At 38.4% G+C, this 72,089-nt stretch overlaps 3 protein-coding genes and 1 long non-coding RNA gene across 4 annotated transcripts; 2 read left to right on the top strand and 2 right to left on the bottom strand.

The window, feature by feature from the left end:
• Window positions 1–28,855: 28,855 nt before the first annotated feature.
• Window positions 28,856–38,274, bottom strand: LOC141617374 (microtubule-associated protein TORTIFOLIA1-like). The gene is made up of 7 exons (XM_074434561.1): window positions 38,203–38,274; window positions 34,062–35,245; window positions 33,350–33,541; window positions 32,485–32,587; window positions 31,814–32,391; window positions 30,694–31,551; window positions 28,856–29,405 (listed from the first exon to the last, which is right to left on the bottom strand). Exons 2-7 carry the CDS (start codon window positions 34,800–34,802, stop codon window positions 29,208–29,210), a joined length of 2,670 nt encoding a protein of 889 aa, XP_074290662.1. The 5' UTR covers window positions 34,803–35,245; window positions 38,203–38,274; the 3' UTR covers window positions 28,856–29,207.
• Window positions 38,275–43,873: 5,599 nt separating this feature from the next.
• Window positions 43,874–47,170, top strand: LOC141617373 (uncharacterized). Its single transcript, XR_012531102.1, has 2 exons — window positions 43,874–44,051; window positions 46,309–47,170. It is a non-coding gene; the product is annotated as an uncharacterized LOC141617373 (long non-coding RNA).
• Window positions 47,171–48,177: 1,007 nt separating this feature from the next.
• On the top strand, window positions 48,178–48,873 carry LOC141620473 (NAC domain-containing protein 18-like). Its single transcript, XM_074437334.1, has one exon. It carries the CDS (start codon window positions 48,178–48,180, stop codon window positions 48,871–48,873), a length of 696 nt encoding a protein of 231 aa, XP_074293435.1.
• Window positions 48,874–49,945: 1,072 nt separating this feature from the next.
• On the bottom strand, window positions 49,946–52,362 carry LOC141621938 (cytochrome P450 72A397-like). The gene is made up of 5 exons (XM_074438055.1): window positions 51,975–52,362; window positions 51,434–51,651; window positions 51,002–51,246; window positions 50,534–50,918; window positions 49,946–50,455 (listed from the first exon to the last, which is right to left on the bottom strand). Exons 1-5 carry the CDS (start codon window positions 52,255–52,257, stop codon window positions 50,027–50,029), a joined length of 1,560 nt encoding a protein of 519 aa, XP_074294156.1. The 5' UTR covers window positions 52,258–52,362; the 3' UTR covers window positions 49,946–50,026.
• Window positions 52,363–72,089: the final 19,727 nt, after the last annotated feature.

Raw genomic sequence — 72,089 nt, 5'->3', positions numbered from 1 at the left:
TGTCATTAATTCGTAATCTTTTGTTTCCACCATTAATTTCGAGTTTGTATATAAACCCGTTTCCGACATCGTATCAATATTAATCATGTTAAATCGCTGTAAATTCTCACCTTTGTTTCGTTTCGTGACGGTTCCAGATGCATGTAATCTGTTAAACCACTTCTACTTGAGTCTAATATCAATAATCGACCTTAAATTTACCAATGAACATTAACAATCCGCGGTTCTGACTTCACAGACAGAGTCCAGCTCAAGAACAGACGCATGAGGAGCTGCGCCTCTTCCAAGGGACGCAGCAGATGCTGCGCTTGTTCTGGGTTTGCTTCTGTCCCTGAACTCTTTCTCGCTTTGACGTAGTTTCTAATTACGTATTAAATCGACTATTATCCGTATTATCGCCTCTAATCTGACGTAGTTTTCACCTTTTAATTCCAATTCTTTTATTTTCTTCTCCAAAATCCCGTTTTGAGCGTGCTTTCGACGTAAATCAATTATCCATTGTAATCATTGTAATTTTAATTATTTTATTTTATTTATTTATCGTTTATATATGGTTTATTTACTTGATTTTTCACATGTAATCAATCTAAATTCTGACTTCGACCACATTGAGTGCTAAATTACATGTTCACCGAGTTTGTTGCATTGTATGCATATAATCGATGACATATCAACTATGAACGATTTCCCTAATCATTAGTAGAGGCCGCTATCGAGGCGGGCGGGATGTGTTCAATTAAAGAGCTTCCTAATACATACCCTCACCCCTTACTCCAGATCTCTATGAACATCCGTGTTCATTGGCATCCACGAGAGTCATTCTAGACTTAGAATGCTAAGGGTAACGAGTTCTTAGTGTTCATGTCACTACTTTGTGTCTTGACATGACAGGAGTATTCGAACGGTTCCAATTTCCCATAAAAAATGGTGGCGACTCCACAAATGCAGGCTCATTCAAGCCCCCTTCCGCGCGCGCCGCGGGTGACTCATGTCCACAATCTGTCGTACCAAGCCCGGGGAGCTTGTTTCAAACCATATAATACTTTATCTAATTTATAAACGTGGTTTTGAAACTTGATATCCAGAAATCCAGGGTGTTGCTCTAGAAAGACTTCTTTATTCAAATAACCGTTAAGGAATGCAGTCTTAACGTCCATTTGAAATAGTTTCATTCCTTTTTGAGCTGCAAAGGCTATTAATAATCTTATAGCCTCTGGACGAGCAACGGGAGCGAAGGTCTCGTCATAATCAATTCCTTCTTGTTGATTGTACCCTTGTACAACCAATATAGCTTTGTTTCGTACAATAACTCCCGTATCATCCAGCTTATTTCTTACTACCCATCTTGTGCCGATAACCGATCTATCTATAGGTCTAGGAACCAAGTGCCACACTTTATTTCTTTCGAATTGTTGCAATTCTTCTTACATGGCAACGATCCAATCTGATTTGGCAAGAGCTTCTTTGATATTAGTTGGTTCAATAGTGGAGAGAAAGGAGTAGAAAGAACAAAAGTTGTTCAATCCTCTACGAGTTTGAACACCTCTCCTTAAGTTTCCAAGAATGTTCTCCATGGGACGAGAGTCTTTATATCTCAATTTCTTAGAGACTGAAGACGCATCGGTGTCATTTGAACTAGGCTCACCTTCTTCAAATGATTGGGATTCAAGAAGTGTTCCCCATGAGTTTAACCCTGGAGTTATAGTAGAACCAGGTATAACACTTGATTCTATTCCTTGGTTTAGATTTGAAGTTATAGCTTCATCAGGTATAACTTCAGTTTCCAAGTTCTTGTTTTGAGAGGAAGTTATAGTATCATCAACTAACCTCAGCTCTCTTTCCCTTTTCATTTGAAGGATTTCCACGTTCATCATTTGTGCCTTCAATTTCTTTGTCTTCCTCATCTAGCTCTGGGGGATCACCTCTAGATAGACGGAAATCAGGTTCGTTCATATCTTCTTCCTCATCCTGTTCAACTTTATCAAACGTATTATTCTCATCAAAAATAACATGAACACTTTCCTCAATTCATAAAGATCTTTTATTAAAAACCTTGTATGCTTTAATATGATTAGAGCATCCAACGAAAACTGCTTCGTCACTTTTGGGATCAAATTTGCTTAAATGATTCTTGCCATTATTATGGACAAAACATTTACTCCCGAAGCAATGAATATGAGATATGTTTGGTTTTCGTCCTCTAAGAATCTCATACGGAGTCTTCTTAATGATAGGTCTAATCAAAACTCAATTATGAACATAACATGCAGTACTAATAGCTTCAGCCAAACAATTACGAGGTAGACCACTACACAATAGTATATTGCGTGCCATATCCTCTAGTGTTCTATTCATACGTTCAACAACACCGTTTTTTTTTTTTTTGGGGTTCGTGGTGCATAAAAGTTATGTCCTACACCATTTTCCCTAAAAAATTCTATAAAAGCATGTTTATCAAATTCAGTGCCGTGATCAGTATGTATAAAAACTAATTTTGATTTATACTTATTTTGAGCAATCTTCATTAGAACCACAAATTCATCGAAAGTTTCATCTTTTGAACTTAAAAAGAGAGGCCAGACGTACCTGGAATAATCATCTACAAGAACAAAAACATACCTGGATCCATCTCTACTTCTTACCTTCATTGGGCCACACAGATCCATATGTACTAGTTCCAGTGGTTCTTTGGTACTTACCACTCTCTTAGGTTTGAATGACGATCTCACATGTTTGTAACGAGCGCACGAATCACACAACGTTTCTTGGTCAAATTTGATTGACGGAAGTCCTTCAACCAAATCCCATTTCTTGAGTTTATTCAGTATGGTAGAGCTAATGTGAGCAAACCTTTTATGCCACAAACACAGATCATCTAAAGTGGCTTGCATGCATGTAAACGAGTTAGTGGGAATTGCATTTAAATCAATCATATAGACATTCCTTTTACGATGTCCTTGAAGAATAACACTACTTGTTCCTTCAATTATTATTCGACAAGTATCCGAATGAAAAACGACTTTTTCCTTTGTCGCATAATTGAGAGATACTGAGTAGATTATGCTTGAGTCCTCTAACAAGATAAACATCACTAATTGCATGAGAAGTAGAAATACCGACCTTACCAACACCAACAACCTTACCTTTCTTATTATCTCCAAAAGTAACCTTACCTCCATCAAATGGTTCAAGTGAAAGAAACAGATTTATATCACCAGTCATATGCCTTGAACAACCGCTATCAAGGTACCATAGATTACTTTATTTCACGGTAACCTCCTCTTCTTCATCTTCTGAGTCAGATTCACCTAGAAGACATTACTCTGAACTTGAACTGGTGATGTCATCGTCATTGTCAGAAATCAAGTCAAGACTGACGGTGCTTAGGCATAGATTGGCAACTTCTTCATGTTCAGACCCTTCGTCATCTTCTGTGTCGAGGTCTCCCCAACACGATGCTAACATGACTTGTTTAAATTCATTTTTGGTCTTTTCACGTTTAGTCTTGTCCTTGATTTTCTCCCATGTGGGACAGTCCTTGATCATATGACCAAACTCTCCACACTTGAAGCATCCTCTATTAATGAAGGACGTTTTAGAATCAGTTGCTTTCTTATTGAAGGATTTATTATTATAGGACGGCTTTGTTTGCTTATTTCCAAATATTTTCTTTCTTAAACGTCTAGCAAATAAGACCGTCTCATCCTCAATGTCAGATTCGACAGTTTCTCTTTCTGATGCTTTAAGAGCCATGCTCTTATTTTTACTTGATTCAGCATCATCGTTATCTAGAACAATTTCGTGAGCCATGAGGGCTCCAATGAGTTCCTGATAAGACAAGCAAGTAAGATCTCTTGATTCCTCCATTGCTGTCACCTTAGGACGCCACTTTTTGGTCAGACTCCTAAGGACTTTTCTAGCAATGTCCTCAGATTCAAACTTTCTACCAAGATTTTTCAATTCATTTATACTGCTATAAAATCGTGCAGACATGTTATCAAGAGATTCGTTTGGCTCCATTGTAAAGAGCTCATATTTTTGAATCAACAAGTCAATACGATATTTCTTAACGATTGTTGTTCCCTCATGAGCTAATTCAAGATCATCCCATATTGTAGATACCTCATTTCTGCACCTCCCGCAAACGACCCGGTGATGATTGGGCCGCATGTTTGGCACGCGGAACGATTTGTGACAGTTCGTAAGTTTTGTTGGGGTTAGTGTCCTTAACAGTTAGTGCAAGGACTTATAAACCTCTAAAAGGATCAAAGGGTATACTTTGTATCATTATCAGTTGATCCACGTTTATCAATAACGGTTGGCTTGCTAGATAAGTTTGACGTTATTGTCATACAGATGGCGGTGATCAACTGGTCCCTAAAAGTCACACCTATAGGATACGTCTTGAGTGATGTGACGGTATGAAAATACAGTCATGTAGATGCCAAATTTGACTAACCAGTTAGTCTGAGTTATTTGACTAATAATTAGTCTAAATGTGATGTTGAGATATTATATTTAATACGGATTAAATATCATGAGCTAAAGGCGAATTAACCAGTTAATTCGTAAAATTAAATATAAGCGTTTTATATTTAAATTAAATGTATATTGAATATAATTATACAATATTGTTTTGTCGGACATGTATTAATAAATCAACTAACCCGTATTATTAGTTGATGCCTTAATTTCCGATAACCGATAACAGTTTATAATTAAACCGCGTCGTATACACTTAGCAAGTTTTGGACCGGACCACGAGTTTAAGTGAAGAGGAAATGGAAGCCCATTTCTCTCTTACTCACTCGGTTTGGCCGAATGATACAAAGAGGGAGTCCCTCCTCTTTGTAACCTAATATTCATTTGACAAAAAGAATTAGGGTTTTTGGGAATTGTGCCTCCTGAATTCCGGATCTCACATCCAACATAACTCACAAAAACTATCCTCTCAATATTGCAAAGGCAATTAGAGGAATTGATCTAGCACAAGGGCATTACTCGGACTATCTTGGGTGCATCGTTTAGGAGGAGATTTGTTTTAATCTCTCATTGCCTTTTGCACTAGGACCGAAGGTTATTTCTACATCTTTATCGTCTTCATCATGTTTTTGTTTTATGACTATAAACTACATATAAATTTTACGTTATAATCCTATAATTAAAGGGCATTATACGGATATTACCCTTCAAGTTTATCGTCAAGTGACCGCTCAAACACTTATGTCTACCTCTTAATTTTCATCTACGTGCCGATACGGTCGTTTTGGCAGTAATTAGAGTACATTTGGAGTCCGGGTCATAAAACCGTCTTCATTTTCTAAAACCGAGTCAGAATGTTCTGGAATGTTCTGGAATGTTCCGGATATTTCTATTCCATATTTTACAATCATTTAATCTTTGGCAAAGAATTTCCCGTAATATTCACACAAAATATTAAGGAAAACAAGATTAATCCGTTATTCCATAACCAAAACACGGAAATCTTTCTTCCGCAGAAGGAAACCGCTTGGGAAAGGACGCAGCAGGTGCTGCGCCTCTTCCAAGAGACGCGGTGCCTGATGCGCCTCTTCCCAAGTCCTTTTCTGCATATTTTTTCGTATCTTTTCATATCTTTTCGAGATTCTCTTCCGAAGGTTCTCCGAAAACTCTAATTTCCTCCGCGTGATTAGTATAAATAGAGACCTTCGGTCTCACATATTTCTCACGCGAGTGTCCGCCCTTCTCTTCTCCCTTTGTATTCTAGACCACGTTCTTACTTTTTGGCGTCTACGTGCTTGAACTTTCGACCACGTAAGCTCGGATCTTTCTGAGTACTAGCCTCGTTTTGCATGACCGGCCAATTTGACCAACTCCACCATAATCAACTTTAATCAACTTTGTTCGTTTTTCTCTTACGAGGGCACTTTCATCTACATTCGAGTCGAGCATCACTAAACGTTAACTTAGTTCATCTCGTTTCGTCAAACATATAAGTCTGAGGGTGTATAATCCTATTTTAATTATTGTTCTTTATTTTTGTAATCATGATGTAAGGTTTATGTCGAAAGTATTGCTAAAACCGATTTATAAAACCATGCTTTAAATCCTTTTTTACGAATTACCAGAAGATGACCGTCGAGAAAGGATGCAGCAACTGTTGTGCCTCTTCGAAGGGACGCAGCACGTGCCGCGCCTCTTCGTGAGGCTGCCGCAGTTCCTGCTTCCTTTCTTCTTCCTTCGTCTTTTGTCAATTCGTTCCTTTTTATTTCGTTTCTTCTTTGATTCTTTGACACAATAATTTAAGCATAATAATCTGACATATCATCAATAAATCATTAGTAAGTAATTCCTCTTTTAAATCCCGACTTAGATCCCAAGTAATTCATATTTGCGGGTTTTCGTCATTAAAATCAATTATGGTTTTAGAGATTCGATTCATCAAAATTGAGTCTCTGGAATTCATCTTTGATATATTTGCATCTGTTGTTTATCGTCACCGTTGTTAATCCATCATTAATTCGTTTAGCCCAATTAGTTTGTTAATTTGTAATTAATAATTCATTAATCTCGTATATAATTCATTCTAATCGGTTTCATCCATGTTTTATCGCTTTCATGACCATTAATCGCATGTAAATAACCTGCTAATCACTTTCATCCGAGTCAAATAATATAATCAAGCATTAAATTAACCAACGAATATTAACGACTTGCAATTCCGGCTTTACAGCCAGAACTGAGCCAAGGAACAGACGCAGCAACTGTTGCGCCTCTTCCAAGGGACGCAGCTCTGCTGCGCCTGTTCCTGGTTGATTTCTGTCTCTGAATTCCCGTGTTGCTTTGACCTAGTTTATTAATTATGTATTAATTAACTATTAATCGTATTATCGCCCTAATTCCTGTTCGTTAATTTATTTATTTATTTATTCTTTCTCAAATTATCCGTTTTAGATGTATTTTCGACATAAATCATTAATCCAATGTAATTATTATAATTTTTATTATTGTATTCCTTTTACTGTATCACTTGTATGTTTTCACATGTAATCAATCTTAATTCCAACTTCGACCCAATTGTATATTAAGTTACATGTTTACCGACTTAGTCTAACTCTTCACATGATAGGATTAAAACGTTGGATGTTGCATTGCATGCATATAAATCGACAACATATCGAGTATAGATGATTTTCCCTAATCATTAGTAGAGGCCGCTAGCGAGGCGGGTGGGATTAGGTGTTCGATCAAAAGAGCTTCCTAATACGTATCCTCACCCCTTACTCCAGATCTCTGTGAACATCCGTGTTCATTGGCATCCACGAGAGTCATTCTAGACATAGAATGCTAAGGGTAACGAGTTCTTGGTGTTCATGTCACTACTTTGTGTCTTGACATGGCACGAAGTATTCGAACGGTTTCCAATTTTCCACAATAAATGGGTGGCGACTCCACAAATGCAAACGCTTATTTCCCAAGCGCCCCATTGGGCCCGCGTCCACAATTTGGCGACTCCGCTGGGGAGTAATACACTTACGTGTAGCCAAAAGGGTGAAACTTGAACAAGGTTAGGGAATAGTTTGTACAAGACAATTGTCGGTTTTCATAACTCGGTCTTCCTAGATCGTTTCATTCGGCCTTCCTAGGCCCAACCCAACCCATCCGACCAATCGTCCCGTCTAAGCAGTCCTAATTCTTATTTGGGCCTAAGGATGGATAGCGATTGACGTCATCCATACCATGGTACTTACTCTTATTTGTATCAAGGACTTTCACTACTTGAGGAAATGGACTAGGAATCGGCCTTACTCCTGTTTGGTACGAGCCTCTCCACAGACTTCGGGTTTGATTATTCGGTATGGCAACCCACCCTTTAAACCAAAACCCATTTAAATGCACTCAGCATCCCGTTATAATGCTTGTATATTGTTTGTACCATACGTGATCACCATTTCTAAAACAAACCATGACGATTTTTTGTAAAATCAAAATCCTTCTTCAAAATGAAAATTTTTCAAAACTTAGGCCTAATATTAGCACAAAATCAGTCGAAATTCTGTCCAATTGTCAAGTCAAAATTCGGGCCTCAAAACCCATTTCAAAACCTCACTTCGAGTCCACTCCTACAACTACACTAAAGTTGACTAGGACCGACATTTTTCAAACTTTGTCATTTCCTCAAAACTCACTTGACACAAGTGGCACACTCCCACTTCACAAGTCAAAACATTTATTTTCGAGTAAGTGTGCTAGAATGGTCGATGGTGTTTTGATTCGTCGTCGATCTCTTATTCAGTTTCCAAGATGCCTGAAACAAGCGACGTGAACTTCAACCAACTCCAGAATGGTAATGATCAAATTCTAGCCGCGCTAGCTCGCCTCCAAGTTACTCAAGACCAAGTGTATGATCGCCTTGATACCATTGAGGGCCGAATATATGCCGTGGAAACGAGGATGCCTCCTCGAGAAAGTGAAGTGTCTGACGAATTTGTGAACAACTTCGGGGACGAAAACCCTTCCATAGGTATGATTGTAGCTGAGAAACGACTCCAATACTTGGAGGAACAATTGATGTATCTCAAAGGGGATGACATTTATAGGGAGAACAATCGTAAATATGAGGCTGTGAGTTCCAAGTTGCCAACCAACTTCAACATGACGTATATCCCTAAATTCAAGAGGCATGAAAACCCTTTAAACCATATCCGTGCCTTCAAGGATTACATGTCTATCAAAGGCATTAAACCCGAGATGTTCTTAAGGATCTTTCCTTCATCTCTTGACACCATCCCAAAGCAATGGTTCTATTCGCTAGAGCACAAGAAAATCGCTATCTGGGATGATGCCGCAATCGAGTTCGCTAAACAATATGCGGATAATGCTGAAATCCAAGTCAACATGCGCACTTTAGAGGTTCTTACCCAAAATGACAAAGAAGGTTTCACCGACTTCCTAAGTCGGTGGAGGAAGACTAGTACTCAACTTGTTGAACGTCCGGATGAAGCCACCCTCGTAGAGAAATTCGTGGACAACCTAAAGCCCATCTATGCAAATCATTTGAGGTATCAAAACATCAAGACTTTCAAAGATTTAACCGTACTAGGGACAAGGATCGAAGATGACATCCGTAAAGGGCTCTTGTCCAAAACGATAGGTCGTGGATATCAAGGCTCAACAAGTCGTTCTTACGGCTCTACTAGCAAAACTGATGAAGTTAACTTTCTCGAGCCATCTAAAAAGAGTACCCCTCCAAGGAAATTCACAAATATAGGGGACACATATTCCAACGCTCTGAAAAGGTTGATGAAGCTGGGTAAACTTCAACCCATAGGCCCTACACCCGAACCAGAAAAGAAGTCCAAATTCTGGGATGAGAATTCGTACTGCGAATACCATAGAGGTAAGGGACATGATACAGAAAAATGCTACAAACTGAAAAATGTACTTCAAGATATGATGATTACAAGTGATGAATCTACCTTAGATTGTTCACACCTTATCTCCCCAAAAGAAGAGGTGATTAATGGGATATGGACGGATAGCGAGGAAGATGTCTACCTCCAGGATCTTCCTCTAATCAAGTGCGCCGAAAGCATCATAGATGAGATCATTACCACACTGGGCACAGAAACTAACACCAATCAGCAGAAAGGATGGAGAAAATCGATCAAGTGGACAAAAAATCAAGGAAGACTCTTCAAGCTCACTACTGGAGAAGGAGATATGTTCAAAGGAGAACCAGAAGACGATGAATTCGAGTCAGAGTCAGAGTCGGAGTCGGAGTCTAGAGAAGTTCCTAGAGAGTCTCCTCCTGTCGTCATTCCACTCCCCTCGTTTCTCCTAGCTTAGTGTCAAATAGCAACAGTAGTTCGGGAAATGTCTCAACTGCTGTCCCTTTACCGCCACTGACTACAGATCAGATGGCTTCGTTGTTTCAACTTTTCTCAAATCTTAATATGAATAAATCAGGTTCTGCTTACTCTTCGTGTTATCTTGAATGCAATTCTGTTTACGATGATGATGAGGATGACCCAGACCCAGGCTCAATCGAAATACCTCCCAACATAGCCAAAGAAATATTACAAGAGGGGGAAGGGGGACCAGTGATAGAGAATACTGAACCCATCAACGTAGGAACTGAACTAGAACCCCAAGAACTTAGGATAGGGACAACCTTGAGCCCCACCGAAAGGGCCAATTTCATAGACCTCTTACACGAGTTCAAAGACGTTTTTGCTTGGTCTTACAAAGATATGCCAGGGATCGACAGGGACATCGCAGAGCATAGAATCCCAATCAAACCAAGTTCAAACCCGTGAAACAGAAGCTTCGTCGAATGAGGACAGAATGGGCTCTCAAGATCAAAGAAGAAGTCGACAAACAATTCAAAGCCGGGTTCATCAAAGTTTCCGAGTACTCAGACTGGGTAGCTAACATAGTACCCGTACCCAAAAAGGATGGGAGAATCCGTGTATGTGTTGACTTTAGAGACTTAAACAAATCAAGTCCTAAGGATGACTTTCCTCTACCACATATCGACATATTAGTGGATAATACGGCAGATCACGCATTGCTATCCTTCATGGATGGATACGCAGGATATAACCAGATCAAGATGGCCTTAGAAGACATGCATAAGACCGCCTTTGTCACTCAATGGGGAACCTATTGCTACACGGTTATGCCGTTTGGGTTAATCAACGCCGGAGCTACATACCAACGCACTGCAACTACACTCTTACATGATATGATGTATAAAGAAGTTGAGGTATACGTAGACGACATGATTGTCAAATCCAAGGAAAGAGAGGGACACATTGCGAACCTTCGCAAATTCTTCTCACGGCTACGGAAGTACAACATGAGGCTCAATCCTCAGAAATGCGCATTCGGAGTAACATCTAGCAAACTCCTGGGATACGTTGTTAGCCAACGAGGTATAGAAATAGACCCTTCCAAGATCAAAGCTCTAATCGAAATGCCGCAACCTCAAAAAGAGAAAGAAGTTAGAGGATTCCTAGGCAAAGTGCAATACATAAGCCGATTCATATCGAAACTCACCATGATCTGCGAACCCATCTTCAAAACGTTAAAGAAACCAGATCACACCATGTGGGATGATGACTGTCAGAAGGCTTTCGATCGAATAAAGGAAATACTAGCCAAACCGCCAGTGCTCATGCCACCTCAACCAGATCAACCTCTTGGTTTATATCTCACGGTAACTGAAACGGCCATGGGCGCCATGCTAGCTCAAACTGTAGGAAAAGAAGAAAGAGCCATCTACTACCTTAGTAAGAAGTTCTTGGAGTACGAGTGCAAATATACACCACTCGAGAAGACATGCCTCGCTCGTGTGTGGGCAGCGAAGAAGCTACGCCATTACATGCTTAGCTACTCCGTCAAAATATTCTCCAAAATGGATCCTGTCAAATACCTCTTCGAGAAGTTCTCAATGGATGTTTAGCAAGATGGACTTTGATGCTCTCAGAGTTCGATCTCAAGTATGTTCCTTTGAAAGTTATAAAAGGGCGCGCCGTTGCCGAATTCTTTGCAGAAAATCCCATCAATGATACACAAGCGATAGACACCTGGTCGTTTCCGGATGAGGATATACTCCAAACGGATGTAGACTCCTTGGACCTCTATTTTGATGGGGCATCGAATTTAAGAGGATTTGGAATAGGAGTGTTGCTCATTTCTCCTGAAGGCGAGCATACACCAATCTCTGTCAAACTCGACTTCGAGGTGACAAATAATGCTGCAGAATACGAAGCATGTCTCATTGGATTGCAAGCGGCAGTAAGTTTAGGCATCAAGAATCTTCGAGTACATGGGGATTCATCTTTGATCATCAATAAAATTACGGGATCTTGGAAAATCCGAAGCGAAAGCTTGGCACCTTATCAAGCCAGAATAGACCAAGTAGCCCAATTCTTCGATCAAGTGATCTACCTACACCTACCTCGAGAAGAAAATCAATTTAAGGATGCTCTTGCAAAACTTGCATCTTTGATTAATATGCCGGATAGCATGGTAGAAATGCCTTTGTGCATCGAACGACGATCAGAGCCAGCTTATGTGCACCAAATCACCGATGAAGAGGAAATTGCGGAGGAACCTTGGTTTCAAGCAATCTTAAACTTCAAGCTCAATGGCACCTATCCACCAGAAATGGACAAAAGGGTACAACGCGTTATTCGCTTGCTAGCTTCCCAATACGTTCTCATGCAAGGAGAGCTATACAAAAGAACACCTCTTGGTGTAATCCTACGTTGTCTTGATCATTCACAGGCACGGAAAGTGATGCAAGAAGTCCATGATGGAGAATGTGGCCCTCACATGAGTGGACCCATGATGGCAAAGAAAATCACACGTTTAGGGTATTATTGGACCACGATGGAATCTGATTGCATCAAATATGTAAGACATTGCCATAATTGCCAAATCTTCGGGAATGTGCAACATGTTCCTCCTTCATTGCTTTACACCATGACATCTCCCTGGCCATTTTCTGCTTGGGGAATTGACATCATCGGCAAAATCACTCCAGCCGGAACAGGAGGTCATTGTGTCATCCTACTAGCAATCGATTATTTCACCAAGTGGGTAGAAGCTGCTTCCTACACCAGTCTTACAGCCAAGAACGTGGCAAAGTTCATAAAAACCAACATTATCTGTCGATATGGTTGCCCACACGAGATCATAAGTGACAATGGGTCACATTTCCAAGCTGAGACTAAACAATGGCGCGGTAGAGGCAGCAAACAAAAATATTGTCACGATACTCAAGAAAATGATTGACAACTATAGAGATTGGCCAAGCAAGATACCCTTTGCTTTATGGGGATACCGTACGTCTGTTAGGACGCCCACTGGGGCTAATCCTTTCTATTTGACCTACGGCATGGAAGCCGTACAACCAGTCGAGCTAGAAATACCATCCTTGCGTATTTTAATCGAAAGTCAAATCCAGGAAGCCGAGTGGAAGAGGGATAGATATGAAGAACTCATCCTCCTGGATGAACGAAGGTTACGTGCATTACACAATGTGAAAACGTGTCAGGCACGTATCAAACGAGCCTTCAACAAAAGGGTTAAGCCAAGGAACATCAAAGAAGGAGACTTGATCCACTACTCAATTAGGGCTCTTTTACCTGTCGATCCACGAGGAAAATTCAAACCCAATTGGGCCGGCCCATTCCTAGTCAAGTCCATACTTCCAGGGGGTGCGGTTAGGATCACAGACCTAGATGGGAACGAATTTGCCAACCCAACAAACCTTGACCAACTGAAACGTTACTATGCCTAGAATAGGAGCAAAACCGCGCCTCGCGTAACCTCACGTGTCGCTCTTGTGGCACGAAATAAATGGCCTCTGGCCAAGCTGAAATAAGCTAATGTCATCTTGCTCTTGCACTTTGACAATTTGTCATCCTCATATCATCAAATAAACTAAATAGCATTTCAGGAGTAAGCAAAGCTCATGCTTATTTTTCTAAGTTCGTTACAAGCTCTTGCTTAGAACAATTATTCTTTTACATTTACTCGAACTACGCGCAAGGGTTTGATTTCATTTTTTTAATGAATACGTAGGCAATCCTTCACGGGATACAACCCATCTAATTGTCTTAAATGTAAATAGAAGGACATTTGCGAATGCATTTGAAATTCGACAAGAATAATGCAAAGAAAATTGTAACGGTTTCATAACCAATCAACCTCTTTTATTTCATTCCTTTTAATAATAGTACGTTACATAATAAAATCATAATAAAAATAAATAGGCTAGGATTCTAAAAACCCCACCTTCTTATTACAATAATAAAGACTTAGGCTACTCTTCCATTTTCCCTTTGCCTTTGTCATTTCTATCATACTTCTTGTCCCGACCTCGAGCCGGACGCTCTTGCGCCACTTCCGACCTAATCACCAATGGTCTCTCTCGTGGTCTTGCTTTGCCATTCTTGTCAACCACCATCTCGACGGCAGGAGAAGTCTTCGGTTTCTTCGAAGGATGAACAACTCGAAACCCGGCTTCTTCCTCTCCCTCAGTCAGATGCTTCTCCTTCTCCTTTTCCACCTCGCGAACCTTGTAGTCAACAGGTTCATGCTTCCTTAATCTCTCGCGCTCCTCCGGAGTAGCAGCTTTCCTCCACCGCAGATAGGAATCTGACACCCATAGAGCACTGACAGAAGAATTCAAGAACCAAATGTTCCTCTGAGCCCATTTGATGGCCCATTCTCTTCGACTCTCAGTATTAAGCGTCACGACAGTCTGCGGGACAGTGTCAAGCTTCGGGATCCTCAGCTTCAATCCAACCTGCCTCATCAACCTCTCCGGGAAAATGCATATCATAAACTCCAGTCCGGGAATGCGAACAGACCGTGTAGGATCCAAGGAAGATACTCCAATGACAGATTTGAGATGCCACCATGGTACGATCCATCTAATTAAGGGGCCATCTTCACTCTTCAATTTATTCTCCCAGTAATTGCAAACTCGAGTGAAGTCCACCATATAAAGCCTGGTCCTCATTGCAATTTAGCGAGCATGATAAGCAGGAACATTAACTGGGGACTCGATCAATCGAAGACGCTCCATAAGCCAGACCTACCAAAAGCGGGTATTAAAAAAAAGAAAACGAAAAAAAAAAATAGATGAAAAAAAAAGAAGAGAAACAAAAAAAAAGAAAAAAACGAAAAAAAAGAGAAACAAGAAAAGAAAAAAAAAAGTTCTTTTACCTGCAATATAATGGGACTTCCCAAATAAGATAGGTCGCGATTGGCTTTCCTGTTATCCAAGCCCAATAGGATCTCTCCTAAACACAGACAAGCTGGGCTCCTGCGCAGCTCCATTTGCTCAATCAAGCTCAAGAGACGAGGGTCGCCTCTCATATCCTCATCAACATGCCCTTGAAGGACATATACGTGTAATAGGAAAAATCCGAATGCCTTTCGCCTTGCAACATAAGAGACAGTGGGATCAGCCCTATTGATGAATCGATCGATGAAATCCAACATTCGCACTCCTTTAGGAGTCACAAGACGGTCAACATCAACTCTTGCCAATCCAAGCAAGTCCCTAAACTTGTTCTTATACCCTTGAGAAGTGGAGGGAATAGCAGGCAAATGTTCCGGGTCCCAACCACCAATCGCAGCAATTTCCTCGGGAAATGGGCAAATGTCGCCTCCAGGGAAGGCAAACACGTGATAATTCGGGTCCCAATAGTCAAGACAAGCATCTAGAAATGGTTTGACTACCTTGATCAACTTCAAGCTCAAAAGCGATCCAAAATTATAAGCACCCATGTCGTGTTTCTCCACATTAAGGAACTCGTTTGTCCATTCCTTTAGACGAATTTCAAGAGTATTCATGATGTATCCTTATTTTGGGAGCTTTGTGTAATAAGACGAAGAAAGACGGAAGAATTATGTGAATAAAACCTCCCTCGACGTCTCTATTTATACTAAAAGTTGTTTCCTAAAATCCGTCAGGACCGATGCATTGGGAACAGCGCGCAGTGTCTGCGCCTCTTCGAAGGGACGCAGCTCTTGCTGCGCCTCTTCCTCAGCCTTCTTTCTGTGATTTTCCGTGCTGGATCTTTCCTAAATTCCTCAACGAATAATTTCCTATTCATACGGGTTACTATTTTGGTAAATACGTCAGGTTGCCATCTTTCGTATTTCCTAATTGCACGGGCACGCATTTCGAGACGATATCGACATTTTCGCCATTTTAGCACACTTATACATTTCTTTTTCATTTTCTTTTTTGAGGAATCATTTCACTAATTTAATTTAATTTATTCATTTTCAAACTTATACATTTCTCTTCGGGGAATCATTTCAATCTCCTTCCATATTACGTTTCAAACTTATATGTTTTTATTTTTTTCTTTTTTTTAGGGGGTAACCCTCCCTACCGTCCGGTCATTTCCGACCAAATTTTTGCATTTTCATTTCCGGCTAAATTTTTGCATTTTTGAGTCATCGTTTTGCGCTAATTTAGGCCATGTGTATAAATGTATGTTCTATGTGATTTCCATGTAAATTTCGGCAGCATGACGGCGCAAACCGTCATCTACCAAACATGTCCAAAGCTAACCTGCAGGTACAAACAAAACAACCCAACAGCAAAGGCACCCAGGCCATCATATATACAACCAAAAGAGGATATGTACACCAAACTGGGGGCTCGAGCCCCAAAACAAGGTCCAAATGTCCAAAATGTGGGTCCTAAAATGTACAAATGTACAAAATACAGCCAAAAAAAAGAAGCAACAAAAGAAAGCTACTGCTGGTCGCCGTCTAGCTCAGCAACTCTCGCCTCGAGAGCAGCAACCTCGGCGTCGCGGACCTCGAGCTCTCTCAGCAGGCGAGCTGTCTCCTCCCGGAACTGGGCAAGCTCTCGCTCCAGCTCACGCTCCCTCTGCAAACAACAAGAATAGGCTCATGTCAAATCGTTTCAAACATAAGGAAGATTAGAAAATTCAAAAATGAAGTAAACGAAAGGTTCATACCTGACGTCCTCGGCCGCCAGCAAGTGCCTCAACGGCAGCAGCCCGCAGCCGGTTGGCTACCCTCCATAAAGCCACGAACCAGGATGGCGCAACCTGCATTTCAAAAGGAAAATTATTAACGACTGGACAAACTCGAGCAAATGTGTTCTTACACAAAACTATACAAGTTAGAAGACTCACCCTCCAAATCAGATGCTGCCACTCGTCCAAGCCAGCATCTCTCACCGCCACGTCAAAGTTACGTAGCTCGGAGATCGTCGTCATCCCCGTCGTGTCGGTGTACTCAAGGGTCTCGGGGTGCTCTAGGAGCTCGATGCCCGCCGCCTCGACCTCCTGCAAAGTCAAATGATTTCCATTAACCGATGATCATTCATCGTATTCTCAAATAATCAAAAATGAAGGAGGATAAAGCACTTACCACAACCGGCTAGTACGCCAACCTCCCATAGAGGAACGCCGAGTAGTCCTCACCAGGAAGGAGGAGGGCGTCGCCACCAACGCCAGCCAGGCAGCATCCCTCTCAGCCTCAGAAGGCTCCCTAAACATCGTCCGAGGAAGATCGATGGGAACCGTCAAGACGTCCCGAGAGCACTGGCGAGCCAAGCGCTCACCCAAGTACCACACAGGACCCATCGACTTCCTCAACAGCAGTCGACTCGAGCTCCTAGGTCGAAGGACCTCAGCCACGAAAGGAGGAGCGCCAGCGTACTCCTCCCAAGGCCTGGGCACCCACTAGAAAAGCAAAGGAAGGGTCATTCTTATGATCAGTTCTAAAGTAAAGAAGAGAGACAAACAAATGCAAGGTGAAATACTCACGCCGTCCAGCTGAAGAGCGTTCACCTCCCGCCGACAGACGTCGTGGAAGGAACGCTGACTCCTCGTGCGGCACATCACCCAATCCCTCACAACGGGATATGCCTTCTCCACCGGATCCGTCCTCTTGGGCGCGAGGCCCGGAAAGTAGGAGTACACCCACGCCTGTAAAACAAGATAATCAACAACGATCTTTCGTGATTCGATAAGAAAAGGAAATGATCTTTCATGAAATGAAGTGAAGGTTCATACCTCCAACAAGATCCGGGGTCGACAAAGAGGGGAGAAGTCCCCTTCTCCATCAACTCCGGACGAATCATGGCCCTCATGAAGCGGATGAGGACCGCAAAAACCAGCAGTGGCCCAGTCCTAACGGCCTAGGGAGCTCAGGTCAGAAAGAAAGGGAAGGAGCTTCGTCGAAAGCCTTTCTCCCTTGTCTCCGAGGTAGATCGAAGACAGAAACCACCAGAGCCACAAACGGACCCTCTGCTCTGCAGTGCAGGGAGGAGGAGGAGTCTCCCTCCCATCGATCACCACCGACACCGGGGTCTTCCCCGCGAAGTAGTCCCGAACGTAAGAACTAGGCACCAAGCCAGGTACCGCAGCCGCCTTTGGCGCCAAGTTCCAGCCGATCAACCTCCTAGCTCCGCCGAATCAACCCTCATGGTTGTCTACGGCCACTCCACCACCTCAGTCCCACACGGCAAACCAGAAATCATGTCGTAATCCTCTAACGTGACCCTCACCTCACCAAAAGGCATGTGAAACGTGGAGGTCGTGTCCCTAAACCGGTCCAAGAAAGCTTGGACGAGACTGAGGTTAGCCCGAATCTTCCTCCTCGCGATATCCCTCCAAGCCTGCACCAAAGCACCGAACGCTCCCCGCTCGATCATGGCTCGCTCCTCAGCCGACAGCCTCTCGTAGCACCCCATCGCCGTCGTGTAGCCCAAGAACGATCTGATGTTCCCGGCCTCCTATGTTGATTTGAAACAAAAGCTATCTTTAGCTCGGATGAAGAAGAAAAGGAATGACAAACAGAAATGAAAGAAGATGAATGAAGAGTAATGAATTCGATTTACCAAGCTCTTCACCGTCCTGTAGGACAGGTGACCCTCCGCAGCCCAAAGAAGGTGCCTACTGTCCCAGGTCTCAGCCCACGCAGGTGCTCCCCTCAACTGGCGACCACCCCATCCAACGTTGGCCCGTCTCGGGGCCTCCTCCTCCTCAACAACCTCCTCCTCTAGGACCTCGTCCTCAGCAGCCATCACCGCAGCGGTGAAAGCCTCCTCCAACGCCTCCTCAAGCACCTGAGAAGGGTCAACGGCAGTGTCCACGTCCATGGGGTCTCTCCCAGATGTAGAAGCCTCGTCATCTGCAACATTAAAGTAAATTTAGGCCGCGTCAAGTGACGACAAGCCTTGATTAGGGGATTTTCGAGTTTTCGGAGCTCCGAAATCGCTCTTTTCTTGCCATCTTTGGCAATTTTTCCCACAAACCCGTCCGCTTATGTGGTAATTTGGGTCAAGTCAAGCCTAAAGTTGAAGCCTAGTCATGGGTTCGAGTCGGAATTTCGACAGCATTTCGTTATAACGGCGATTATGCCCTAGGAAGTGTCCTAAAAAAGCCGTCACCAATCAAAATTCCGAGAAGGTAGGAATTTTACCCATCATACAAGGAGTCCAAATATCAAGTTTCGTCATAAATGGGCAATCCTAAGGCTATTTTCGAAGCAATTTACGGTTTAGCTGTAAAACCGTCTCAATTTCACTCAAATGCTCAAAACTCAACGAAAATTCGAAACAAATACATGATTATGATCCTTATACTACCAATTAGCCATTTACAAAGTCAATTTTGCAAGGCAAAGTCATTGGGAGAAAAGCCCCAAATTTTCGACTAATTGGGGTCGAAAACCCTAATTTTGTCGATCCCATATATTCGATCAAATACGGATGATAAATGCAAGATTAGTACACATACCTCGATTAGTCATGGAAAATGCAAGCTTTTGGATCAAATTTTGACGAAAATGGTTGGAATTTGAGAGAGAAATTGAGAATTTGTGTTTCGAGTAAATGAAATAAACCCTCTGTTTCATCGGGTTTTTACGCAGGAAAGACACGCCCAGGAATAGACGCAGCAGGTGCTGCGCCTCTTCCAAGGGATGCAGCTCTTGCTGCGCCTTTTCCTCAGTTTTCCTTCATACGAATTTTCAGAAATTCGTTATGAGTTCGTTACTTTCTGGGCCCATCTTTGGTGCGCCTCTTCCTTGATGCCATATCACATATTTGATCCGTTTGACGTATATTCTTCGCCCGGATCCATATTTCTAAGCCAACTGCAGACTGCCATATATTATTATTTTTATCCAAGACCTAGCTTGTCACAACGAGCGTTCCTTCTTTGACAGGTGTTTCGACACACCTCTATTCCGTTCCCCCAGCGAGAGTACACGGATAGACATTCCCTCTCGAGACATGGAGATCAGTTCCCGATTCTGTTCCCCCAGCGAGAGTTCACAACCGACAGTCACTTCCTTTCGAGACATGGAGATCAACATCGACTCAAAGCTCTTCCGAAGTTTGTTTGAAGCCGACCACAAGCAAATTTCTCCCAGCAGTTCCAGACTATGTCCTGCTATTTTCTCTCAATATCGCGTTTTGTTTCCCCTGGAGTTTCAAGGAATTTCAGGTATGGTCTCTTTTTATGGCTGGCGAGCTTCCTTACGTAGTCTAATGGACTTTAAACGACCCTCCCCGATAGTCGACAGACTCTAAAATTGTTCCCGACGACAGGTCCTTGGTTCAGGCCCCTTGACCCGCCTCGCGTCGCCATGGTCGTCAGGTTGTAATCTTAGATTGATCTGATGGCTATACTTTGACTTTCGCTTTGTCCAAGCCTCAGTCAAAGTGGGGGCTCTGTAGATACCTCATTTCTGCACCTCCCGCAAACCACCCGGTGATGATTGGGCCGCATGTTTGGTACGCGAAACGATTTGTGACAGTTCGTAAGTTTATCGTCAAGTGATCGCCCAAACACTTATGTCTACCTCTTAATTGTCATCTACGTGCCGATACGGTCATTTTGGCAGTAATTAGAGTACATTTGGAGTCCGGGTCATAAAACCGTCTTCATTTTCTAAAACCGAGTCAGAATGTTCTGGAATGTTCCGGATATTTTTATTCCATATTTTACAATCTTTTAATCTTTGGCAAAGAATTTCCCGTAATATTCACACAAAATATTAAGGAAAACAAGATTAATCCGTTATTCCATAACCAAAACACGGAAATCTTTCTTCCGCGGGAGGAAACCGCTTTGGAAATGATGCAGCAGGTGATGTGCCTCTTCCAAGAGACGCAGTGCCTGCTGCGCCTCTTCCCAAGTCCTTTTCTGCGTATTTTTTCATATCTTTTCATATCTTTTCGAGATTCACTTCCAAAGTTTCTCCGAAAACCCTAATTTCCTCCACGTGATTAGTATAAATAGAGACCTTCGGTCTCACATATTTCTCACGCGAGTGTCCGCCCTTCTCATCTCCCTTTGCATTCTAGACCACGTTCTTACTTTTTGACGTCTACGTGCTTGAACTTTCGACCACGTAAGCTCGGATCTTTCTGAGTACCAGCTTCGTTTTGCATGACCGACCAATTTGACCAACTCCACCATAATCAACTTTAATCAACTTTGTTCGTTTTCCTCTTACGAGGGCACTTTCGTCTACATTCGAGTCGAGCATCACTAAATGTTAACTTAGTTCATCTCGTTTCGTCAAACATGTAAGTCTGAGGGTGTATAATCCTATTTTAATTATTGTTCTTTATTTTTGTAATCATAATGTAAGGTTTATGTCGAAAGTATTGCTAAAACCGATTTATAAAATCATGCTTTAAATCCTTTTTTACGAATTACCAGAAGATGACCGTCGAGAAAGGACGCAGCAACTGCTGCGCCTCTTCGAAGGGACGCAGCACCTGCCGCGCCTCTTCGTGAGGCTGTCGCAGTTCCTGCTTCCTTTCTTCTTCCTTCGTCTTTTGTCAATTTGTTCCTTTTTATTTCGTTTCTTCTTTGATTCTTTGACACAATAATTTAAGCATAATAATCTGACATATCATCAATAAATCATTAGTAATTAATTCCTCTTTTAAATCCCGACTTAGATCCCAAGTAATTCATATTTGCGGGTTTTCGTCATTAAAATCAATTCGGGTTTTAGAGATTCGATTCATCAAAATTGAGTCTCTGGAATTCATCTTTGATATATTTGCATCTGTTGTTTATCGTCACCGTTGTTAATCCATCATTAATTCGTTTAACCCAATTAGTTTGTTAATTTGTAATTAATAATTCATTAATCTCGTATATAATTCATTCTAATCGGTTTCATCCATGTTTTATCGCTTTCATGACCATTAATCGCATGTAAATAACTTGCTAATCACTTTCATCCAAGTCAAATAATATAATCAAGCATTAAATTAACCAACAAATATTAACGACTTGTAATTCCGGCTTCACAACCAGAATTGAGCCAAGAACCCTCTTCCAAAGAACGCAGCTCTGCTGCGCCTGTTCCTGGTTGATTTATGTCTCTGAACTCCTGTGTTGCTTTGACCTAGTTTATTAATTATGTATTAATTTACTATTAATCGTATTATCGCCCTAATTCATGTTCGTTAATTTATTTATTTATTCTTTCTCAAATTATCCGTTTTAGATGTATTTTCGACATAAATCATTAATCCAATGTAATTATTGTAATTTTTATTATTGTATTCCTTTTACTGTATCACTTGTATGTTTTCACATGTAATCAATCTTAATTCCAACTTCGACCCAATTGTATGTTAAGTTACATATTTACCGACTTAGTCTAATTCTTCACATGATAGGATTAAAACGTTGGATGTTGCATTGCATGCATATAAATCGACAACATATCGAGTATAGATGATTTTCCCTAATCATTAGTAGAGGTCGCTATCGAGGCGGGCGGGATTAGGTGTTCGATCAAAAGAGATTCCTAATACGTACCCTCACCCCTTACTCCAGATCTCTGTGAACATCCGTGTTCATTGGCATCCACAAGAGTCATTCTAGACATAGAATGCTAAGGGTAACGAGTTCTTGGTGTTCATATCACTACTTTGTGTCTTGACATGGCACGAGGTATTCGAACGGTTTCCAATTTTCCACAATAAATTGGTGGCGACTCCACAAATGCAAACGCTTATTTCCCAAACACCCCCGTGGGCCCGCGTCCACACATATTTCCTTAGCCGAAGTACAATAAGAAAAATGATCGAATTCATTAGACGTCATGCCATTTTGCAACAGGCTTATCGCTTTCGAGTTTTTCTCAGCCTTCTTGTAATCAGCCTCCACATAGTCTTCTTCCTTTTTCTCATAGGTAGTGCCTTCAGTAAATCCAACCAAAATTTTATTTGGTCTATTTTGTATGATCTTCCAGCACTCCCAATCATGTCCTTTTATGTAGTGTGTCATCATGTTCTTCCAAAGTCCATGATTCTTCCCATCAAAGACGGGACACTTTAGATACTTGGAATCCATTTCACACGTGTAAGGCAGCAGAATGATGAAAAAATAAAAAAAAAAAAAGAGATAGACGGATCAGCCTCTTTACAGTTAGGCAATCAAGAGCACGAGGCTCTGATATCAATTGAAGAGTCTATCGATCCGAAATACTCAAGAGGGGTGGGTGAATTGAGTATTAAAACTTTAGCCCACTTTTTCGAATGTTCGTATGAGTGTGAATTGATAATTAATTACTTAAAGTTTATTAATTAAACTTTGACTAATTAATTAAACAGAGTTAAAACATAAAGAAACGAACAACAGAAAATGAGTGACACACGTGATTTTGAAGTGGTTCAGTTTCACAAGTCGAAACCTACGTCCACTATTCTCGATTAATAATTTTAGTACCTTTCTACGGATTACAAAATTACTAACCCGCTCGTACAACTAACTCTAGTTGCAACTCAATTGAGTACCATTAAATACTCGGATTTGTCTAACTTACGTTAATAAGAAAGCACTTGATTGTTCTGCTAAGTTGTCCACACAATTGAACGAGTAAGAAATAATATAAAGTACTATTATCCAATAACGTAATCTATGAAAGCAAATAACAATATGAAGCACGACTTTTCGAAAGGATTATCAAATTGCAAAAACAAATTTATTACTCAATAAAACGTTTACTCGATTTTGCAAAGGATCTCTTTTAATTGCGAAAATTTGATTTAAAACAATGAAGTACTTGTGTATATATAGTAGAGGAGAAAGCTAGGGTTTTTACAAAATCCTATAAGAGTCGTGCGGCCCTTATGATTTGTTTTACAAAAAACAAATCTTATCTATTCTTATTATGATTTGATTAATATCTCAACATAAGTAAATAAGGTAAATCTATAAGTTATTAAGATAGGAAAGTATCTTTGCAATAACTTATTCTAAATTTAACCTAATAGATTACTTGTGAAATGGTATAGAATGAAGTGGACGACGGCTCATAAGCTTATCGTCTTAATTCGAACCCCTAGAGGAAATATCAATACATGAATTGGGGTTTAGATCTAGATATATTTGAGAACCCTAGATAGCATGACAACTCATAAGTTGTTTTACTAATCAATAGGATATTCATATATCTATTTGAATTTATCAAACCCGTATCTCCTTCCTAATATATACACATATTTTTGAAAAATATATTTAAAGATTTGAACTTCGAAAAATCGATTTTAAACCTTTAAAATTGTGACTTCATATCGCAACCTAAAGTTATAGGTCAAATAACTATAACATTAAGCTTGAGAAGTAAAGTTATAGGTGAAATATCTATAACTTTACCTTCTCAAAATTACTCTCATAAATACCGTTAATGGACGATGTCCTATACTAGCTAATCTTCCTGGAGATCTTCAGTATAAAGATCATCTCTTCATCTTGATCATAAGCTCTTCATCCTGAGCTTCTTAAAGAGTTGATCGTGCCTTTTGCTTGAGTAATCATCGTAGTCAACAATGCTTTTAAGAATCTTCAATGTTATAGCTCAAGCAGCTATAACATTACCTTCACGATGCTTCACAAATCTTCAATGTTATAGCTATGAATGCTATAACATTGCATGCTTATATAGTAATCCTCATTAAAACTAACAAGGACTAAACTAACGATTACGAGCAACAGATATATAAAATAAGATATACTTTTCATTATCAAAACATAACATATAACTATATGGTCCAACAACAATATCCCTCCAATACAGCAGGGAACCTCACATAATGCAATCCCAGATCCATAATGCCTCTAAGGTATCTCATCAACTTTTTAAGAGCGTTCCAATGATCATCACTAGGATTGTGAGTATATCGACTGAGTTTACTAACTACATAAGCTATGTCAGGTCGAGTACAGTTCATCAAAAACAGCAAACTCCCAATTATTTTAGCATACTCGGATTGAGAAACAGCCAAACGATTATGTCTCTTCAATTGAACACTAGCATCATAAGGAGTTCTTACCGGCGATACATCAAAACAATTAAATTTCTTTAAAATTTTCTCTACATAGTGTGATTGTGATAAAGTGAAACCGTCATTTTGTTTATTGACTTTAACACCCAAAACCACATCTACTTCACCAAGATCTTTCATGTCGAAATGAGAGGATAAGAAATTTTTAGTCTCATTTATGTGATTAATATGTGTACCCAAAATTAACATATCATCAACATATAAGCAGATTATCACACAATCTAAATCAAACATTTCAGTGTAAACACATGCATCAGATCTGTTGACAATAAAACCAAAACTAAGAATATAGTCTTATGAAATTTCTCATACCATTGCTTAGGTGCATGCTTAAGTCCATACAAAGATTTCTTAAACTTATATACCTTGTGCTCTTGTCCTGGTACCACAAAACCAGGCGGTTGCTCCATATAAATTTCCTCATTCAATCCACCATTTAAGAAAGTTGTCTTTTACATCCATTTGGTGAACTAACAGATTATGAGTAGATGCAAGAGCAAACAAAACACGAATAGTAGCAATCTTTAGTCACAAGTGAATAAGTAGAGAAATAATTAATACCATGCTTTTGAGTGAATCCTGTAATCACAAGTCTAGCTTTGTATTTTTCAATGGATCCATCAGTTTTAAGCTTCTTCTTAAAAATCCATTTGCAACCTATAGGTTTACTACTTTTAGGCAAATCAACAAGCTCCCATGTGTGATTAGTCCAAATAGATTCCAATTCACTATGAATAGCATCCATCCAGAAACTAGTATCAATAGAACTTATAGAATCATCATAAGTACGAAGGTCCTCATCAATAATATGCAAACAAACCACATGTTCATCGATAAATATATCATTAGACTCGGTCACAAATGATGTTTCCCAATCAGGACCAAAGCTATTTTTTGTTCTTTTCCTTTTACCCCTTCTGGGTTCATTATTCTCGTTAATGCAACTCAATGTAGAAGTGGTACTAACAGGTAAAGACAAGGAAGAAGATGCATGATCAGATAACTGTGCATTTTTATTAAGTGGAAAAATATGTTCAAAATATGCAGCATCACGAGATTCACAAATAGATCTGTCACTCAATCGCATGAATCTATATGCAGCACTATTCTCGGCACAACCAATAAAGACACAGTCAAAAGTTTTAGGTCTAATGGTCTTACGTCTAAACAAAGGTATACCCACCTTGGCTAGACATCTCCACACTTTCAGAATTTTCATATTAGGCGCAAAGCCTTTCCATAATTCATGTGGGGTCTTATCCAATTTCTTGTGAGGTACTCTATTAAGCACATAAGTAGCAGATAGAACAACATCACCCCACATATTATCAGATAAACGAAAGGACACAAGCATAACATTCATCATATCTTTAAGAGTTCTATTCTTTCTTTCAGCTATGCCGTTTTGTTGAGGTGTATAAGGGGCAGACGATTGGCGTATAATACCGTTTTGTTCACATACTTCCTTTAGGAAAGTTGTCCCATATTCCCCACCTCGGCCTGACCTGACTTTCTTTATCTTTCTGTCTAACTGGTTTTCAACTTCGGCCTTATAAATAAGAAATTTGTGTTCGGCCTCATCTTTTGTTCTCAAAAGGTATACTCTCGTATATCTAGAGTAGTCATCGACAAAGGTAATGTAGTAGTGTTTTCCACCCTTACTCTCCGTTTTTCTAAAGTCAGCTAAGTCCGTATAAATTAATTCAAGCAACTCAATTGATCTTTCAATTACTAACTTAAACGGTTTAGTGGTGTGTTTTGCTTCTACACATATTCACATTTATGGTCACATTTAGTCAGATAGGTAAAATGCCTCTGATTTGCAAGCGTCTCATTGAACCAGCATTCACATGTCCTATTCTACCATGCCATAAATTAATTCAAAAGACTCAACAATATAAGTAGAAGTAGAAGCATTATTATTCATCTCAACAAAGTTGTTCAAAACAAACAACCCACCACAAGAATAACCTTTCTCCCACAAACTCACCATTGCGAGTTAAAACAAGCTTGTCACCTTCAAACACTAGCTTAATACCAACTTTATTAAGCAAAAAAACAGAAATTAAATCTCTACGCAAAGATGGCAAAATAATACATTTTGTAAAGCCAAGGTTTTGCCAGAATTCAGTTTGAGTAAAACTTTACCCTTACCAAGCGCCTTAGACGAACTTTCATTGCCTACCTTTGCTATGCTTGACTCGTTAAGCTCTCAAGCCGAGCCGAGCTTTGACCGAGCCGATCTCGAGTTGCTCGCGAGCTGTCTCGTCTCATTAACACCCTTAATTGTACTATGTACTCCACAAATAACTTACTACTTTAGAGGTGTGTTTAATACAATTAACTTGTAATTTTACACTAATACTTGTATAAAACCGGCTTGTACGTATAGAAATTATCACAAAATCTCACTTTAGACGGACACTATCCGTCTAAAGTTGTAGACGGGTCAAATATCACACTACTTTCATAATAAGATAAATAACAAGTGAAATGTCACCACTTTATCTTATTATGCAAATCGTGATATATTCGACTCGTCTACATTTTAGATGGATATACCCGTCTAAAGTGAGACTAATTGAAAAATTATTCCATACGGAAATATTGAAGCGGTGGGTAGATGATAAAGATTAAAAAAAGATAAAATTGTGAATGGAGATATTGAGTCAAATAAAGTGGGGGCATACTTGATTCGGCAATCGGATTGTTTGTAGATAAGTCGTGAATCCTTTTGCGTACGAAAGGTACCCAAAGTCAACGAAGGAGGCACATGTTTATCACGTTACATGCCTCAACATTTGTATTTATACTACAAACTCACGGTTTAAGTTCATCACTTAACCACCTAATATAATATCTTAATCTTAATACTCCGTAATAGATTACATTTATCCTCTTATTATCATGGCCAAGACTTTGAGTTCCTCCTTCATTCTCGCCATTTTTATGGCACTCTTTCTAATTATTTCAGGTAATCCCCCTCCCACGAGTCCGGATAATTGTACTTGGTAGTTTTACTTGTTACTAATTGATTTGTGCATGCATGGTTTTCACTTTTCAGGTCTGACAACGGCGAGCCACATCTATGAAAACAAAGCAAGCTCCTGTAAGCATGGTGGGGAATTTTGTGGTGGATTTGCAGGATTTGAGTGTTGTCAAGGGTTAAAATGCGTACTTGATGGAGATTATGCTGATGCCGGAGGAATTTGTTATCCAATTTTTTAGATCCAACTCCATGCATGCAAACATCCGCTATCTGCTTGTCCTCTTCAAGTCTACACCGTCCTCGATCCCATTCTTCATTATGTTTTGTTTTCGCCATCATAAACTACTTGTATTACCCGTACTATGAGTAAATCGTCATGTAGTATAAACTTAATAAAACTGTGTGTAATTGTCTTTATGGAAATCAAAAGAATGGATGAAATAACTTTTATCAAACAAAAAGCAAATTAAAAAGAAAGTCAAACACCATTTTAGTATATTTCTATTAAAATCTGGAGAATCTCTTTTTCTCGCCATTGACAGCAACCGGAGAGGCGGGGAATAGAGAGTACTAAAGTAAGTCAATACAAGACGATTGTGTTATTTGTGTACAATTTTCCTCTTTGGAACAAGGTATAATAACATCAACTTCCAAACATGATGAGCCAACAGATGTGCGCCAGAATAAATTGATTACCATCTCAATGTCCTGCGGATTTGTGTACAACACTGTTTCCGCTGGATAGATGGTTTTATTGCGACCAAAAGATGGTGCATATTTTTACTCATGAACGGGTATGGGGTCATGTGACAATATGAGACCATAGAAGTGATAGAACACATATTTTGTATGCATTTTGCCCAAATGATTCCCCCTCCAAAGTTAGCAATGGAACCGAACCCAGGGTTATGCAATACCCAAGTGCACAAGAACATCAACTCTCTATAACCTTTCCTAAACACATCATTTCAGAAAGAAGAAGCAAGTATATGAACATGATTTATAGACTTTGGTAATTCCACTAAAAAGCTGGCAATCCAACGAAGACGGACTTCTTCAAGTCCTCATTAACACCAGTAATTAAGACTTTTTTCAATAAACCACATGAGGGAAAAAAAAAAAACCAATATCAACAGCAAAACATAAATCTTAGATCAGGTCCATCCTTGGAATAAGCCGTTGTAGATTAGCTTGACAAGAACCTTAACTAAGTATTACAAATGCTACTACCATAATGAGGGAGGTCTTGCAACATGACATAGCCTCGCGTATGCTAAACCACTGAAAACTTAACTTGAGGTTAAGGAACTGACCAAGAAAATCAACCTATATCTCGTATTAACTCCCAGGCTGTTGGAGATCAATATTCCAGGCTGAAGCCAGTTGTAACATGAGTTGATCAGGAGTCGATCCTTCCCAATCCTCAGGGATTTCAATGGCAGAAGTAGCGTCGTGCAGATTAAACAGCAGATCTCTCTTTACATTTAGGGGAATACCAAATACATCTGTCCCGTTCTCCAACACCAGATCCAACAGCTGCAACCAAGTTTGTTTTACGGTTAGCACAATCTATTTCAGATTGATGATTTGATGCCATTGTAATAAATATTGCAACTACAACAGCAGAATATGGGAACAACATTCAGAGCTAGCCGAGACGCAAATTAGAACCAATCCACCCTGTAGCTGGCCCAAACCTTGAGGGACCTGATATTTACCTAAATCGAGACCACCCAGCCCAAAATGACCCCGATCGACATTAGCCAAATTAAACTCACATGACTAATTCGAATTACACCCGAGTTTATTTTTATAATATGTCAAAAAGCTTAATATACACGACCCAAATTGACCAACCTAAAACTGCTCGACCCAAAATGATACATACCCGAATGGACCATAATTACAAACCCCGATACAAACTTAAAACATAAAATGACCAGACTGGATCTGCACCTAACCCAAATTAGCATTTGCTAAGTCTACTCAAATGCATTAAGTTTCATCATAATTGAAAACAAAACAGAAGCACATCATCAGACATCAACTTTTTTCCAAGCATACCCAAATAGCTCTAAGAATAGCACATGTCTGCCAAGACCCTAAATTAAAACTAGTTTAGACACAGCTACGCTTAAAACATGCAGCTAAATAGGAATATCAACTGACTGACAAAAAACTAAACTACTGTTCTCCTTGAAGAGAAAACAATGTCAAAAATCAGTTACAATGTTGTATACAATACAGATAAGGTGGTAAATATTAATACTACGAATCGTCAGCTTTTCCGCAGGATCAGTGCCTTGAGATGGAGCAAGGACAGAAAGGTGTAGTAGCCAGCAAGGTATTAATCAAGGCCGCAATACTGAAACACGACTGCTTTGAAAAGGTTTTGAGGACCAGCACGACCAAATATTACTCTATTTTACTACTATTATTGTAGGTCAAGATAAGCAAAAGGTTGGGAGGGATAGGACAGGTGAGATGCACTGAAAAGGAACCAACGCTAACTTAGGAAGAGCATTTCAAGTGCTGGTATTCATAAGAACAAAAAACCCGAAAGGAACTAGAAGAAGGAAGACAAATTGGAGAAGACAAATAATTTTCTCACTACTGGGGATAAAAGAAGGTAGAAGATATAGCAATGACTTCGTTTAACAAAGGTATTACATCTACCAGGCAAGGTAAAGACTACAGCAAATAACATTGTTACCATAACAGATCAGTAGCTATTGAGCAAAAATAATCTGCGGACCAACTAAGTTTTTTGATACGTAAAGGACCAACTAATGATGGTTCAGAATTAATCATTACAGAGTATTACCTGTTGAACCCAATACAAGCATAGATCAAACAAGTGCTGCTCCACCACAAATGGCATGATAGCATTTAAAGCCTCAACTGCTATCTCATCCGTGAGTTGATCAAAAACAGGACCTGATTTATCCATGAGCTTCACAAGCAAAGAATCGTCACCTGTTGACAAGACCTCGGCATAAGCCGTGTCCATATCACCGGCTTGAACAGCATCCATGGCATTACTCCAGGCAGTCCAAATTGGGTCCCGCTCTCGTCTATTGTTGTCATTGCCCAAAGCTTCTGCATCCAATTCTCGTACAGCTACTCTAGCAGGTCGGGTTGTACCATTGTCTTCACCAGCCACTCGAATAGCTGCCAGTGTAGCTTCATCCTTCGAAGCCTGCCAAACACTTCTTGCCGAAGGGCCCTCACCAAGTCTGACATGAGCGGAAACCTTATCCCATCCTCGGCGCGAAGTAACTGGGTCACTTTCATGCTCAGATCTGGGTGATCTACTATCAACACCATTGCTGCTCATGTCTCTTCTCACACCGGGTTGACCAATTTTAGCAGCACCATATGAATGAAAATCCCACGAGTCCTGGTGATCGGGTCTCCTAGGTGGGCCCCTAAGCCTCATACTTGGAGAATCTCCTTCAGGATCGTTAAATCTGTCACCATAAGGAAATCTCCCACCATAGTCACCATATCCATTATACCTGATAGGTCGATTGGAAGACCCCTCATACCCAGAACGAAAACCCCCACCCCTCCGATTTGATGCTACTGATAAATCATGTGCCATGTCTTCAACCACTCTCTCAAGACCCCGTACTCTATTCTCCAGAGTCACCATACTGTCATGTGAGCCACCCATAAACTCCTGGCATAATATATTAGTGAGAGAACATACAAAAAACCCAGCTTAAATCTATGTTACTCTGACTTGCCTGCAAGTGTCATACAGTCATGAGTCTCATGACTCGGTTTTGCACACAGTTATTTTGTGAAGAAGTTCATGTTTTCAGACAAAATTGAAGTGACAATGTATTGTGTCGTACGAATATTCAGTGTCAGACATGCGAAACACGGCCAAGGTGAAGTGTCAAGTAAAAAAGTTTTACATGCAAATAATTTGAACACACCTGTAACATATTCATGATATGAGCTTGTTGTCTCTCTAATTGAAGCAACTGCCTTTGAATAGACAGCCAATTTCCTTTACCATTCATGAGAGATCCATCAGACTGACCATCAGCTTTGGCGAAGGAAGAATCCTTGCCTTCACTGCCAGAAGTTCTGGGTCGCAGGTCTTTAGCATTTAACCCATTATCAAGCCATCTATCCTCCACATAGCCTTCAAATTCACGTTGTCCAGAAGGTATGTTGGCAGACATATTTGCTTTGCTATCCTTTATTTCAGAAATGCTTGACTCCTCTTTCTCGTTCGAGTTTAAAGAATTAAGACATTTACGTGGAACAACAACTTCCACTGGTAATTCATCAGCACCCCTCTTTTCAAGCTTTTGAAAGAATTCGGGATTCACGTCCTTATCGGTTAAAGCAGGTAACTTTTTCTTCAACATACCAACAGCTTTATCAGAAAAACTCCCACTCTTTGTTTTGTCAACAGAAGCAGACAAACCACCTTTGGATGAATCCTTGGACTGTTCAATTTTTTTGTCTTTCTGCTTATTTTTATCAGGGAAGACATCTTCAACGCCTGGAAGATTTCCTCATAAAATATAAAAGAAAAGGTAAGCGCACATGTTAAATAAGAAAGGAGAATATTTGAACATCCTAATACTATTCTGACCTTGACATGAAGCTCTTTCATCAGAAGCCCCATCTCCATTCTTTCCTGACAGCCTCTTCCACTGCTGTAGCGCTTCTGTAACACTATCTCTTACAGGCTTGATCTATAGCATACAAAACACATGATGGGAAAATAGATCATAAAACTTTTACCAAAACTTATGTGCACAAATGACATCAGAGTTGCAACAGTGATTGCAAGTTACAAACTGCTCATACAACATTAATCGGATCTCAACTTAAACAGAGTTACAGATCAGCAACATCACAAATGCTCTGCAGATTTACTTTAGTTGTATGTGTAGAGCAATGCGTAAGAACCCTCAAGTAATCTCTCTAAGCCTTCACAGATCATAACTAGAAGAGTCAAAACTCGAAAGATTAGTACACCATCAAGCTACGAATCTTTACAGTCCCAATCATTGGCTTCAATCAACCCTAAGTTAGGATTATTAACAAGGACCTAACAATTAAATGCAATTCTAGATAACTATCATATGTATCTAGCATAACCGAACAACCCGAACTTGCATAACCATAAAATGAAGTGCTTCAACTTGTTGGATTCTTATGATATTCACTGAACAATCCAAAAGTTCTTGAGCCTGATAATATAGAATATAACATTTACTGTTTATAAACTCGGCTAAATAGCCAATAGTTCTCATAACCCAAAAGGTTAAGTGGTTAACATTTAACAATACGGGTATCAAAAGTTTTCATCTTTGTATTGAGGAATGAAGAGGCATATGACTATCATTAGGTGGAAAGGGAATGCCATAAAAGACATTGAGAAAATGTCTTATAAACGGTATGCTATACGACCTTAAACTACAATGTAAAGACATAATGTTTAAATGAACAACCTTATCAAAACGGCAAGCCTCTAATACAGTCAAGGTTGATGCTGCCCCATCTTTGACCAAATCGCTTGAATGCAATGCCAGAGCAGTCAACGCCTCAGCAGCAGCCTTACGGGTGGCCCAATCTGTGCTCGCAAGGCAATCATGAATGGTCTGTAGCAAAGGTTCAAGACTTTGTGGTGTAATGGCCCCTACCTGCAGAAAGTGTGAAAACATAGAGCATTAAATCCCGAGTTTATTTTATCATTGCTTAAAAGGTGCATCATTAGCAAGTTACACTGTATCTCAAATCCAACCTCCCAGGCTCCCAGCAGTCATCACAATCATAGAAACATAACGCAGGGAACCTTATCTATGTCTGTTTTTCTCCCCAATACGGAATTATTACGTCATTAAGCAACCTAGGTTAGAATTAAAGAATAGCGTGTCTTGGTCTCCATTGAACATGGAAACAGCTGAGCAATCTACACTACACGTATTTAGAACAAATCCTAATCGAAATCATCACAATCTTAAAAGCACAGAACTGAACCCAGAGCGACGTTCCACTCTACATTTACCAATCCAATGCATCACTAAGCAAAGCAACATTGTACAAGAAGTCTACTAATCCAATTTTCTAGGCAATACATGCAATAGCACTGACACAACAATACAACAAACTGAAACCATTCAAACAGATTACAAACTGAAAATCGATGCCAAAAAGGCGAACCTGAGACAAGCTGACAACAACAGGCAACAAAGAAGATTTGGCAAAGTAGTTAGGGCTATTCAAGAACTTGCAAACCCTAGGACAAAGCTTGACAAAAGCGGAAATTGGCGGGTTAGTCGCGCAATCAACCACTCTCCCTAAGCACATTGCAGCCCCAATTTGAACCCCTTTGTTATTCTCCCCCATAGCCTCAAACAAAGGCTTAACAAACAAAGAAACCATACCACCACCATTACCTTCACCCTCACCATTACAACTATTACCACTACCCTTCAAATAAATCCCGGACAAACACCCAATCACATCCTTACACGCGTCGCGAACCCCGGAATCAGGGTCCCTTAGCCTCCTAGCCAGGTGGGCAATGATCTTAACCAAGTGGGTTCCAGTGGAATCAGGGTGGGACCCACATAGGTTAGAAAGAAGCCTAATTGACTCCTTTTTCACAGAGGGTTTCGGGTCCGAGGAAGAGGAGTCAAAGAGGCAGTTAAGGAGCATTGGAACGGCGTCGTTTTGGAGGGTTTGGATTAGGGTTTCAAGCTCTTCAATGGCGATCTGGTGGGTGTCTCTATCTGAGAGCTTAGACAAGGAGGTTAGAATCTTCTGCTTGAGCTCCACCATTGCTAAATGTGTTGACACAGATGATGTTGATAATGTTGATGATGATGTTGATAGTGTTGTTGATTGTGATCTTGAATAATTCTTTGAGAGTTTTGATGATTTGGGTCCTTGAGATTCCATTTTTTGGTTAATTTTAGGGTTTTACAGATTGGATCGAATGAGAAATTGAGTTGGAAAGGAGAGTGAATTTGAAAATTTGAGATCTGGGTTTTGTGGATTTTGAAAAATTAAAGGGAAAATGTAGTAGAAAGATTGAATAATTGATGGTGGGTATGTTGGGTTAAATGAGTTGGGTCATGGAAGCGCCATTGTTGCAGGTTAAAGCTGAGGAAATGAAGGTCGAAGAAATGCAGGATTTTGTAGAGTTGAAGGAGTGAGGTTGGACTACAAGGAGGAGTAGAAGAATTGAATTTTTTTTGAGTAAAATGTGTGTGGGGTTTTGTTGTTGTGGTGATGAAATTGGGTTTAGATCATGTTTGTAAATGCTTCAAATGAAAATTTGGGTGATTATGATTATGACAGTGCTAAACACAGATCCATAATCATTTTTATGAGTCCGGATTCTCTCCAGTAGTTACAATAACTGGAGGGTCCAGTTCCCTTGGTGATCAAATGACACGTGTACAATAGAAAAATGGACGGCTGCAATTGTTTTCTGCCTTCTCGCTGTACCATCTCTCTACTATCTCACCAATTTTTTTGATTTTGATTTAAAAAAGTTCGTCCTAACTTCAACGGCGACTGAAGTTAGCATTGCCGACAAGCTTATTTATTTCAAGCGGAAATTATTATACTAGTAAGTTTAGATATTCCGGCCAATGATTATAGAACCAAGGACGATCAAGGTCGAGACGGTGGTGATGCTAAAAGGGCGACAGTTGCAGAAACTTTGATTGGTGAGAAATTGGTCCGAGAAGAGATGACGGTCTGGTGGTTTGCCGGACATCAGGGGGTGGTTGTAATGGTGGCATGATGTGGTGATGTTCCTCTTGGGTCACCATTGATGAACACTGAAGATTGTTCAAAGCTAGTTTGATGAAGACGATAGAACTATTGTTTGAGATAATTGAATGTTGGATTCACCTATTGATTATTATCTATGAAGCATTGTAAATTGTGATTATAATAATATCTTCTTCATGTGGACGAGTAACGGAAGAGGGAGGAATTGCTCTTTGATGAAGAAGAATTAAAGGAAAGTTACAGCTTTTAATTGCAAAGGAATCACCACCCTTGGTTTTCACCCAAAACACGTGTCCTCATCTCATCATGGTACTGGACCCTCCAGTTATTTTTAGAACTGGAGAGGATCCAGACGCCATTTTTATAGAGTAAACTACAATAGAAGGACTCAAACTATCCAATTAGATAGATATAAGGACCTCAAATATTAAGGCAAAGCTTTAAGGACCTGCAACTAACGTCCATCCATTGTTCCGTTACATTCTTACATACTACAAGTGGCCATATTTATACGAAGTAAAATTGTAAGTGTTTAGGTATTTTTACCCAAGTCGATTAATTAGGGTTAATGTAGTCTTTATTCGTTGGTTGAGTGTATGTTTGTTCGTATGTCAATAAGTAAATAAAAAAATAAAGTGCGTAATGTAAATTGACACGTAAGATTTGGTGACGCGGAAAACCCAATGTGGGAACTACCGCGGGAGGGACGGTACCCTGCCAAGTATTGCACTATATAAATAGGAGGATGATTACAATCATGGCACAAAGCTAATCCTGCTGGCCCTAGGCGTCAGGCCTGCAAGATCTTGGATGAACGTATGTTATATGTCGAGATGTGATGTTGAATGTTGATGTATGAATGCCGGTGTTGAATGTGGTGTGTCTAATGAATGTCTTCTTGACTCGCTTCCTTGGCTATTTATAGGGTAAAAACCCTAGATATGTCCTACCTCGAATATGGAAAGGGAATATAATTTCCATAAGGACTCTTTCCAAACCCGGACTCCCTTGTCAATTCTCCCTGATCTCCCTAACTTCTCCCTAACTTCTCCCTGACACTTCTTTCCTTAATGCGGACGCCTCCTATGATGAGCTCCTAATCTTCCTTGAGCCCGTTTCCCCTTTCTCCAACCGCGGGCTTCCTTCCTCCTCATCACTTCTTTCATAGCCTTTACTTTATTAAGTGGGCCTCCTTTGTGGTGCTAATTTTAGCCCAAACAGTAAGCTGCAAAGATATTTTATCCACCAAGATCTTGAAGAAATTTCCACCAAATTAAAGTAATGAAAATGTGTCACTTTTGCTTGTTGTGAGCAAAGTATTGAAAGAAAGTAATAAAACCATATAGTAAATAATTAATCGTACAATTGCAATTATGTAAGGTGTAAGACGGTTTTACTAAGTTATAGTACTGTAAAACGGATTCACACTTAATCATATTAGCGAATAAAGTAGTCATTAAATATTCTTCCTTTGGTGATGTGGTAAATTGGTAATGTGTCGCAGCTTGGCGGGTTGGAGTAGAGGTGGTCACGGGTCGGGTCAAAATACAGTCCGTGTCATACGGTTCTTAAGTCGGGTTAGGAGTCAGAATACGGGAGAATACGGGTTATAGAAAAGTTTATGACGTCTTTTATTTATCATTTTTCAGCCGAAAAATACACTTTTTATAATTAAATCTTATTTAATATTAACAATATTATTAAATTCATTATTTTAATAATTATTTTATTATTTAGTGATACTCTATAAAGTAATATAAAATTGAATTTTAAATTAATTTTTGAATTAAAAATATTAATTTTTTTTATTATTATTTCAAATATAATATAAAAATATAATATTTTAATAATATTCTTAATTTATCTTTGATTCATCGGGTCGATCCTGTCGGGTCAGGTTTCGATCCTAAAATACCGGGTCATTTTCGGTCACAGGTCAAAGATTTATGAGCCTTTGACACAAACAAAACGGGTCGGGTCAGATTTTGACAGGTCTAGATGTGATCAAGAGCATTGGACATTGACGTGTTTTGTGAGGCGAAAGAAAAATGATCCGTATTTTCTTTTTTAAAGAGTAAGTTTTTTAAGGCGGTTTTACACTTATATAATTACATAATGGATCGAAACACAGCCCAATTATTGGGTAAAAATAATTACTAAAAAATCTCGTTTTATGATAAATTTGTGTAAAGTTGCCTTATATAAGTATTATTGTCTTTCACGTTAATAATTAGCGGTAACATTTTTGAGCCCCGCCATGCAATTTGTTATTTGTCTTATGCTTAAAGTGGGTGAATATCTAACATGTCTTTAACTATAAACGGATATATCCCTGTCTATAATGATGAGTATTTGTGTTACTTTAACTATTTATTATAGCACATGCCTACACGTGTACTATACATGTTTAGACTTTAGAGGTTAATGGCTATTTTGACGGAAATGCTCACGGAGTTTACTTGAGGTCCTTATAACTAGCTAGATAATGTTGAGGTCCTTAAACCTTCGCCAGGCTAAATTTTAGGTCCTTCTATTATGGTTTACTCCATTTTTATACTAGAGTGCCTGACCGAGTGTTAGTATCATCCGGAATACCAAGTTTTTAAATAGGAAAATGCATGCGGGACACGGAGGTTTGACATTTTGCCCGTAATATCCAATTTTTTAATTCGGATAAATTTTACGAGGTCATACTCGTGTTTACGAGCTTAGAAAGTGACGATTTTTTTTAAAATCGACAATCTTTCCTAGAGTTGACAAATAATAACAGGACACGAAAATACGACATGAATCCGACACGAAATTAACGGGTTTGGGTTGAGACTTAATGACCCGTTTATGTAAGTGGATCGACACGAACACGACACAATATTTTTTTTTTTTTTTTGAAAAACCCCCAAAAGCGGGTTTACGCTATCTCATTATGGTTGTCGGGTTAGAGCACCGACCCAAACTCTCCTATCGTATTGCATAGAGGGAACCCGACACGATATTTAATTAAGTAGGATTTGAGTTGAGCTCTCTAAACACGAACCCGATACGAATAACATGTTTACCAATTTAATCCTAATTTTTTTTAGTCATCCATCACATAAATATACTTAAAGTTTCTAAATATGGACATAACATGAAAACTCGACACGAGTCAATGCACGCTCTCTCTCTCTCTCTAAGTTGTAGAGGGAGAAAATCCTCTAAAATAGTACCAAAACCTTAGACTTAAGAAATGAGTTTGATTTTCTTACTCTCATTTCTTCATCTCTTTCCATAGCATTTCTCTTTTTGTATCCCTTTTTATTTTTACCCCAATTAAGATCCGACTTTATTTGTTCTTTAGCCTAAAAGAGTTATATTTAGTCATTCGTCTTACGATTAAAGGTATAAATCAAGAAGTCATCGAGTCTTTAAGAACATTTTTTGAGTTTTAATTTCATGTTTTGATTTGGATGAAACCTTCAATTAAACTGGTCGTCTTACTCGTCATAGAGGATCTCTTTAAGTCTTTCTCATAAGATCTATCATCGGCAACAGATCGTTGGCCTTTAATCGTTATGTTTGAAACCTTTCAATCGTTGTTTGCGATTTTGAAATACTTGTGCCTCTGTTGTAGTTAATGCTTGTCTTGCTACTAATATATTAGAGATTTCGTTCGTTAAAAGGCGGAACTCTTCGGTATGCGACAGCCTCTTGGCTTTTATTCTTCATGGGCTCTCTTCTCTCTAACTCACCATTTATTGGTGTGGTTAGCAGCGGCCGGGGAAGGTTTATCCGGGTCATATGGTCCCTTCTTCGACTATATGTTTAAAGTATTTGCTTTACTTACTTATTTCTGGTTGTCTTGAGAATTCTATATAAATACTACTCCCTCTCATCCACACCAAAGGTTACATTGACTTTATCACACTTGTCGAGACGTGTTTTGCAACGTGAATATCTTTAGTTATACATTATTAAAAATTATAAAAATTTGATATTCTTATAGCATTCATGACGATAAACCAAACAAGATCTCACATGACTATATTTTCTCTTATAGATTAAGAATAATATCAAAGATTCTCTACGACCATGAATAGTGCCAAAAAGTCAATGTAACCTTTGGTCTGGATGGGAGGAAGTAGGTAGTATCCCGCGCTTCGCGCGGCCTGTTTTAAAATTTTATTATTATAATTGAAGAAAAATAATATAATTCATATATAACCTTTAATATTTTTACCTATAAATAAAAATAAAATAATTGTTTTTCTCAAATTTTATTTTTTTAGGTTTAAGTTCAGTGTTTTAAAATAAAATACATATAATTTTAAGGGATATTCTACATGATACCCCTCCATTTTTCAACTTTCTACATGGTACCCCTACACTTTTTAAAATATACATGGTACCCCTAATTGTTGTCATTATCACTAAGTGTACTCCTAAACTTTATTTTCCATCAATTAAACTCGGTTTTAGGCGTTAGGTAATGACTTGGACGCGTAACCAAACTTGTCGTTTATTATCCCATGACATAAGGACTCTATTAGGCTCAATATCCATCTCGATCTTAATATTTATTGATATATATGGGCTAAAAAAATTTTGACGGGAAATTTATTGATTCCTTGCAAAATTATCACATCCAAAGATGGATATTGAGCCTAATAGAGTCCTTATGTCATGAGATGATAAATGACAAGCTTGGTTACGCGTCCAAGTAATTACTTAACGCCTAAAACGGGGTTTAATTGACGGAAAGTAAAGTTTATAGGGGTACACTTAGTGATAATGACAACAATTAGGGTACCATGTATGTTTTAAAAAGTGTAGGGGTACCATGTAGAAAGTCGAAAAATTGAGGGGTACCATGTAGAATATCCCATAATTTTTTAATTAAAACTAATACTAAGTTATAGTTAATTACGCATGATCAACGTTTTACAAAAAAAATTGTAACTGATCAAATATCACATTAATTAAAATAAAACTTATTCGAATAACAACAATCAACATTAAGGTATCAATTATATCATTTCACGATACGTTATGTTCCAAATCAGTTAAAATATTTGTTCAAAATGATGTGAATATAATTTTATGCAATTTTTAATTTTGTATGTATAACGTTTGATATTTATGTATCAAACATATATGGCCCAAACTAAACTTATTCAAATGTTTTGGTTGTGTCTTACATGTGCTATGTGTCAAACATATCTATATGAAATTTGCACATTTTGTTTTTTAACAATAATATATAACGATGTTTAAGAGTTTACCGTAAATAAAATAGGTTGAACCTTCTCAAATATCATTTTTATAAGATAACATATAAAATATTTAAATAAAAGTAATATCTAGTTAGTCATAACTAATATTTTATTCTTGACGTATACATATTTAATTAAAGATATTAAAGGAAAATGTAATGTGTATTCTACTTTTTCATGTTGTTTATATAATAGGGTTTTTCTACATGATACCCTTGTATTTATTCGAATTCTACGTGATACCCCTCGTTTTTCAAAAATACCCGTGGTACCTTTAAACATGATAAAAACAACTTAAAATACCCAAAATGCTCTAATCCGCCTCTTTAAAATGTTTAATTTATACATTTTTTATTGATTTTTTGACAATAATTTGTAATGTCATTAACATAAACATCGTCTACTCAATTGTAAACATATTTTCTTTACAAAATCTAACATATTAAAAACGTGATTTTTAGTAGATTGGGTATTTTTAGAACATTTTACTAAATTTAGGGATACCACTTATATTTTCAAAAATATAGGGGTACCACATAGAATGTGAAGAAACACGGGGTACCACGTAGAAAACCCTATATAATATTATATTACTTAATAATCATTACTTTTGTTTTAATTATTCAAACTCACTCGTGATCACTATGTACATACATACTCGTTATCAGAGTATTTAAACCTCTCAAAATCTCATATGTATTCATTTTGTCGCAATATAATTTTTTTGTTCCCACACTATAAAAACTTATATTTTAGTAGTTTTTTTTAAGTTTTTTTTTTAATAAATACAATGACTCTTCAAAATATATTAATGGTCTAAGTTTTATAACTTTCTCAAAATATTTTTTTACGTAAATGTAAAACATTGTAAGATACTCACTTTAATCATCTCTACATATCAAAATATGTTAATAAATATAATGAAAATTATACTCGATTGAAAGCATTTTTCACAATGAACGTTTTTATTTACAATTTAGAATTTTTATTAGAATATTTTTTTAATAAATTTAGAATCAAATCAACGTAATTATTTAATGTAATTTTATAATAAAATTTATTAAATTATAATTAATATTACTGAGATTTATGCTGCATTTATTATGTTTATATTAAATGATTAGCTGTAATAAATGCTTGTCATTAAGGTTGTATAGGACACGTGGCGCATCCACAGCGATTCAACCCAGTTTTATATATATATATATATATATATATATATAGGGTTAAGATCCTATGAGAACCCCCTTCCCATGAGAACCGTGAGAACCTCACGTTCAGAACTTATGTACCAAAGGTTCAGAATAATTGTACCAAAAATTCAGAATATTTATACCGAAGGTTCATAGTTATGTAACCATCTTCATAGGCCTATAAGGCTATAATCATGTTGAGGCTATGACACACAGAAATACATTCATAAGCATGGTAAAATTATTGGGAGGCTTAACCAAATATAATCCAAACCTATATCTAATTATTTTCGAGTTCCGACCTCCAACACGACTACCTGCTGGAGTACCATAATCATAAATTGCTTGATAATAATGAAACAGTACACATTACCTGATTGGAAGAAAGAATTATGACTGCAAATCACGTGTGTTTATGGTCTTATTAGTGGTAAACTTAGATGGCAAAGCTCTCCATTGTGATTTTTTATTTAATATTACCGTATTTTTTATGGTCTCATATTTAACGATGCATAAGCCAGGAAATACTCGGTAAACTCGAAACTTTTGCTTGCTTCTGTAGAACTGTCTTACTTGAATGACACGCTACAAACTACAAGCAGATATTTACAAGATTAAAATTATAATTCCCATAGGCTAATATAGAATGGGCAATTTAGCTTTGCTTCTTTCATATTAATTCAATAACACCTTCATCCTTCATGTCAGTGTCATTCATGGTAGTAACTCCATTTGCTTCACAGCTTCAGCAATGCCACCTTGTTTTCGTCTTCCATGCGAGCCTCAAGTCCTTAAAGCAACGGTACAAATGACTACAAAGTCATGTCACCATTGTTGTTGAATTCACCGTCACGAGAAAAGACAAATACTAGTTATATCGCTCGTTTTAGCATCGATAAAATCACCAAACTCGTTGTGCTTATACTGTAAGAGACACGTGAAGTCAACGAGCGATTTAACTAGAATTTGTCTAGTTAAGTACACAAGAAATAATTAGATATAGGTTTGGATTTATATAAAACATGCTCAGGAGTCAGGATCAATTAATGATATAGCTATGAAATCTACCCAATGGTTGCATAACGCTCGTAGTTGGCAATGATAGTCGTTTTTTTGGTACAAAGGTTTCGAACCATGGGTATAAAGGTTCTGAACCTTTAGTATAAAGATTCTGAACCTAAGGTTCTCATGGTTCTCATGGGGAGAGGGTTCTCATAGGATCCTAAATCTATATATATATATATATATATATATATATATATATATATATATATATATATATATATATATAAAAAAGATTCTACTCTTGTTTTTATGTATGTTTGGATCTAAATATATTTTTTCTCTAATATTTCCGGAATAATTTTTGTTTTTTCTTCTTTTTTTGAAGATTCCGACTCTCGTTTGAGAGTCTCATTTGTACCCTTGTTACCATGGTTCTACAATGGTAATTTGAAAGTCCTTGTCTTTCTGTTAGCGCTCACATCCATGAGGATATTATAGGTTTATTTCGATCAACCTAGTTTCCCTACCTTATAAAAAAAACACGAAAACACGACACGAATCCGACACGAAATTAACAAGTTAGAGTTCAGATTTGATGGGCCACTTATATAAGTGAGTTGACACAAACACGACACCGGATTTAATTGGGTTGGATTTGGGTTGAAGGGTCTATGATCCGTTTACATGTAACACGAAGACGAACCCGACATGATCCGATAAGTTTGCCAGGTCTAGATGTGATGACTATAATGGGCTTGTGGATCACATTTATGAGTCTATTATAGAACTGAGGTAGGCTGAAGTCAGTTTTGTACGGGGAGTCCAGGTTGAGGTGGATCCACTCAGCTATTTTCATTCTCCATTCTTTCTCTCCTCACTTTTTCCTCAAGAAAGACAACAAGCATAAGAATTCCACAAGGCCAAAAGAAATCCAGTTGAACAAGGTTAATCAAACTTAGGTAATCTCATCTTCCACCATTTTTCAAACAAAGTTTACCTAATTAATTTTATCTGTTATTTTGCAATTAGTTTTACTTAAAAAATCCAATTTTTATGGGTTATTCGTCTTTTCTGCTCACTGTATTGTATCAATTGCGATTTCACAGAAACCCAGATGAATTTGTTACTTATAGAGCATTGTAGTGTTTGTGATTCACTATTGTATGATTATTGTTGTTCTGCATATGAAGGTTTGACATTGTATATATATTGTTAGCGATTGATCAACACCCTTCTTACAGCTGATCCAATTTCTGAGATTTTTGGTATGGAATAGATAAGTTTAGGGTTAATTGATTTTAGCGATTATCCCGCAATTTGGCGAAGCCATTGAGGTACTGGGGGGATTGTTGTTCTAGGGTTAATTTATTTGCTGAGCAATTTTTTTTTGTTCTTTTTCTGGCAGGAGTTTCTTGGCATTGAGCAAGAATGCTAGATTGGTCTTTATTTTTATGTGGTATTAGAACTTTATAAGTTCAAAAGTAATCATTCTAATCAGAGATATAGACTAATATATGCTTTATGACGACGGTTATCGGGAGAAAGGGTTTGCTCCTAAAGGATGCTGTATGCATAATTGTGTCTATGTTGTGAGTTGTGACTGAAGTATAAGAAATGGTTACATTAGCTTGTCTGACGGTGTGCAAGTATCAGGTATTTGTCGCATTGGACTTATCGGTTCGCGTTTACTTACTTGGTTGACTAGTCATCGATTTTGATTACTTAGTCATGGGATATGACTAGTGGCTTGTTAGGTGGTAGTAGTTGCCAATTTAAAATCGAGCAAGGTTAGATGATTATGATATCTCGTGATCATGGTTGTCTAATTGATATCAATATGTGACATGAGTTTCTATACGCTCTTAAGAGAGTGTGTGCTCCAAACAGTGGTGGAGCGAGAGGGAGGGAGGGGGGGGGGGGAGGGGGCTAGTAGGGGCGGTCGCCCCCGCTGGCATTTGAAAATTTCGAAATTTTTTGTTTAAATTTTTTAATTTTTTCGAGGTCCCCTTATAATATTACCCTTTCGCCCCCGCTGAAAATTTTCGCCCCCGCTTACTTAAAATCCTGGCTCCGCCACTGCCTCTAAAGCTTTCAACCAAGTGTGATGATAGAATACGCTGGAACTGATATGCAATTCAGGGTTAAGTGAATCCGGCATCCTTGCTTGTACTTGGTTTAGAGTTGGTTATAGACTGTTTGTAAATTTATAGACTCAGTAATGGCTTAAATCACGAGTTTTTTTTTTCTTTTTATGAGCTTTCCTAGGTTCTGAGTTGGTGAGGGTGTGTTCTTTTCCTTTGTAAAGACTATACAGTTACTCCTTTTTTTTCCTTTCCCTTTTGGTGTTGGCTTTTATAGATATGTTCATAGCAGCGAGGAATGTTCATTAGTCAGGATTCGAAGTTGCCATTATGATAAGTTGAGTATCTCACTTTATCAGGATTGGAGCTTGGATTAGAAGTTTGTGGGGGTGGAAACATAGATTGAAAATTTTAGGGTGGTGGGGGGTGGGGTGTTAGCCATGCTATAGCGTAACTTAATAAAAAGTATCAGAAACTGTAACTACATGAAACAAGCTGTTCGCCACTGACCTAGGTGGCCAAGAGTCCATTCAGAATCTTTTTTTTTTTTTTTTTTTTTTTTTTTTTTTTTTTGCTATGAAGTTGCTGACAATGTGAATTAAGTTGTGTGAAAGGTTCATTTCAGGTGCATAAAATGTAGCAATGGTGTATGTCAATGTGAGCCACTAAACAATACTATCTCCTCGTTAAACATGCAATAAATGTGTGTTTGTTGTACTTCTCAGAGTATTTAGGGGCTTTCTGTCGTCGTTTCTCGACGGTGTATCAAGGTTGTTTTAGGTGACACAAGTTACCATGCATATAAGTGCAAATGGCTTACAACTGCACTCTTCATGCATCTTTCTTTTTCTTTACTTGTTGGTAATGTCTGAAGTTTCCTGTAGTTTCTTGTTTGATTGTTGGTCTCCTCTGCATGTTGCCTTGGTGAGTACTGGCGCAGTGGCGCTTGAATCCGCCTATTCTTTCTATGATAAGCAAATTTGTTTGGCTTCTTTAGTTCTGTTATCGAGTCGACTCCATTTGAATTAACATTACTGATATAGACAAGTTTGTTCTTTTTATTCCTTCTTCTTTTCTCCACCTTAAAGTTCAGAGGGGGACTGGGTGTAGATGACTGCATTCTTATATTTTGTAGGCTATATTGAGAGCTGTACAATGGTTGACGGTATTCGGATTAGCCAAGGCCTACTCTTCCAATTGGTGGAAGACGATGAGAAGTTAAAGAAAAAAACCAAGAAAACAAAGCCAAGGTTACCCAAGGAATCTCGTCCACCCCAAAAGCATATTCCAAAGGAGACAGAAACAAAGGGAACTCCATCAAGTAATTGGCCACTCCAAGCTCCGTTATTCCTTCCCACACCTCAACTACCAGCATCTTCAAATCCTGAGTTAGAATCAATTCGGTCAGTATTAAAGGAGAGTGAAAGTGTCTTGGAAAAGGTGAAGAAACACGAAGAGAATATGGTGAAAGAAGTGGCCGAGAGAGCAAAAGAATTACATGAGAAAGAATTCAAGCTTCCTCAACAAAAGAAAGTTGTCTGTGAGATTGAGAGAGATTCTTGCGTGGAATGCTACAAGGAATATGCGAAAGATCCTCTCAGATGCTCTCCTTTTGTCGGAAGTTATCAAGAATGTGTCCGGAGAGCAAGAAAGCAGGCACAAGTGCCCAACTCTTAGATTCTTCTGCTGGGTACGTACAATTCAAGTTTCTCATACATGCTAACTGTGATTTCGAGTTGATGTTTGCTGAGTGCAAATAAATATAAATACCCTCATTCGTCCTAGAGGTTATGGATTTCTTTGCTCTTGAATATTGTGCACTCTTTTTTGGACTAGATATAGAAGTGCGTTTTAGTTTCCATTTCCAGTGGAGCTAAAGACTAGCAATTCTCTTGTTTTCGGGTCTGTGTCTTCTAGCTAGGGAGTCAGAGCAAGGATGTAATCTCCATAATTGCTTAGCCAACATCGCAAGTTTGAAAGTTTTGAGATGTAAGTAATCCCTGACCTCTATCTACCTTATTCATGCATATGGTTTCTTTAACGCACCCGAATAGATGTGACATTGCTCATAATCATGAGTTTCATGACCACACCAAAATCGAACCATAATGCCATTAATATCCGCACAAAGATTATTCGGGAGCTTGAAGATGCCCATATGATAGATAACAATTGGTTGGGCCAAGACCTTAATGAAATGACGACAATTTCTCTTCCTACCCTCTGATTTTTCTTCCACATTCGTTCTTTAAGCGGGTTGAACGCTTCCGTATTGCTTTTCATTATGGAAAGGAATACCCTACCTTTTACAGTTTTACCTACTCAGTCGTCCTGTAGAACAGTTTGCTCTTTCATAGTTCTCTGTATCATACATAAGAGTATATTTGAATTTTCTTTTACTACAAATGAAGTCCCAAGGCTACTACCACGGAACAAGGATCTAAACTTTCGATGACCTATTGTAACGAATACCTCCACCTTAATTACCAGACCCAAACTTCCATGGTAACATAAGTATTTTCTTGAGACAATACTTCTTATCTCCCCTCGTGCCATTTCTTGCTCTTTTTCGTCTTTGAAATAAAATGGACTACCGGGTCATTGGCGCAGCTAATAAATTTAGGATGTCTGGTCCTAAATGTAAAATTTAGGAGTTGTAGGTAGTGAGAATCTGACTTCAATTCCCAAATCCCAATCCCTCTCGGACAAGGAGTTATATTATATGAGGAAAAACACCATGAAAACGTTAAATAAACAGTAATTATTTTTGTGTTGGAACTGTAGTTTTGCAGCAATCCTAAACAGACTTGGTCACTAACAGATGATTTCAGACTTTGATTCCTAAACAGAAATCTTCTAGGTCTACAATTCTTGGCATACTTATATTCTTTGAATTACGTACTATAAATAGTAAACTCCTGTTATTACAACGTTATCCACTCGGTTGCGCGACACATATCGCGTTATCATCAGCATTCAGTAGTTCAGTTTGAGATTAGATAGTATGGATGTAGAATTACCACCCGGGTACAGGTTCATGCCGGAAAAACAAGAGCTTGTAAACTATTACTTGTACCGGAAGTTACATGGCGAAACATTACCCACGTTACGTCCGAGGTTCATAGAAGCCAACGTCTACAGCGACCATCCGTATAATCTCTTAAAATCAACCAGAGAAAGGCGAGAAATTAAGGAGAATGAAGATGACATTGAAGCATACTTTTTCACTGAATTGAAGAAATCAACCAAGAATGGGAGGAGGATTAGCCGATCCGTTGGACAGTGGGGAACATGGAAAGAACAAAATACAAAGGATGTTGAAGCCTACGATACATGTTGCAATGTAATGAAGGTTGTCGGAATTTACAAGTATTTTAAGTTTATGCCAGCTTCAGGGAGTCAAATTATTGAAGACAATGACGGGGCTGAATGGCAAATGCACGAGTACTCGATGACAAACAATAGAGACATGGTGTTGTGTCACATTGTCACAAAGAACGCCAAAATCGCCAGCAATGCTGTAAATAAGCGAAATCATGCTACCATGTGCTCCTCTATGGACCATGAATGTGATACGAGTAAGAGAAGCCGTCTAGAGGATAGTCCCGTAGAAAGTCCGTTTAATAGCTTACAATCTATTCCGGATGTTCGACATTACCGTAATCAATCGATTTGTTCATCTACGCCATTGCATGACTAATTCCAGCAACAGGATGATCTCTATACACGCTTACAACAACCATAGTGATAGTTTCTTACTAGAAGTTTGTTTTTTTTTTGCCCCTATTTGTCGATTACTCCCTCTGTCCCGGTCATTTGTTCTCCTTTTCTAATTTTGGGTGTCACGGTCAATTGTTGTCCTTTCTATTTTGTTTCACTTGTCATTTAGTAATTGGTCCCCTCTCTTCCCTTGGTCTTTGTGCCAAAACAAAGGACGATAATTGACTGGGACGGATGGAGTATTTCACATATCAAAGCACTCATATTAGTAATTTTTTTCCGAATATAATTTCCATGTTTTTCGCATTTAAACCACTAGTTTTACCATTGATAGATTATAGATCAGATGTATATATTCGAATATAATATATGGTTGAAACTGAACAAAATGGGCCACAAAAGTCCAATAAAATCGATAAAAGTGGAGTCGAAATAGCACTAAGGTCGCCCGCCATCTTAATTTTAACATGTGCTAGATAACAAGGAAGAATATTGTACAAACTACTGAGCTTGACGGATCATGGCTATTGGCTAGTTATTTCAACAACCGTAGGCCGTAGCTTTTTATACTCCTATATCCTAATTTTAGACTTTTAACTCAAGCCTTTTTTATTAACCAAATATACTTTTTTTCTACTAAAATGGCCTCCAAAGTCTCATTACCATTATCCATCACCAAACTTGTACCGCTTAGCATTTAGCAGCCATTTGATGAAGTTTCTCGTGTCCTTCATACCCGTGGAGCAATCCACGAGATATCGGAGAAATACTCGCGGTTTAATTCATGCCAAAATTATACTGTAGACTTCTATATACGCATACGCTAGCCAACCCTTCAGCTCGTCAACGTTTCCGCTACATGGCCCAAAAGCTAGCAAAAGAGACACAAATGAGTCCGAAAAAACTTTTTGTCGAATACTATTATGTAAAATCAGGCCGGGAGTGTTAATAAAGAGCGGATTCAAATACTTGGTACAAACTGTGGAATTAGGAATTCGATTTAGATTAGGCTAAATTTGAAAATTATATAAAATAATTATTTCATACTTGGGGTTAAAATATTAATCCGATAGTTGAATTTGAATCTTGATTACAATCAAAATAAGAAACAGAGCAATGAGAAACTGTAACGGTTAAGCAATGAGTTTAAAGATGATCTGGGCACCAAACTGAGGCTGAATCGTCTCCTTTCCGATAGGTGCATGAAGGTAAGACGGGGAAAGATTCAAAGAGAATCGTCGAAGAAGCAATACCAAGAAAACTTTAGCTTCTGTCATTGCAAAGTTGGAGCCAATACAATTCCTTGGTCCCCATCCGAAAGAAAAGAATGACACATTTCCTCCACTTGCATTTGACAGTCCATCCTTGAACCTCCCCGGATTGAATTCTTTGGCATCAGCTCCCCACAGATGTTGGTTTTGATGAATATGAACAGCAGGCAATCTAATCTGCACCCCCGCTGGCAAAACATTGTCCCCCAATTTCATATCTTTGCAAACTTTCCGCATTGTTTCTTCTATCGGAGGATACAATCTCAAGACTTCGTATAAAATCATGTTTAACTGTCACCACATCGACAAAACAAATAACATCAATTTAATTTGAATCTAATCAACAAAAATAAACGGTGGAGTATTTACCGTTTTCAAGTTATTGAGTCGGGAAAAATCCGGGATGCTGTTCCCAAATGTTGCGAAAGCTTCTTGTCGAGCTAGTTCCTGCCAGTCTTGGTGCTTGCTGAGTAAGAGTACGGTCCAAACAAGCAGCGTGGAGGTGGTTCCTTGTCCTACTAAGTAGAACATCTTGCATTCGTCTACGACTTCCTCAAGACTTATGCTTATTTTTCCGTTCTGATTGTCGTTTCCAATGTTATACGACTCAAGTAGCAAGCCCAACAAATCATCTTTGAGCACTACTTCACCTGTCCTTACATACTCCTGCCTCTTAGCAATTATATCTTTTAATAAAGATCTTATTTCACTTTGGATCTTCATTAATAACCAGCTCTTCTTTGTTGGGACAAATCTTCACAAAAAGTAAACGGAAATTGTCAATAACTCTAATACAAGCTAGACGGTCTAAGTGTCTAAGACACGCAGGATAACTACCTTGATCCAGGGAAATACACTAAGCGAAAAATAGGAAGAGCAAGTTCAAGTTGTTTAGTCAAGAGCTCGAATATCCCACGTCCCTCCTGATAGCTACTTCCGAAAGCTGCTCGAGATATAGCATCAGCAGATAGCTCACGAAGATACGGCCAAAAGTTGACCTCGCATGAACCCTTCTTTTCACAAATCTGAACCCATTTATCAAGCATTTCAATCGAGCTTGCAACAAAGGCCGGAACCATTAACTGCAATTTATATCAAGTATAACTTAATTAATTAACACCAAGTACTTAACTTGGGCTTGAGAATTAGAGTTGGAACTGAGTTCGTAAAAATGAAATTAACTCCGAGTTTCCAAACACATACTCTGTGTTTTGTACATTTTCAGAATTCGGTAAAAACAAGTCATAATGTTATTGTGATAAAAATGACCTTTATTTTTTCCACTCGAAACGCAGGGTTGAGAATATTCCGATGATGAACCCATTCCTTGCCTTCCAATTGAGCCAAACCATGAAATATCCGCTTTAATGCCGGAGGCATTTGTAACTTTTGGAAGTCATTCGGTTTCATCAAAACCTTTTTGATCAATTCCGGATCTCCAATATTCACTATTGGAGTCGGACCCTTCCAGATGAAGCTCTTCTCACCTGTCCAAATAAATTGTCCATTCTTAACTCTAAACACTCAAGTGCTACTGTCTTAAACGAAAATTTGTATTTTTTTTCCCAAATACTGCTTTTAGTTGATCTATTTTCTAAGTTTTCGACTAAGCTTTTTCCGTGTCTTTGTTCTTTTAAATGATTTCAATTTTTTTAGCAAATCATTTACCAAGTAACATCGTCGTGTTTTTAACCATCTCCCAAAATTACTCGTAAAAATTAAATATTGGTTATTGAAAATTATACATGACGACACAAATGTAAATTATTGACTATATCATCTAAAAATTAAGAACTTTATGGAAATTTACCGTATTTACTCAGGGTATGGCCATACAGAGGATTGACCCTGTGATGATAGTCATTAGAGAAAGTCGGCATTGGCTTCGACGCAGCTTCAAGACCCATACTAGCTTCATCTTTCGAGTCTCCAAACACGAACTTGTAAGGGTTGCCTTTGAAACCCTGTTCTCTCAATTTCGTTTCGAGTTCCTTGGGCTTGAACCATGACCATTTCAGTAAATTCAATGTCCATAACATAATGACAGTAGCTATTGATATACCGATTAGAGCACAATAATAATCTTCCATCATAATCTTTGATGTTTTTTTGTAGTTAGATTATTTGTTCTAGTGATGTAAGTGATTAGTGAAGTAGAAGAAGAGAAAGGAAAGCTAAAAAGTGAGTAATCATGCATTAACCAAGTATGGTTAGGTTTTATAGGAGGTTCATTATTCGACTTAATATATTAGTCCATGCACGTGATTATGAATTATGAAAGCTTATAGCTACAACACCTACAAGAATACCTTTTCAATATATTGGATTTCAGTCGGAGATGAACAAGTAATGATATAATGTAAATTTGAAAAAAATCGAAAATTTTAAATAAAATTTCTGAATTTTCCTTTGACCAGCGAGGCCGAGCCCCCTGCTAATAATCCACCCACCCAACCCCCAGCTGCTCTATCCCGCACTGCAAAGTCGTATTTTTAAGATTTTGGATTGAATGTGTAATTTCTTCTATTGATTTCATATGTATTTATACGATTACAATGACTTAAGAATACAAGATCTATTCTATACTTTATGAACAAGAAACGAATCTAAGAAATAAGGAAAGGGAACTAAAATAATTAGCGGAATAATGAGAGGCACCCAAATTATCACAGTAGACAGTCGGAACGTGAGTATTAATAGGCACCCCAAGCTCGGATAAAAGAGCACGCAGCCAAAGAAGTTCAGCCGTGGTGTCGGAGACAGCCTTGAACTCCGCTTCAGTTGATGAACGAGAAAGAGCACGCTGTTTCTTAGCTGACCAAGAGATTGGAGCCAAGAAAAACAACATGCATAACCACCGCTAGATACATAGTCGTCTTTATCGCCCGTCCAGTCAACATCACAATAAGCATGAAGAACGAACGGAGAGGAGCGATTTAGATGAATACCAAGGTGAATCGTACCTTTAAGATGCCTGAGGAGCCGTTTGAGAGCAGTCCAATGGGACTCAGTCAGATGCGTGAGGAATTGAGCAAGTTTGTTGACCATAAAGGAAATGTCAGGCCTAGTGAGCGAGAGATATTGAAGGCTACCCACTAGAGAACGATACTGCGTTTCATCTTGCACTGGCAAATCTGGTTGGTGGAGAAGAGGAAAATCCGTGGACATTAGAGTTGATACATGGCGACAATCCGCCATATTGTACCGGAGCAAAATGTCAGATATATATTTTGATTGATTGAGATGTAACCCACGCTGCGTCGGAGTAATTTCGATACCAATAAAATACGACAAAGGTCCTAAAACCTTGAGCGAAAAACGACTTGAAATAGCTTCAATAAATGCGTTAATAGCAGCAATGGACGAGCCAGTTACGATAATATCGTCCACATAAACAAGAGCGAATAGACGAACGTTATCTTTATTAAAAATAAATAAGGAAGAATCAGAGATAGAGTTAACAAACCCATAGCACGTAAGAAAATTACGCAGTTCAGTGAACCACGCCCGGGGGGTTAGCTTGAGACCGTATATGGCTTTAGATAACTTGCACACATATGTCGGATTATTCGTGTCAATAAATCCAGGAGGCTGAATCATATAAACATCGTCGGACAAACGGCCTTGCATAAATGCGTTATTTATATCTATTTGTCTAAGAGACCAACCATGTGAGATAACAATACTGAGCATTAGACGAACCGTAGTAGGTTTGATGACGGGACTAAAAGTCTCAGAATAATCAATACCAGAACGCTGATTAAAACCCTTTGCAACAAGACGAGCTTTGTATTACTTAATTGATCCATCCGGGTTATATTTAATTCGAAAAATCCACTTGTAGCCTATAACATTACGTGTTGAGTTAGGGTGAACAAGAGTCCAAGTTTGATTTCGGGTCAGGGCATCATGTTCAACGAGCATGGCTTCACGCCATTGGGGGTTGACAAGAGTCTGTTTAATTATTGTGGCGGGAGTGATGTAAGGCGTGTGAAGGGAAGTAGTATGGGCAGATTTATGAGGGGGAGAGAAGTAGCGGGGGTTCGGTTTAACAATGTTATGGGAAAGGCGAGTAGTGTGACGTTTAGGACGAGGAGGAGGTAGAGGGGTTGGTGGCGAAGGGGAGGTGGGAGAGGAGGTAAGGTTATCTGTGACACCCCCATACTTCAAGTGCCTTACCAGGACCACCTAAAGCGTGAGAATGCTACCATCTCGGTTACACGAGGCAATGAATATCAAATAGACCATAAAAGAACGTACTTTAATAGATAAGTTAAAGTGATTACATAACAAAACCAACTGTAAAGTAAAATACAACTGTTCTCAAAACTGTAAACTAACTAAGTGAAACTGCCTTATCAAACACAGCGGAAGACTAAAGACTCTGATATGTGATGACTCCTTCCCCAGCTAGATCCCGTGCGTATCCAAGATATACCTGCTAAACAACTGCTCACCACCCCCGAATGGATCACCACAGTTTTCAAAACATTTAAACGGGGTGAGTTACTGATTACACAAAAACGATTCAACTGAAACAATACACAATCACTCATCTCATCCCATCGCAACAGGTATTCCACACCGCCAGTGGGGGGCTACAGCCGTTCCCACCTAAGCCCCGCTCATCTCATCCGAGCGATAACCCATGTTCCTAAATGTGCACATCCCCTATGTGGTGGGTTCCACAGAGGGCGAATCAAGGGCGTGAAGCCACTCCCGCAAGTGACTCCACTCAGCCGAGGACGCATCTTGAGAACCACAGACAAACAATCACAACCAACTACAAAATCACAATCACCAATTCCAATATGATATAGACAATGTTATTAATCAACAACCACCAACAATCAGTTAACCAATGCATATGTAACCAATAACTGAGTAGGAAATCCTACCTGGAATAAGCCATCACAAAATCGTCACAATCAGCTAATCATAATCGTTCTTCAACGAAATCACCTCCTATAAACACACAATCATACAATCACAATCTAACATCAACAATACTCCCCAAAACCCCCAAATTACCCAATTAGGGTTTCAACTAAAATCAATGAAACGATGTAAAAAATCATACTAGAAGCTTACCCACAATGCGACGGTCTCAACGGCGTAAAGAACTCAACGATCCGACGACTCTAGCCCTTAGGATTTGATAGCAATGCAAAAGAGGAGAGTAACGTAACATGTTTTTATTTCTTATGAAACTTATAATAGGGTAAAATGAAAAGAAACTGACGAAAGATGCTTTAATATCCTTCTCGCGTTACTATTGAAATCCGGCAAAATAACCCGCAATACCGACTTACTCGATCGAGTGACCCTTACTCGATCGAGTTTCACACGTACTCGATCGAGTACCCACCAGGAAGACTACTGTTTCGTATAAAAATATACTTACTCGACAAAGTAAGCTACACTCGATAGAGTACTCATAGACATAGAAAACCGTAGTATTACAGTCTTCCCTCCTTAAAACGAACTTCGTCCCCGAAGTTCAAACCTAACCACAAAACATGAACTCCTAACACTCACTCCACCAACTGTGCCTACCTCCGTAACACGGCTCGCGATATCGTATCAACCACATCATAGCCTCTCGACATTAACTCAATACATTGCCGAATACCATCCACAAACGCCGCTAGTTTCGTCTCACTAACATATTATCCACTAGAAAATCCAATATCAAGACACTCATAAACATCAAACGAAATGTTACATTCTACCACCCTTAAAAGGAACTTCGTCCTCGAAGTTCACTCACACTCATAAACATCATCATCTAACTGTCAACACTATCGAAGTATTCTCCCATTCCTAAACATCGAACTACTACAAGCACGGCCATGACCTTTAATAATATCAATCACAATACAAATTCATTAGTTATTCTCCACCAAGACTCAAACTTTCAATCTTACTACAATATGTACAACCCTCGAACTCTCTTTGCCGCATCCTACTCCTCTTAAGATAAATGTTACGTCCTTGTAACTCACTAATACTAGATCCTTAGCTATATCTTCTCATTATCCTCAATCATCACCATCGCATGTCAAAGATAACCGCTTATAACCTAAACACTCTACATTCCTATATCCAAGGCTCTCTTACTTAAACAGTTCTCATACCTCAATTCATTCGGCACACCACCTAACCTATACTACAAAATCCGTAGCAAAATCACCACACTAACTCTTCATTATTACCGGAAAACGACATACCTCTCTATATAACGCACCTATCTCCAAAAGCATAACTCACGATCCACACTTATTACACACACTCACACGAGATCCTCAAGTTCCCCCTTTTATTAACACAACTCATCCACAACTTATCATGATACTAATGTCCAACACCCTACACTCACTGTCCCAATAAAAGATTATGAACCATCTGCAGCTTCCAGATCAGTACAACACATGTTCTACAAATCACTTACCATTACTATGTCAACCAATGCCTCCTCTAAAAGAAGATTACAAGTACTCCAACAACCTCTCGCAACCGTGTCATATCAACAGGATATCACTATACCATGACAACAACGGAAACATACACAACTCTCTTCCATGTCATACTCTACCCTCACTCCCAAACTGAAACTGCTAAGAAACACCAATAAACAAAACAACTGTCTATCTGTCCAAACCGAAACTCGCAGGAAACAGCAGTAAACAAAACAACAATATATGTATAACTGGTGTGTACTTTTGAAAACTCGTATCGTAATCATCCCGTCTACTCCACCACAACCGATGACGGCATCGCAACACCGCTACCAACAGCTGCACCGCAGCGCGAAAATACCCGCATCACAACATGAAATACCGTGCCCGGATCACCACCCGAGGCACAACAACCACATAAACACTGACCCGGTATAACTTCCTGGACCAGAAAACTTACTCAAAACCGCTTTACTAGATCACAACGCAACAAATCATACAGAATAAACAGATATTAACCTTATGAATATCACCCACACCATTACATGGAATGAACATATATCATGAATACACATACAAGTATAACTAGCCATGCCAGATCACCCAAACTATCACTTTTGAATATCATTCCACGAGGTTACTGTACTCAACATATATTACAAAACATTCAGATGACAACTTTATAACTATCACATCATACCACTTCTCGTGAGGTCAGAACCTCACACAAACATTTATACACATCCTAGACCCATAAACACATCCAATTAGTCAATCCTGATCACATAAGTTACCACCTGATAAAGGTTACCCCTCGCCCGAGCTTAACTCGTATGCCCCTCATAACACATTCTCCCATTCGCATAACCATCACCTCCTGCCAAATATAACCATACCTCTAATACTCAAATACTAGCACCCGCCTCATATAAACACAACTTATACTTCCTCACAACCATACATATCAATCTGGTCTCTACAAAATCAACCTCTTTAGAATGACTATCTTTCCTATTTATCATCACCCTTAACCACTAGTGGCAACACCTCAACACTACCACTGTTCGTATATCAAACCTCTTAAACTCATATCTAAATATCACGGTTTCTTTCCCATCTTCGGTTAACATCCCAAATAACGAACATCAAACCCATCAACAAAATTTACCTGAACATTCATCCCAATTCTGTCTTTAATTGTATCGCCACCTAACTCACCACCAAAATCTCATATTGTGCAAATATTCTACCAACTTTTACTCCCCTTACTTCCTCGAATCTCATGGCTAACATGTTGTCCTAAAACTCCTATATAACCATTAACTCACACCCTCTCATGATGCTATCACACATTTCCATGATTCCTTACTTTCATGTTCCTTAACTCTGGTCGACATTTTCTCAGCTTATTTTCATCATTCTGTTCCCTTTACACTCAACAATACCAATTTTTAGTTCATCTCCTTACTCCTTATTCCTAACTCTCTGGTAATCCGGTTACCTTTTCGTTGCTCCAAAACTCAAATTCCATTACTTCATATCAGTACCTTCTCACTCTTTCTTACCATAGGTCCTCTCTCATCATTTTACTCACTCACACTTGTCACCAATCCGTCCACACAAGCAAAGTTTACTCTCCATTTTTTTTCCTAGAAACCAAAACTCATTTCTTACCGTTAATTGTCCAAGGAAATCACACACTAGTTCCACCTCCTGATAAACCAAATTTCCCAAACTAAATCTCTATCTACAAATCCACATCGCTGCATAACTCAATCTAAGCTCTTTATACACCATTCTTTTCCATCTATCTACAACGACTTTTCCATTACATATATTCTTAACCAACTCGGTTATAACTCTCTCCTTTCATAATCCTTAAACATCTCAAGTTACCACCATTCGCATCCCTCATTTCAATCTTTCAATTCTCACGTTCCATAAACTTACATCACCCCCTTACCCACATTCACTTAATTTTACATTACTCAATACGCGACTATACCACTCACCACATCACACAAAACATGGTCCTTGCCTCTATAAACTCATCAATCTTCCCTTTCCTTTTTCCACTATCCATCACCACCACATATAACGCATGTCCTCCCCACCAAACTCATACCACCATAAGGTGCTACTCTTATATCATAAGATTGGATAACTTACGCATCAAGACCAACACATATGTAAAACAATGCATAAAGAAACAAAATAACACCCTTGAATTAAACATAACATGCGACGAAGTCAAAAGATAAGCATATGACCCAAAACAGGGGTCACTAGATCGAGTACAGCCTACTCGATCGAGTAGGTGAAGGTCAAAAGCACGTATAACAAATTATCAGGGCTACTCGATCGAGTAAGGGGTACTCGATCGAGTAACAAGAGGTGCACTCGATCGAGTACCCTACGCATTTCTCAGCACTGTCCAATTTTCGTAAAACGGTCATATCTCACTCGTTACTTGGTCATTTTGGGCCTGTGACCTATCGTTAGAATCTTAAAAGAACAAGCTATCACCTCCAATTGGAATCATATCAAATCATATGTATATCTCAAGTTATAACAGTTTAAAGACAACTCCTCTATAATTGAACAACATAACTATTTGATTTTGTGGGAAATAATCTGTATACTTCCCTTTAACATGAAGGATTATAACGATATAATAAAGATGATCTATGGTCATAAAATAAAATACATAAGCATAAGTAAAAAGATTTAGAATTAACCTCGGGTCCTTGCAAAATTGGCCTAAGAACAATATCAAAATTGATATTCGCCTATTAGTTGCACCCAAGACGATCTAAGATATACCCTTTGATTATGCTAGAAATCAATCTAAAATTTTCTGTAAAATTTTATTGTCTTTGTGTTTTTTTTGTGATGAGAAAGAGGAGGCTAGGTCAGAAAAAGAATTAGGTTAGAAATAATTCTCCACCTTTCTTTTTATATAGACCGAAATCCGAAATCAATTAGGAAAGTGGAAACCTCCCTAATTTCGGCCACCTGAACCGAAAATAAGGAGTATTTTTTTTCCTTATTTTTGGTCTTTCCAAAAATATATAAAGTGTGTTAAATTGTCATCTAGTGAGGATCGAACCCATGACCTCTTGGTATGTGTACCTCACTATTACCACTATGACACATTCAACTTGTTGATATTAAATACAACTGATTATATTTAACTACGAATTAACAGATTAATTCGTCCAAACTAACCTTATATATATTTAATTAAATATAACTTATTATATTTAATTTACGAATTGACAGTTAATTTGTCTCAACTTAATATTATTTAATTTTCATTAAATAATTATCTCATCAACACATTGACTAACTTTTTAGTCATTTTGGGCATCAATGTAATTATATTTCTATAACCACATTTCTCAAATACGTCCTATAGGTGTGACCTTTAGGGACCAGTTGATCACCGCCATCTGTATGATAATAACGTCAAACTTTCTAGCAAGCCAACCGTTATTAGGTAAACGTTAATCAACTGATTAAATATACGAAGTATACCCTTGTGAACCTGTAAGAGATTTACAAATGTTATCACACTAATTTGTGGAGGACACAAGCTCAACAAACTCCCACTTGTCCTCACAAGTGTATGTGCGATAACCGATTCTCATATCCTTTAAAATTTCTCCCACTCAATGTAAAACAATTTGCAAATCCGAATTCACAAAGGTCGTATTTTACAAGCGATCAGTATCAAGAGTGGTTTTCCCGACTAGAGAGTAACTTAACTGATAAACGAATCAACATTCGAGCATGGCCATGCATTTCGCCATTACAACTCCTCGAGTGGCCCTGAGAAATAACTATAACTGATAAGGGATGGATATTTTCCTCAACTCAAATCTTGCGGTATAAGCACAAAGATGAAATGACCCGGAAAAATCTACTTAGCCCCGATTCACGGTGAGACCGTGAGAAAGAAACCAAAGTCACCCAAAACTGCCTTAATCTCAAGAGACAGTTGATAGTCAAAAGAATCGACTCTAGGTACACAATAGATGTCCTATCCACGACCTGGCACCGAATGTTATAGAACATTTAGGACTCCATTACGTTGTCACAAATAAAAATTGTCCTACGAGGTATCGTCATAATCTCGTATCTGTGATCGATTAGTCAACCGTTTAACTTATGGCTCGTTGAACCCACCATCAATCGACTGCACAATATAATAGCCGGAGTTATCATCTCACATTGGCGATTACGGACAAAAACAAATATAATGTAATTCAGTTCACTTTGTGGCGTTCAATGTTGTCAGTACAATCCACATGAAAAACAAAATATTATATATATAAAACGATGAAGTTATAAATAATATATGAAAAAGATAATGTATCAAATCCATAATCAAGTACTACAACTTAGGAACATGTTTAATTCCCATGGAGTTAACATGCCCTACATGCTTATCATAATTCAACGGTTTGGTGAGAGGATCTGCGATGTTATCATCCGTCGCAATCTTGTCAATCACTATCTCTTCTTGCTCCACGTAATCACGGATCAGGTGAGCCTTCCGTAGTACATGTCTAGATTTGTTGCTAGACTTTGGCTCCTTAGCTGGAAGATGGCACCTCTATTGTCACAATAGATGGTGATCGGGTCATTCGAACTAGGAACTACCGAAAGCCCTTGTAAGAATTGACGCATCCATATTGCTTCCTTTGCTTTGCCTCCGAAGCGGCATAGTACTCGGATTCGAGTAGTAGAATCTGCTAGGATTCGAGAGTAGAATCTGCTACAACACTCTTTTGGAACTCTTCCACCGACCGCAAAGACCATTAAGAGTGAAGACGAACCCGGATTGAGATTTTGAATCGTCTCGATCCGTTTGGAAGCTAGCATCTGCGTAACCGGTTGCGCATAACTTAGTATCGCCTCCATAAGTCAATACCCAATCCTTAGTTCTCCGTAGGTACTTGAGGATATTTTTGATCGCTATCCAAATGTTTCACCTGGAGTCTTTTGGTACCGACTCGTCATACTCAATGCATATGCCACGTCTGGACGTGTGCATATCATGGCATACATGATCGATCCTATTGCAGAAGCATAAGGAACACGACTCATGCGCTCAATACCTTCAAAGGCGTCGTGGGTGATCGAGACTTGCTCAATCGCATCCCGATCGTCATAGGAAGGTTCCCCTTCTTGGAGTTGGTCATGTTGAACCTCTCAAGAACCTTATCTAGATAAGACTCGACTAAGTGATAACGTCCGTCGTGATCTATCTCGGTAGATACGGATTCCCAAAATACGCTGTGCCTCACCCAGATCTTTCATCTGGAAATGGTTCTTCAACCATTCTTTAACCGAAGAAAGGATAGGAATGTCATTCCCAATTAAGAGTATGTCATCGACATACAATATCAAGAATACAATCTTGCTCCCACTCGACTTGATATATAAGCATGGTTCTTCGACCGATCGAGTGAAACCATACTCTTTTATCACTTGGTCGAAACGATGATTCCAACTCCGAGAAGCTTGCTTAAGTCCATAAATGGAACGCTTAAGCTTGCATACTTTCTTAGGATGTTTAGGATCTATGAAATCTTCGGGTTGCACCATGTACAACTCTTCCTCCAAATAACCTTTAAGAAGGCGGTTTTCACATCCATTTGCCAAATCTCATAATCATGAAATGCGGCAATCGCTAAGATTATCCGAATGGAACGTAGCATGACTACAGGTGCAAAAATCTCATCATAATGCAATCCTTGTACTTGGGTGAAACCTTTTGCCACAAGTCGTGCCTTATAGATATCTGGTTGCGCGTCTACAGAACGCTTTATTTTGTAAAGCCATTTGCACTGTAGAGGTTTTACCTTATTAGGTAAATCAACTAGATCCCATACGTTATTCTCATACATGGAGTCCATCTCGGATTGCATGGCTTCGAGCCATAGCTTTGAGTTGGAACAGGCCATAGCACCTTTATAGGTTGCGGGTTCATTACTTTCTAGAAGTAAAACATCATTCTCCTCGACCATACCAATGTATCTGTCCGAGGGATGAGAGTCTCTACCCGGCCTCCTAGGTTCCTCAGGAATATTAACCGTATCATCAGTTGGAGGTACAGCTTCCTCCATCTGTTCCTCGGTTGTTGGTTCTGGAATCTCCGACAGCTCGAAGGTTCTATTACTCGACTTGTTCTCGAGAAATTCTTTCTCTAAGAACGTCGCACTAGCCGCAACAAATACTCGATGTTCGGTTGGCGAATAGAAGTAATGACCAAATGTTCCTTTTGGATAACCTATAAAGTATGTCTTGACTGATCGCGGGCCGAGATTATCCTCGTGTCTCCACTTGACATAAGCCTCGCAGCCCTAAACCCGAATAAAGGACAAGTTAGGTACCGTTCCCTTCCACATTTCATATGGAGTCTTGTCGACAGCTTTAGACGGACTTCGGTTAAGTATAAGAGCAGCTGACAAAAGAGCATAACCCCATAATGAATCAGGCACTACCGTGTGACTCATCATGGATCGAACCATATCAAGTAAGGTTCGATTTCTCCGTTCGGACACACCATTTAATTGAGGTGTTCCAGGTGAAGTTAACTGTAGAGCGATTCCACAGTCTTTCAGGTGTTGATCAAATTCATTTGAAAGATATTCGCCACCCCGATCTGAACGGAGTGCTTTAATCTTTCTACCCAGTTGGTTCTGTACCCTATTCTGGTATTCCTTAAATTTCTCAAAGGACTCACTTTTATGCTTCATTAAGTAGACATATCCGTATCTACTCAAATCGTCCGTGAAAGTGATAAAATATCTATAGCCATCTCTAGCGGTAATTGACATAGGTCCACATACGTCCGTATGTATGAGTCCTAATAGGTCACTAGCGCGCATTCCAACACCTTTGAAGGAAATTCGAGTCATCTTGCCAATGAGACATGATTCACACGTGCCATATGCAGAAAATCCGAATGAGGGAATAGTCCCATTATCGACGAGTTTCTTTACGCGTTTCTCATTTATGTGTCCCATTCGACAATGTCATAGATATGTTTGATCTTTGTCACCAACCTTTAATTTCTTATTATTCATGTGTAATACTTCCGTGGTTTGATCTAAGATATAAATTCCATTCATGGAAACTGCTTTGCCATAAATCATTTCATTAAAAGAGAAAATACAACTATTATCCTTTATTGAAAATGTAAAACCGTTTTTAGCAAGTACGGAAACAGAAATAATGTTCTTAGATAAACTGGGTACATAGTAACAGTTATTTAAAGATAACTCAAAACCACTAGGGAGTTGGATTACATATGTTCCCTTTGAGGCAGCAGCTACTCGTTCTCCATTCCCGACTCGCAGGTCCACATCACCTTTTTCGAGAGGTATGATGTTCTTTAGGCCCTGCAAATGATTACACAGATGAGAACCACAACCAGTATCTAGTAGCCAAGTTCCGAAACTTGCATGGTTAATCTCAATCATATGAATATAAGATGACATACCAACAGGAGCGACACGGCCTGCTTTGATGTCCTCACGGTAGACGGGACAGTTCCTCCTCCAATGTCCAGTCTTGTGACAATGGTGGCACTCTATGTCACCGCCCTTGATCTTTGTCTTGCCCTGTGAGCCACTAGTCTCACCGGGCGCACTCTTACCGTTTTCTGGCTTTTAAACTTTGGCTTACCTACAGCTAGGTCGCCATGAGCCTTGCCCTTACCTTTACTCTTGTTGTGAATCGTGAGAACATTCTGCTTCATGCTCCCACTCAATTTCATATCCTTCTCGGTCTGTACGAGAAGGGAGTGTAGCTCATGAGGACTCTTTTTCAAGTCATTCATGTAGTAGTTCACCCTGAAAAGGGCAAAACCATCGTGAAGAGAATGAAGCATTCGGTCAATGACAATGCTCTCACTGATTCTACAATTTAGTGACTCCAGTTTCTCGACATTCTCAATCATGTGAAGAATGTGTGGGCTAACCGGTTGGCCCTTCTGGAGTTTCGCATTAAAGAAGCGACAGGTATGCTCATATGTGATGATTCTCGGTGCTTTTGAGAACTCATTAGTGAGCGTGGTGAAATCTTGTTTGCACCTTGGGCAATGAAGCGTCTCTGCAAATTGGTTTCCATTGCAAAGATGAGTACGTTCTTTATCGCACCCGCTTCCATAACGAAATCACTATAAGCGAGTGACTCGTTGGCTCCTGCATTTGGGCCTGGGTTGACCGGTATTGGCTCGCTTAAATACCCGAGCTTACCGTCGCCAGATGGCGACATTCCGTAGTGCCGCCTCCCAATCCGCAAAAAATTGGACCCATCATTCTTCGATCCGAGTGGACTGATTCATTTGGTCCATGAACATTTTAAGCCAGGACGAACGATCTAGTGTGGCACTAGGCATTGGGATTGCGTTATTTCCAGCCATTTGTTGTAACAGTATTATTGATAATTAGCGTGTTCTACACTGCGAAAGAAGAATAAAATAATAAGCATGCATCGTTTTTATTTTAAGTCTAATGAACTAATGTCATAACGCGAAGACTCAAAGACATTTATACAATTGACCTCCCTCAAGAATTATATAAATGACCCCAAGACTCAATTCTCTGTAAATTGATAAGCTAACCTTTTAGCTAATTCTACCGTTAGAATTCTTGGTCGATAGATTTCTGTAAATTCTATCTATAGTCCATCATAATCACGAGAAACTCTTCGGACTATGATGTTAGTCAACACAACTACTTACCCAACGTAGAAGGGGTCATATTAGGCCTACCGACGAAGAAGGGATTCATAGATGTTTGCCCTTATAAAGATTAATCTCAATTTCCGTTTTAGAGGAAGATCCCATCAACTTTTTAATTCATTTTAAGTGAACTATAATCTAGCATGCGAGAATGATTTAAACTAAGGTGATGGCTTAAAGATCGTGACATCGCATGTCCATGAAAACTAACATACAACCTATATGAGTCAATTTTCATGCATTTTAGTAGTAGGTGGTTTGGTTTTAGGCGGAATATGATGCAATTACTAGCATGTGAATGAAAAGCAATAAAATGAAAAACGTAAAAAAAAAAAAAAAAGTCCTAGTGTGGCCTATCCTATCAAAATGAACAATAAATACAAGTTTGGAATCCATCCTTGGACCCGAGAAGCTTGTCTTGATGTTCCATCTTGATCCATGTAGCGGGAGTGAGCTTGAATCTTCATCTTTAGTCTTCTTTGAAATTACAATAAATAAAATTACATAATTGACCTATTAATTACATTCTAATTTCAAAAACCCAAAACTAAAATAAAGGAGATTCGAGATCTCATAATTACATAAAAATTATGTTTCCTTCATTACGAAAACATAATTGACTAAGGCCACACTAAGTATTACAAATTACAACTGATTGCAAAATTAAATACGTAAATAAAATTCATTCATTCATTCGATTCATTCAACATAATTAAAAGCATCAACTAAAAATAAATTAAACATACATAATACGATAAATAAATTATGTTGATGAATTTATCCAAACCACCTATTTAAATTAAATTAAGTGACAATTCCGCAATTTAATCACATTAATTTCATACTTAATCCATATTATACTTGTAATATGAATTCTATCCGTCAAAAATTTTAAACTGCTTTAAAATAACTCGGTATCATTAAGTTGTGAACCGATTCACAATAACTAATTGGCCAAAATAAAGAAAAATAAAATCCATTTCTCTAAATTTTACTCGGCAAAAAAAAAACGAAAAATCCCTTTTTTTTTATTTGACACGGCTGAAAAAAATAAAAAAAACAACTCCTTTCCTATTCTAATTAGGTAAATAGGAAAAACAAGGGAAAAAAAAACTTTCCAAAAAAACTTTCTCTATTTTTTCGGCAAAAGGCAAAAAAAACTTTCCTAATTTTTTTTTTTCTTTTTCACGGTTTACCAAAAATAAAATTAATAAAATTTTTTTTTTCTTTTCTTTTCGGTAAACCCTAAAAAAAACCTTCTTTTTTTTTCTTTTTGCGGCAATTATGCCCTAAAACAAGATTTGATGATCAATTGTTTACCTTTGCTATTAGAACATGATTAGCATATGAAATAATAAACATGATTAATTTATATGCCAAAAACTATATTGCAAAAACAATCTTTTAATCATAAACATGACGATTCCATTTGATTTTAACTTAATCTGCATTAAATCAAAAACTACCAATTCTTCATATGATAATTTTAACTGATTATAAACTATAATATGAAAAATAGAATGGAAGAACTATCATCAAACAGAAAAAAAACGGCACAAAAAATTTTGATCCTAAAAAAAAACTGAAACCCTAATTTTTTTTTTCTTCTCAAAAATCTGATCGTTTACATACAAATTTTATGAAAATCATCAAAATTAAAATCGTAGCCTTGAGCTCTGATACCACTTGTGGGAAATAATCTGTATACTTCCCTTTAACATGAAGGATTATAACGATATAATAAAGATGATATATGGTCATAAAATAAAATACATAAGCATAAGTAAAAAGATTTAGAATTAACCTCGGGTCCTTGCAAAATTGGCCTAAGAACAATATCAAAATTGATATTCGCCTATTAGTTGCACCCAAGACGATCTAAGATATACCCTTTGATTATGCTAGAAATCAATCTAAAATTTTCTGTAAAATTTTATTGTCTTTGTGTTTTTTTTGTGATGAGAAAGAGGAGGCTAGGTCAGAAAAAGAATTAGGTTAGAAATAATTCTCCACCTTTCTTTTTATATAGACCGAAATCCGAAATCAATTAGGAAAGTGGAAACCTCCCTAATTTCGGCCACCTGAACCGAAAATAAGGAGTATTTTTTTCCTTATTTTTGGTCTTTCCAAAAATATATAAAGTGTGTTAAATTGTCATCTAGTGAGGATCGAACCCATGACCTCTTGGTATGTGTACCTCACTATTACCACTATGACACATTCAACTTGTTGATATTAAATACAACTGATTATATTTAACTACGAATTAACAGATTAATTCGTCCAAACTAACCTTATATATATTTAATTAAATATAACTTATTATATTTAATTTACGAATTGACAGTTAATTCGTCTCAACTTAATATTATTTAATTTTCATTAAATAATTATCTCATCAACACATTGACTAACTTTTTAGTCATTTTGGGCATCAATGTAATTATATTTCTATAACCACATTTCTCAAATACGTCCTATAGGTGTGACCTTTAGGGACCAGTTGATCACCGCCATCTGTATGATAATAACGTCAAACTTTCTAGCAAGCCAACCGTTATTAGGTAAACGTTAATCAACTGATTAAATATACGAAGTATACCCTTGTGAACCTGTAAGAGATTTACAAATGTTATCACACTAATTTGTGGAGGACACCAGCTCCAACAGATTTTCCCTTTCAACAACTTAAATAGATTTTCCCTTTCAACAACTTAAATATCAACAAAGTGAGCAAAAGAGACTCCATACTTGTAAAAACATTATCCCTAACCACGTGTTACTATCTACCAAAAGCCAAACAATAACATTTATTATGCTCATATAACATTCAACTTATCAATCATGTACTACCCGCATCCTTTAACTTTATAGCTTTTCGTAAAACAAAACATACTTATACATTAGAAATCCTATTCCCATGTTACTAATACAACAATATTACAACTCCACTTCATCACCTAAACATATTCTTAATCACAAAATTCGTATTCTCATGCAATTGCCACTCTATCTTTTCCAATCAATTCATCCATTTCAACCACATTCTTCATCCAACATGTGCATATGAAACAACAACAAACAAATATATAGCTTTATTATATAACTTTACGCAACCAAAATCATGTATAATCATATCACATCCCCTAATCTCATGTCACTAAGATTGCCACATTATAAATCAGTTCCACCATACAACATGATCATCCACAACATATTACTATATACATCTTCTTCACCTTTTTCCACCATATTCACCAATCCACCACAATCATTCATCCAACATTGCTATACAACATATCATCCAACATATGCAATAGAACATTAGTAAATACATAGCGATCCCATGACACCCCCTAGTGACCGGTTTAAAGTTGTAGGGCGAGTTCGCGACTTTAGGACGTCTCCCAAGTCTTTGCATTAGCTCCTACAACTCCTGCCCGGGTTCATTATTTTAATTTGACTCTCTATATTTATTGGTTAAAGGTTCCAAAATCGTCGCTCTGATACCACTTTGTAACACCCCCATACTTCAAGTGCCTTACCAGGACCACCTAAAGCGAGAGAATACTACCATCTCGGTTACCCGAGGCAATGAATATCAAATAGACCATAAAATAACGTACTTTAATAGATAAGTTAAAGTGATTACATAACAAAACTAACTGTAAAGTAAAATACAACTGTTCTCAAAACTGTAAACTAACTAAGTGAAACTGCCTTATCAAACACAGCGGAAGACTAAAGACTCTGATATGTGATGACTCCATCCCCAGCTAGATCCCGCGTGTATCCAAGATATACCTGCTAAACAACTGCTCACCACCTTTGAATGGATCACCACAGTTTTCAAAACATTTAAACGGGGTGAGTTACTGATTACACAAAAACGATTCAACTGAAACAATACACAATCACTCAATCTCCAGCATAACTCCACACACCTGACTACACACTAAAGTGTGTAGTCCTGCCAGAATACCCATCGCAATGTATTCCACACCGATGGGGACCGCAGCCGTTCCCACCTAAGCCCCGCTCATCTCATCCGAGCGATAACCCATGTTCCTAAATGTGCACATCCCCTCTGTGGCGGGTTCCACAGAGGGAGAATCAAGGGCGTGAAGCCACTCCCGCAAGTGACTCCACTCAGCCGAGGACGCACCTCGAGAACCACAGACAAACAATCACAACCAACTACAGAATCACAATCACCAATTCCAATACGATATAGACAATGTTATTAATCAACAACCACCAACAATCAGTCAACCAACGCATATGTAACCAATAACTGAGTAAGAAATCCTACCTGGAATAAGCCATCACAAGATCGTCACAATCAGCTAATCATAATCGTTCTTCAATGAAATCACTTCCTATAAACACACAATCATACAATCACAATCTAACATCAACAATACTCCCCAAAACCCCCAAATTACCCAATTAGGGTTTTAACTAAAATCAATGAAACGATATATAAATCATACTAGAAGCTTACCCACAATGCGACGGTCTCAACGGCGTAAAGAACTCAACGATCCGACGACTCTAGCCCTTAGGATTTGATAGCAATGCGAAAGAGGAGAGTAACATAACATGTTTTTATTTCTTATGAAACTTATAATAGGGTAAAATGAAAAGAAACTAACGAAAGATGCTTTCATATCCTTCTCGCATTACTATCAAAACCCGGCAAAATAACCCGTAATACCGACTTACTCGATCGAATGACCCTTACTTGATCGAGTATCACACGTACTCGATCGAGTACCCATCAGGCAGACTATTGTTTCATATAAAAACATACTTACTCGACAGAGTAAGCCCCGCTCGATAGAGTCATAGACATAGAAAACCGTAATATTACATTATCAGTGGCAGAGGTACGAGGAGAAGAGGCAGGGGAAGAAACAGGGGTAGAAGTGGGAGTGGCAGGTGTACGAGATGTGGTGTCAGTGGTAGGGGTGGTGTCAATAGCTGGAATGGGAGTGGTGGAGGTGGTTGTTGTGTCGGCAGAGATGACAGGAAGGTGGAAGGTGGTCCACTGGGCAGGGGAAAGAGTGGCAGAGGGTGTGGTGCCGAGTAGTTGGTGATATGGGAATTCAGTTTCCACAAAACAAACATGTCGGGAAGTATAGACACGAGATGTTTTGGGCTTAAGGCAGTAGAAAGCAGATTGGGTGTTGGAATATCCTAGGAATACACATGGAGCAGAGCGGGGATCAAGCTTGTGATTGGTGTAAGGTCAGAGCCACGGGAAACAGAGGCTAAGACTTAAGGAATACAAGATCTATGAACAAGAAACGAATCTAAGAAATAAGGAAAGGGAACTAAATAATTACAATTTCCTAAAGAGACGATACAAAGATTATGTACGAGATATAGAGGAAGAGACGAGAATATCCTTTACAGTATCTCTTTGCTTAATAAGATCCAAAAGGTTTATCAATCCCGGGGGTGGAATTCATCCTTTGTTTTGTTCTTTCCATTCACTCGGATCTTTTCCGTCCCTCATCAATTTTGTCCGGATCCGAATCCTCCTTTTCTACGAAAAGGGAGGACTTACTAGAATTTTTATTTGTGTGAAACAAGAGAAAGAAACAAAATCTTATTTTTTGTTCTGCGAGCTGTTATTTCCCTCCAAGGGCAGGTTCCCCTCCAAGGGCAGGTTCTTAATAATGTAATGTATTATTAAACTAATAATTTTAGAGTTATTGTAAATGAAGATAAAATATGACACGACCGAGTCGGATGAATTCCACTTCATAATAATTCACCGTTGTAAATTGAATAATATAACATAGGATAATTGTTATCCATACTAAAAAATGGATCGAATCATCCTTTTCGCAAATATCAATCTAGACGAAAATAAATTGAGTAATCTGTTTTTTTAGCTAAGAAAAAGTATTTACCCGACCCTCCCCCATTAAATCCACCATTACCCAAAAATAGCTCGATTTGAAATAATTTAATGATCAATCCGTCTTATTCTAGACGGATATTATCAGTCTCAATTTAATGATAATCTGACATGAGTCAAACTGATGACTCACCTCGAACTTGACCCTAGTGATCCTTTTACCACGTCCCCTTGATGATTTTAGACGAACAAATCAAAGTGCAACTCTCTCACTCTCAAAGTTGATTTGACAAATTTGCTAATAATTAGCTCAAAATAGATCAGACAAATTTGTTAATTACTTTTATAAATTAAGTGAAATAAAAAACGACTTTATTATAAATTTTGGTGTTAATTAAACTTCAAATATGTTGTTGAGTTAGAGTTAGATTAACTTTTCATTTTATTTAGATTTAATGTCTAACTAGTTTAGATCCCGACTCTGTATCGAAATGCTAGTTTTAGGCGTGGCTACTATTGCTAAATAATTTGTGTGAAGGATCCCTAAAATAATTTTTAAATCTAATTTTTAAATTGATATGATAAATTAATGCTTCAAGATTGAAAATAGAATTATCACAGAATTATCAGTTGATATATATGTGATTTGGATGCACAATTCTTAAATGTGCCAAGAATTTGATTAATTTTTTAGGGTAATAGGAAAAGAGAGAATATTTTGTTCTTTTAGAAAAAGGGTAGGTGATGGAAAGATAATGAAAAATGTACATGAAAAAAGTAAAACATGTACATGAAAGAGCAACTACGTAAAAGAATATACTATGAGTACTTATATTTAGG

This window comes from Silene latifolia, chromosome X, assembly GCF_048544455.1.
Source record: "Silene latifolia isolate original U9 population chromosome X, ASM4854445v1, whole genome shotgun sequence".
Taxonomy (NCBI): Eukaryota; Viridiplantae; Streptophyta; class Magnoliopsida; order Caryophyllales; family Caryophyllaceae; genus Silene; species Silene latifolia.
Note: the sequence above shows the minus strand (reverse complement) of the source record. Positions and strands in the feature narration are given on the sequence as shown.

Coding starts and splice junctions, on each gene's coding strand:
- LOC141617374 (XM_074434561.1), bottom strand. CDS start 34,802: ATGGAATCTCAAGGACCCAAATCATCAAAACTCTCAAAGAATTATTCA. Junction 31,552..31,813: donor ATATCATGAATATGTTACAG/GTGTGTTCAAAT, acceptor ATATTATGCCAG/GAGTTTATGGGTGGCTCACA. Junction 29,406..30,693: donor GCTTGTATTGGGTTCAACAG/GTAATACTCTGT, acceptor ACTTGGTTGCAG/CTGTTGGATCTGGTGTTGGA.
- LOC141621938 (XM_074438055.1), bottom strand. CDS start 52,257: ATGATGGAAGATTATTATTGTGCTCTAATCGGTATATCAATAGCTACT. Junction 51,652..51,974: donor CCATACCCTGAGTAAATACG/GTAAATTTCCAT, acceptor TTATTTGGACAG/GTGAGAAGAGCTTCATCTGG. Junction 50,919..51,001: donor GTGTATTTCCCTGGATCAAG/GTAGTTATCCTG, acceptor CTTTTTGTGAAG/ATTTGTCCCAACAAAGAAGA.
- LOC141620473 (XM_074437334.1), top strand. CDS start 48,178: ATGGATGTAGAATTACCACCCGGGTACAGGTTCATGCCGGAAAAACAA.